This window comes from Emydura macquarii, unplaced genomic scaffold (genome assembly GCF_026122565.2).
Source record: "Emydura macquarii macquarii isolate MOO-44397 ecotype Brisbane River unplaced genomic scaffold, CSIRO-AGI_Emac_v2 contig_509, whole genome shotgun sequence".
Classification (NCBI taxonomy): Eukaryota; Metazoa; Chordata; order Testudines; family Chelidae; genus Emydura; species Emydura macquarii.
Genome location: NW_027130646.1, coordinates 69,397 through 135,554, shown reverse-complemented (window position 1 = coordinate 135,554; position 66,158 = coordinate 69,397). Strand labels below are relative to the sequence as shown.

Genomic DNA, 66,158 nt, shown 5'->3' with positions numbered 1-66,158 from the left:
GTTCAAGCCAAGCAGCGGTAGCGGGTCAGGCCCACGTGGCTGCACCCGTCGTAGTTGCAGCCACTGATTTTATGCTGGCCCCCCACGGCTCGTGGGGCTACGGCTACAGCACTGGGTACTGACAGCCCATAACGCCACCGGCACCGCTGTCGGGGGCATGTTGGGCCGTGAAGCCAGGGTCACTTGACGCATCTGGGGGTGGGGCAGGGCAGCGGGGACCCAGCTACCCACTGCGGGGAGTGGCGTGTGATCAGTAGGTTTCAGAGTCAACGCGCTCATGCCACGGGCGCTCGTGTTTCACGTTGGCGGTGGACAGTGACACCGGGCGGGGAGCAGGCAAACATGGAAGGGCTGCGGCCCAGCCAGACAAGACGTGCTGTGCTTTTTCAACATGGAAGCGGGGCGCTGGGTCTGGGGCACCCAGGGCTGGACTGGCCGAGGAGGGGGGGGGGAGAGAGGGGTGGGCCAGGATTGCGGGACAGCGGTGCCAGGAGCCGGGGGCTGTGGTGGGTTAGGATGGAGGGCAGCTGCAGAGCTGCATGGGGACACCCCGCCTGGCCCAACGAGGGGCATTGCCGGGCAGGGGAGCGTTTCGCAGGCTGGACCCCTGCAGCATCAGGCTCAAGGTGCATCGGCCGTGCTGGGGCCAGGGCCTGACTCAGCTCCCGCCTTGGCTCCCTGTGAGCCAGCGGCTGACTCATTGCCCACCCCGCCGTAGAAACCACCACCAGGCGCGGAAACCATGCAGCAGGGGAAGCCCCCGGCTGTGCTGACGGGTGCCACAGCCCAAGAAGCAGCCTGCGGCCCTGGGGTAATGCGCTCAACCACGCACGCCCCAAACCGCACGGCCTCAGTGGAAGGGTGGGGCAGGAACTACTGCATCACCCTGCCCCGGGCTGCTCAACACTTTCCATTCCCGCCGGGGCGGCTGCACTGGGGCCAAGGCTGCACCTTGCGCTTGTGTGGGCGGGACCCCAAACTGCCCCCTGCTACCCCGCCAGCTGGAATCACAGCAGCTCTCGGGGCGATGAGGCCACCCCGCCAGCGGCTGCCTTCCCTGCAGATAAGGGGCGCGCCAGGGCCAGCTGCTGGAAAGGCTCCTGTCCGTCCCGCTGCGGTGACCACGGGGCATGGCGGGAGGCGAGTGGGTCCCGCCCTCGGCCCTGGATGGAGACAGGAGACCCGGGGGCATCGCTGTCCCGCACTTGCCATGGGACCTGGGGCATCGCTTGGTGTCCCCCCCGGCCCCGTAGGGAGAGGAATACGGGCCTTTGGCTATTCCGCTGCCCAGCTCTTTGGGACGGGGACTGTCTCTCCCTGGGTATCTGTGAAGCACACAGGAGTCCTGATTGCGGGCAGGGTCCGTGCAACGCCCCGTCTCACAGGGGCCCCCATCTCGCTTGGGGTCTGTGCAGCGCCTAGCACACCAGGGGTCCCCCAAACACACTTGGGGGGGGGGTGTCTGTGCAGGGTCCGGCCCAACAGGGGCCCCCATCCTCGGTCAGGGTCCGTGCAGCGCCTGGCGTAATGGGGTTCCCAACTGCAGCTGGGGGCTCCAGGCCCTCGTGGACTATACATCATGACACCTGCTTGCAGCCGCAGACTGGACTTCAGCGGCAGGGAGAAGAGGGACGCTGCCCGCTGAGGACCGAGCGAGGGCCCGGGGCACTTGCAGAGCCTTTCACTGCGCGTGAAAAAACGAAGATCAGCTGATCGCACAGAACAAGACACTCGCTCTGACAGCCCGGGCCGCGCTCGCCCTGCTTCGGCAGGTTGCACGGCCGGAGGCTGCGACCTCCTCGCCAGGTGCCTTTGCCTGCCGGAACTGAGAAACAAGGGGTTGAGCTGTGGTGCCGGGGGGCCCCCGGGGCCCGTCAGGGAAGTGCTTGGAATCCCTCACCCCGCAGACAGGCTGCAGGCGGGGACCAGGCTCCAGGAAGACAGGAGAGCAAGCCCAGCTAATAATTAATTTAGTGACTAACACGGGGTCATGAGGAACCGCACAGCCACAGCGGGGGTAGAATGCTGACCTCCCGCTCTGGAAACACAGGCCCCGCCTCCCTGCTTTAGCGAAAGGAGAATCTCCCCTGCCTGTTGCCGTTGCAGGGTCTATGACACATGGTTCTGATTTTATCCACTAGAGGGCAGTGATGCACACGCGCGCACACACACACACCCATCCCTCCCATACTGCTTTGCCCTGCTTCCATCAGCAGCTCTACGGCTTTCCTGTTCTGCAGGTTGCCTGCTACCCCAGAAGTGGCTGCAGTGCGGGAGTGTGAGCACATATAAGACCTTCGAGTGCAAGACACCATGTAAATAAAGCAGAAAGTGCCACGGCCGCCGCCGCCCCTCTGCTCCTTTCCCCAATCTCAACTCGGGGGGTGCGAGAACCGTCTCTTGCGCTGAGCAACCCCCCTCATGGCTCCTGTCCAGCCCGCCGCTGGCTCCCCCCCTCTGCTTGGGGCGCTCATTCGCTCTCTTCTTCAGCTCGCTGTTCATTCTGCTGCAGCCGGCCGGTTTTGCCATGGAAACACGAGGAGGGCGCGCTCGGGGCTTCGTGCGCATGCAGCACCCAACGTGGCACTGTTGCCTCATCTTGGGAAACACAGGGTCGTGGGACGATCGGTGCTCGCCCCTCTAACGTTCACGTGCTCATCAGCAAACCCTTGCCCAGGGGCATGAGTCACCTGCGCTTCATTGCTTCCTCCCGCTCCCCGCTGCTGTTCCCCGTTAGTGCCTTACCATGCGTGGTGGCTTCTCGGTAACACTAGCCTGGTAAACGTTTTGCAAAAGGAAATGGGATGTTTCATGAGTGAGTCACTGTCCTCTCCTGTCCATGAAGTTGGCAAAAAAATCTGCCACTGGCTGGCACTGCTCTGGTTACAGTGGTCAGATAAATGGCTGCATATGTAGATCCTGCCAAGACGATAGGGATCCGCCTCCCTCCCGCCCTTCCTTCCGTTGCCTCGGACCTGAGCCAATTGGCACCACCTCAATGCCAGTTTACATCAGTTTACATCAGCTGAACAGCTGGCCCTTACATTGGAAGCGTTTTGGGGCAGAGACTGGTCTGTTGGTGCAACATAATCAGGCTCTGATCGCCCTTAGGACATTACCGGCAGGCCTGTTGTCTCTGCCTATTATTAATATGCTATCGGAGATTTTTTTGAAGAGGTTTGTAACTTGACTAAGTTTGGGCATAATTTCACAGGGATGGGTTGCCATCCTGCCAAATTTCAAGCCCGTGCTCTGAAGCATGGTGATGCTAGAGCTTCTCAAAGAAAAGAGCCCCAGGATTTATTTTAAACACGGCAAACCAATTTATTTGTCCTTGTTCTTAGAAACACCTGAGCCGGTTTGGCTGACACTTTCCAACAACGTTCCGCTTGCTGCAGACACCTAGCATGGGAAATTTCAGCCTGAACAATTAAAATTTGGCTAAGTTATAAGCAACTGAAAACAGGGCCTTATAATGGGAAGTGTCAGGGAACCTTAAATGGTGGCGCTGCCTGCCTCATTTATAATTAAGTAATACTCAAACTGCATGTAATGACGAGCAGCAATATTGCAAGTCACTCATTTCTTTGTGGATTTCTTGCTCCGTTATTTTTATAGCGTTACCCCTTTTTGACCTGAGTGGTTAGCCAACGTTCGGGTTCTCAGGCTTAGTGACATTAGGAGGCAAATTGGCTGATAGAATCAGTTATTTCCTCAATGCAAGCAATGGACAATTTAAATGGACACAGTTTTGTGTCATTGAAAACGGGAAGAATCAAACAACGGGTGCTTGTTTTGTTGCTCACAGCTCCGAGCCTCTGTCAGCCAGCCCTCTGCTCAAAAGTGCTCTCTTCGCTTTTCCTCAGAGACGTGCTACCAGTGCTTCTGGGGCCGGTGCTTCCTTGCACTACCTTCTCTTTCTACTTCTCTGGTGCTTACACGCACGCACACGCCTGGCTTTTGGTTCAAGTCCTCTCTTATTTTAGCTACCTGGTTTCATAAGAAGCGTCTCCCAATTATCTGACGTGGTGGGTGGTGGTTACACCTCTCCAGTTTCAAGGTGGTTTAATCCAACCCATAGCAAGAGTTCAGAATAGACAAAGCAATGGCATGTTTTAGCGGTTAGTGACCATGGGTAGGAACGGGGAGTTCTGGGCTCTGCCCTTGAACCACTCTGAGAATACGTCTAGACTGATCCTGCTGCGGCGGGCTCCATGGATCAGCGCAGCAGGATCAATAGAGTGGCCAGTGGAGACCCACTCAGTCAATCCCGGAAATGCTCTCTGTTTGACTCAGTAACTCCATTCCCTGGAAAAGAGTAATGCTGCATTTCCCATCGGCACAGCAAAGTGAAGTCACTGCGATAAGGGAGCGTAAGTTGGTCGATGGGAGATACACATTCTACAGTACGTAGCTTGCATATCTCCCATCGACCCAGCACAGCAGTGTAGACCAGGCCTGAGACTGTGGATAAATCATGGTATCCCTCTGTACCTGGGATTCGCCATCTATAAAATGGGGGTAACGGTGCAACCCACCTTTGCTTGGAGCTTGGAAAGCATGTATTGGAGCAGTACGAAGGCGCCGTACATCGCAGCCGTGTTCTCTGCAGCGAGGAGCCTTCCGGTTTGGTTTTCTATGTTGTAACGAGTCCATCTGTTTCTTTTCCCCTCTTGCCTTTTCGGTTTCAGGTGGCCCTGCCTAGCTGGGATGGGCAAGGAAAGGAAGAAATACTCAATGAGGTGATGGGTTCAGAGGGATCTTTCACTTCTGGGGGCCTGGAGCACGAATGAAGATGAATTGGCGGCTCCCCGCTTGCTTTCTAGTTGCTAGCACCAGAACCAGATGCATGCGCTGCAGTCTCGTTGGCAGAGCTTTTGGGCCCAGGGCCGGACTAGCAGGGGGCGCTGTAAAGCAGCACAGATGGGTAGCAGCCGAGCGGCGGATGCAGATGGGCAGGCCACGGCCGAGGGCCTGTCACTCACTTTGCATGCAGGTCAGAGCTGGCGTCACTGAGCAGAACAGCCGTGCACATATTACTCCGGGAGTGTCTCTGGCACTGTGCGATGGCCCTAAGGGACCGATGGAAGAGCGATATCCCAGGGGAATGGAACCCGAATGACTGCTGCCCAGTCGCGAAGAGCATTCCTCCCAGCTGTTCGCCAGGGGTTAGTGTTAAAAGACTCCCTCCACTTCTCACTGACCTCAAAGACAAGACTTCCAGTAAGTTCAACAGGTGCTGGACTAGGCCTAAAGTTTCTTACGGAAACATCCTCGAGAAGGGTTGGGAGGCTGATATCCTTTCTAGGCCGTCTTTTACCCACCTCCCAGAATTCTGCAGCAGGGGAATGATTCTTGGTTACGTTCCAGCAGCTGGGTTCAAACTCCTGCAGAACAAACGCCTCCTTTCTACAGAAGCCCAGCGCTTTCACTCTTACCCCCTTCCACTGAACTTTTCCGGTGCGCTGTTCAGTTTCTGGGTGATGTCAGTTACCCCTCCTTGTTCTCCACCCTCCAAGTCCAGGAGCCGATTCACAGATGCAGTTTCAGGCCAGAAGGGATCATTAGAACATCTAGTGTCACCTCCTGTATAACCCAAGCCACTAATGTTCAGTCCATTACCCTTTGGGTCTAATAAAGCAGGTTTTCCAGCAAGGCATCCAGTCTTGAACTGAAGACATCAAGCAATGGAGAAGGCACCAGATCCCTCTGTAATGTGCTCCAACGATTAATCATCCTCACGGCAAAAGTTTATGCCTTATTTCTAATCTGAATGGATCTGGCTTGAGCGTCCGGCCTTTGGTCCTTGTTCTGCCTGTCTCCACCCCTTAGCCCCTGATATGATGGTAGTTATACACTGGGACCGTGTCGCCTCTCGGTCGCCTATTGGCAAGCTAATTAGATGGAGCTTTTTACGTCTCTCCCTGCAAGGCATTTTCTCCATCCCTTAAGTAAGTTTTTGTGGCTCTTTGCTGCATCCTCTCCAATGTTTTAACATCCTTTTAAAAATGTGGACACTGTAACTAGACGCAGTATTCGAGAATCAGTTTCACCCGTGCCATCTAGAGAGGTAAAAACACCTCCTACCCCAACTCCTGTTGATACCTCCAAGGATCGCGTTAGCCCTTTTTTGCCACAGCATCACATGGGAGTTTGTGCTGAGTTGTTTGTCCACTGTGCCCCAATTTCTTTCTCGGAGTCACCCCTTTCCAAGGGAGAGTCCCCCATCCTACAGGTACACCCTGCGTTCTTTGGTCCTAGATGTATGGCTGTGTTTGTGAAGGCCAAAACTATAACTGGGTTCAAAAAAGAATTAGATAAGTTGATGGAGGATCGGTCCGTCAGTGGCTGTTGGTCAAGGTGGTCAGAGATGCAGCCCCATGCTCTGAGTATCCCTAGCTTGTGGACGACAGGGGATGGGTCGTCACTCAGTGATTGCCTGTTCCGTTCCTTCCCTCTGAAGCACCTGGCATTGGCCACTGTCGGAAGACAGGAGACTGGGCTAGATGTCCCATTGGTCTGACCCAGTCTGGCTGTTCTTATGTTTGAATGGGTCCCTTTTGCCATGCGACTGACTGCTTCTGACCCCATTAGTTACTGCTCTGCCAGCCTCTGGCAGCAGCAAGATTAGCGACAGGGATTTGATATGCATTTCCGGCTCACCGAGAGGTAGCACCGCTCGCTGCAGAGCCCCACTGGACACACTACTCTTGGATGTTGAGTCCCCACGGGCAATTTCTTCATGAAAAGAGGGCCAATCTTTTAATAATAAAAACTCATCTTGATCCTATTAAAGGAATACACGGGAAAAAAACCCATCTTCTGCCGGGAACGAAAATCCTCAGGGGTGGATTTCTGCATCATAAACAAAGAAGGAAGAAGGGCAAGTCTTGCTCAGCCGATCCTCCTACAGGAAACATTTACCGTTCTGATAAAATATGAGCAATGGCAGTTACACAAACTCTGAGAGTGAGTCTGACGGAAGGAGTGGAAGGGTTTAATGTGGGTTCAGAGAGGGACAGAACTAGCTTACTGATAGGAAATACAGTGTTAATATCAGGAAGCTCAAGCAGATGGAGGAACAATCTCCCGAAGAAGGGGGGGGAAGCACCATTGTTTGAACAGAGCCTCCAAGCGCTTACAACAGAACGCAGGGAGCAATTCTGCCTGGGGCATGGGGAGTGGAACCAGGTGACCCAACTGGGCCTTTGTCATCACCGTCAGCTGCTGTCTTGCAGGTCCTAGTGGAAAGAGCAACTGAGATCCCTGCCATGGGGCTGGGAATCGGCTCTTGGCTTCTTTTCTCAGCTCTGCCATGGCCAGGGTCCACTTTGGGCAAGTTGCTCAGTTTCTCCATCTGTAGGAGGATAATGCCTGCAGGAGGCTATGGGCTTAACATGGATATGGGCTATTGGAAGCCTCAGAAGAGTGTTGCTTGTGCTGGTGTTTTGGATTTGCTTCTGCGGGGCACAGTCGCGAGTACTTAATGTTAGGACAGAGGCACACAAGCTGGGGAGCCGCAGCAGGAATTTGGTCCTGACGTGACTCTGTTCTACTGCTGGTTTACAGTTGGCAGAGGATAAATTACGTCTTTATCCATTGAGACCACTCCATCCCTCTCACTCCGCATTCTCCAGTGGCCTCTCCAGTCTCCTCCTGACCTAGGGCTTCCACTGCCCCTTATGGGAGACATTCCAGAGTGCCGCCACCAGAGTCCTTTCCACCACTGACTCTAAGTTACTCATTCCCGTTTCAAGTCCTTGGTGCTGGACTCACCCCAAGCAGTTCCTCTCTCTGGCCAGTGTTTACACACTGCAAATATTTATACTTGTTCTCCCCGGGGTTAGCTCAGCTGCAATTCAAATTCCATTCCTTGGAGGTCAATTGCTCCTGTTCTGTTCCTTTTCTCCAAACTCTGACCAGCTTCTAGTAAGAAGAAACCAAAACAGGAAGCAGGCAGTACTCCAAGTGCAGTTGTGATGTCCTGGAAGAGGACTCTGGGCCCTGGCGCAATCCTTTTGAAAATGGAGCCCCAACATTATTCTGGCCTTTTCCCCCATGCAATTGCTGCCACTTCGCAGAGCAAATGAGTTTGCTGCCCCAGTACCATTTCCATCACGGCTTTCCAGCGATTAGGTAAGATGGAAGTGTGGCTTGCGTAGATGGAGATGAGTTGAGTGGTCACATCAAGTAACTATGAAATACTCCACATATTAGTGCTTCATGCCGTCCAGTCGCTCTGCCAGGAACTGGAACCAGATTAATCACTAAATCTATTAATCATTAAAAGGCTCCCATTGCTCATTGGTCACGAGTTCATTACAGAGCTGTACAGGGGTGTGCACGCAGCAGGATTAATTATTTCCAGGAGCTCTAACTTCCACGGTCACTCGTTTATTGTCGGTACGGCTGCCTTTCCCCAAATCCCCCGGCTCTTCTCCACTGCCGCGACTTTTCAATAGTAATTGTTCCAGTAGAGGTGCAGACACCTAAGAAAACGGCAGAAGACCTGGAGCAAAAATACACAAGTCCTGCAGCTTTACTGAAGAGGACATCAGGATATGGACGAGAGAATGAGGGGGCTGGGAGAAATCTCTTCCCTCTATGTCACCCACAATTGGATTGCACCAGGAAGCTGCATTCAAATCCAGTTAGCTCCTCCTCCAGAAGATTTATAACAACAGTCGTCTTCTTTCTGCCCAGACGCTACCAGCTGTGATCTTTAGGTGCTATTGTAATACAAGTGGGAACAGGGCCCCACTGTTCTAGGTGCTGCACACATGCATAGGAAGAGATGGTTCCTCTGCTGATGAGTTAGACGAGACAGACCAAGAGTGGGTGGGGAAACAGAGGCAAGGGAAGGGATGTGCCCAAGGTCACACAGCAGGTCTGTGGCACAGCCGGGAATAGATCCCAGGTCTCCAATCTCAGTCCAGTGCCCTGACCACTGGACCACACTGCCTCTCAGATAGCCAACGCTCAGCCAGAGCTGCCACCACCTCTCCCATCTCATTTACCACGACTCCGTCCTCTCTTGCCTCCCTAGCGCACACATCTCCCACTGCAGGGTCATACAAAGGGCAGCTGCCAAAATAGTCTTCCTTTCCGACATTAGCTCTCATCCCAGATGGCCATCCTTTGAGGAGCTTGAGGAGATGCTGCTACAGGAGCCTGTGGCGGGAGGCGCACACCCACGATTGGGTAAGTCAGTCCACAGTTTAGGAGTGCTTCTAGATTCCTTGCGGATGCTAAGCTCTTTGCATTCTACCATTGCTGGTTGGTAAGAAGACTCCATCCCACTCTGGTGGACAATGACCTGCCTTGGGGGATACGCAACTCTGCTGGATTACAACAATACAATGTACCTGGGCATGAAAGTGTCAGCTGTGAGGGAACTCCCGTTAACACTGAACGTGCTCCAGGACAGCTCTTCAGCAACACGTGCTATCAGGAGTACATCGCCCCTGTCCTCAGTGCTGGCTTCCCACAGCACAGAGTCAAGTTCAAGGTCTCAGTCCTTATCAAGACACTCAGTGGCCTGGGCCCCAGCTATCTAAATGATTGCTTGAAACTCTAGGGCAGGGCCCACGGTCAACAACTCCGCTCCTCTGGCACCGGGAGGCTGTCCACCGCAAGGGAGAGCCCATTTGTGAAGAAGACTGAGCTGTCTCTGGGGCTAGTCCCCAGCTGTGAAATATATTTCCACAGGAGCTAAAATCCACCTCAAGCCTCACCACGTTTCTGTTCTAAGCGCAAGATGCATTTCTTTGACCAGGTCTTCTGTAACAAAACCAGGCACCACAGCAAACATAACAGAAATCATGTTAATTAAAAAACCCTTGGTTTTCCCACTGGAGAGAAAGGAACAGACATGGCAAATGTTGGGCGTGTTGCTTAATACACACTTCCAGAAGGTGCTCCAATACCATGGCGACAAAAGCAATTTAAAAACCTGAGTAGATGGAAACCCCATGTTTTACATTTGTCAGGGTCAGGTCCCTGGCCCGGTCAGTCTGTCTGGGGTGCCCAGTTTCAGTCTGGTAGAAGGGGGCTACGTAAGACATATGCCAACATATTCTTCTCAACTTAGACATTTATTAAGACTGGAGTTGGAATAAAATTAGGGCTCGGCTCCCAACATCGGCCTCAGAGGCACATGGTTCTAACGTCCTGTGTTTACAGTTCCATTCTCTAACTGCTCTCCATCCGTATGGGTGCGTCTACACAGAGAGGGGTGGGCTCCCAAACTGGAGCTCCAAACCGCAGCCTCAAAGCACTATCAGTACAGCTATCGTTAGCCAAGCTCTGCTACTGAGTCTGTCGACCCAGGCTGGGAGGCTTACTCCCAGTGGCTGTATAGACGTACCCAGATCGTACCTGGTGCTCCGCCCCGCATGTCTGCCAGCAATGGTTAGTAACACTTGTGATTCTACACAAGGTCACGTTGTGCGGAGGATGACATTTTGAGCCCCGGCAACTCTTTCTTTACAAATTAAAGCACAGGACATACCCTCAGGCTCCTAGAGTCACAAAGGCCAACTGGAGCAAGACTGGCTTCCATTGTTGCTCTTCCCTCCCAATAACGGGACAATACTCTACATCTCCTCTGCATCCCAGATATTGGATGTAGTCCTTTTAAGCAGCACAACATGTTGGGCCCAAATGGTTCCACAAACACGTCTTGTCCACAATAGAAAAAAAGACCTGTTGAGAAACAGGTGCTCCTGGTCTCCCCTCAATAGATACTGAGGATGGTTGGCTGTTAGTGTAGACAGAGTCAAGCCATTTCCAGCTAGAGTTGAGGGTTGAATTCTACCATTCTTTAGTTTTCAGTGTATAAAAAAAAAATGCAGCTCATGTCCACTAGGTACACGTAGGAAAAGCTAAACACACCATTAACGTAGCAGCTGAGCCAAAGTCAACCAATACGAACAATCGCTTACAGCCACACCGCAAACTCTCTTCAGGAAAAGCCTGAGTGAAGGGACTGATTTTCAGAGCACGTTGCAAGGTCTGGCACTGTCAAAGCAAAGGGCCTGTGTTCATTGCAAGAGCCTGAGCAAATTCCAAATCACAGAATCATAGAACATTAGGGTTGGAAGGGACCCTGGGAGGTGTCTAATCCAACCCTCTGTTCAAAGCAGGGCCAACCACGACTAAATAATCCCAGTCAGGGCTTTGTCAAGCCAGGCCTTAAAAATCCTCTAAGGATGGAGATTCTACCACCTCCCGTGGTAACCCATTCCAGTGCTTCACCACCCGCCTAGTGGAAAACGTTACTCTTAATATCCAACCTAGACCTCCCCCACTGCAACTTGAGACCATTGCTCCTTGTTCTGTCATCTGCTACCACTGAGAACAGCCTAGCTCCATCCTCCCTGGAACCCCCGTTCAGGTAGTTGAAGGCTGCTATCAAATCCCCCCTCACTCTTCTCTTCTGCAGACTAAACAAGCCCAGTTCCCTCAGCCTCTCTTGATAAGTCATGTGCTCCAGCCCCCTAATCATTTTTGTTACTCTCCGCTGGACTCTCTCCAACTTGTCCACATCCTTTTTGTAGTGGGGGGGCCCAAAACTGGACACAATACTCCAAATGTGCCTTCACAAGTGCCGAATAGAGGGGAATGATCACTTCCCTCCATTGCTGGCAATGCTCCTCCTAATGCAGCCCAATATGCTGTTAGCCTTCTTGGCAATAAGGACATACTATTGATTCATACTCAGCTTCTTGTCCACTGTAACCCCCAGGTCCTTTTCTGCAGAACTGCTGCCTAGCTCGTCGGTCCCCAGTCTGTAGTTGTGCATTGGACTCTTCGTCTTAAGTGCAGGACTCTGCACTTGTCCTTGTTGAACCTCATCAGATTTCTTTTGGCCCAATCCTCCAATTTGTCTAGGTCACTTTGTATCCTATCCCTACCCTCCAGCGTGTCTACCACTCCCCCCAGCCTAGTATCATCCGCGAACCTGCTGAGGGTGCAATCCACCCCATCCTCCAGATCATGAATGAAGATGTTGAACAAAACCAGGCCCAGCACCGACCCCTGGGGCACACCGCTTGTTACCGGCTGCCAGTTAGACATCGAACCGTTGATTACTGCCCGCTGAGCCCGCTGATCTAGTCAGCTTTATATCCATCTTATTGTCCATTTATTCAACCCATACTTCTTTAACTTGCTGATAAGAATACTGTGGGAGACTGTATCAAAAGCTTTGCTAAAGTCAAGGTATATCACGTCCACAGCTTTCCCCACATCCACAGAGCCAGTCACCTCTTCGTAGAAGGCCATCAGGTTGGTCAGGCATGACTTGCCCTTGGTGAATCCATGCTGACTGTTCCTGATCATCTTCCTCTCTTCCAAGTGCCTCAAAATGGATTTTCTGAGGACCTGCTCCACGATTTTTCCAGGGACTGAGGTGAGGCTGACCGGTCTGTAGTTCCCTGGATCCTCTTTCTTCCCTTTTTTAAAGATAGGCACTAGATTTGCCTTTTTCCAATCATCCGGGACCTCCCCCAATCATCACAAATTTTCAAAGATAATGACCAATGGCTCTGCAATCACATCAGCCAACTCCCTCAGCACCCTCGGATGCATTGCATCCAGCCCCATGGACTTGTGCATGTCCAGCTTTTCTAAATAGTCCTGAACCTGTTCTTTCAGCACTGAGGGCTGCTCGCCTCCTCCCCATTCTGTGCTGCCCAGTGCAGTAGTCTGGGAGCTGACCTTGTCTGTGAAGACAAAGGGGAAAAAAGCATTAAGTGCTTCAGCTTTTTCCACACTAGGTTGCCTCCGCATTCAGTAAGGGGCCCACATTTTCCCTGACCTCCTTCTTGTTGCTAACATATCTGTAGAAACCCATTATGTCCCTTGCTAGCTGCAGCTCCATTTGTGCTTTGGCCTTCCTGGTTTCACTCCTGCATGCTCAAGCAGTATTTTTATACTCCTCCCGAGTCCTCTGACCAAGCTTCCACTTCTTGTAAGATTCCTTTTTGTGTTTAAGCTCACCAAAGACTTCTTTGTTAAGCCAAGCTGGTCGCCTGCCATAGTTGCTATTCTTTCTGCACACTGGGATGTCCAGGAATGGGCCCAACCACACTGTCTGCTCAAGTATCACATCTGATCTTTGTTTCTGGGGCATGGTTGGGAGGGAGACAGAGAGAAAGGGTGTGTTTGTGAGGGGTGAAGCCCAAATATACATCTGGACTAAAAGGCTTTGTTCTACAAAGCCCCATCACCATAAGCTGCCAGAGAAAGTCGATCAGTAGCCAGCGTGATCTTTGGAGCACTGGTGTAACATGCTCCGTGTGATCCATCCTTTAAGTAAAGGAGCTGCATTCTGCAGCAGCTGACGTCTTCGTGTGCTCCTCACGTGTTGCCCCAGGAACACAGAGCCTTGCAGTCACCCAGTCTGGAGGTGACAAACAGATGAGCCACAGTGGCGAGGTCCATGGGCGATAGGAGAGGTCAGCCTCCTACCCAATTGAAGACTGCAAGAAAAGTATTCTTGGCTGCCACCACCGCTTCCTTTTTGGCCGCTCAGAATGCAATAGGACTCCTAGACTGTGGACAGAGTAATAACAGGCAGTCACACCCCCTCAGTCACAGGGGTGACACCAGCCTCTGCTTCCAACAACTGACTAGCAAACCCTAAGTTGGGATTCAGTCACTCATCTAAGCCCCGTCTGCACCAGCCACGGGCAGAGCAGGAGAGCTTGCTACCTAGGTCCAATGAAACAGAACTGAGATCATCAAGGTACAAAATAGCCAGACTGTTTAGTCTGCAATGCTCTTGTTCCCCTAGGGCCTTACACATTGAGCAGGCAGAGTGACAACACAACCTCATGTTATCCCACACAGAAGACCCCCCTTGGGGCAGATGAGCAGTCAGATGCTAACCTCCAGTTCCTCTCAGAGAAAAGAAAACCACTGATGTACAGTGCCGTACTCCTGCCAGCATCTCCAGACATACCAAGAACCACGAGTCCTTTTCCTAGTGGAGATGCACCATGAAGCGCGCGGCAGATCAGCTGGGGCTTTAAGGCTCCAAAGACGGCCGGCTGTCCTGGAAAAGGTTAAACACTGAATTCCCCAGCCATGGTCTATGTTACGCCAGAATAACTTTGGGAAGTGACCTGGGTGAGTACCAGGATGGAAGCCCAGAAGGCTACCAGGAAACATTACAATCTGTTGTGCTCCACAGAAGAGATAAGGACAGAAATGCTCCTTGATATGTGTTCAGTTACACAATGTCTTCAGTCTATTGCACAAAGGATTGCACAAAGATTCCTCTGAAAATCCAGAGTTTTGACTCATGACCCCATGGGTCCACGATACAGTGCAATCAGTGTCAGAACTGGACTGTAGTAGAAAGTGAGAGCATGAGGACTGAAACCTAACATAACAGGCTAAGGCATAAGGCGCAAACTGAAAGATTGGTCAAATCTGTATTAAACCCTAGTTAGCAGGAGTCAGGCTGTGAACTTATGACCGCACTGAAATGGCCAAGAAGAAAGCTGAAACAGAGATATTTCCAAACTATTACTATTACTAATCTCTAAAAATATATACAAGAGATAGAAGGTTCCATGACCAAAGAGATAACAAGGGCAACCTGACCCCCTGAAATGACACTTTGATGGATAGAAATGCCTTATAATACGACAAATCGAGATGTTTTGCCCGAACCATCCAGTGCAAGGTGAGGGGTGTATTAGACGACGACAAGAGGGTGGCAATTACCTACGTCGAAGGGGAAGAACGAAACTGTCTGTACCAGTGTATAAAAGAGGATGTCAGAGGGAATGATGTTTTCTGGCCTAGGGGATAACGGAAAGTCCCGCTGCTAAGTTGTGCCGAGTCCATTGTAATGAAGCACTTGTATTGGAAGTGTAGTGGTAGATACTCTGTAGGTAGCTTCTTGTTGTGCTTCAACTGGAATAAACCTGGCCCGGGTGCCTTCGTTGCTCAGCGAAGCCATGGTCGTATCTGTAAGGCTTGAGGTTGTTTTCAGCTAACAAGTTGTAGGTCGAAACTCATGTAAATGGCTAACGAGAATACCTGAGCCTCAAGGACAATGGCTAGTGTAAGCATCCGATGGCTCAAGAAGCCAGATGTCCTCTTAGTGATTCTAATTCCAATGAGAACAGCATATTTGCTTTTAGAATTTCTGTCTCACCTGCCCCCCCCCACCCTTCTTCCTCCACCCTACCCCCACCCCACGTGTAGCCCTAGGATCCTTGAGGTAAGAAGAGTGATTAAAGTGTCTCTGCATGTATGTAACGACCTTTATCACTATTGTTCTCTCGGGCTGGGACAATGTCTGTATTTTTAAGTGAATAGATAAAGAATTTAAAACATATTATGTAATCGATAAGAAAGCGTATATAATTGACCACTGTAACACCAGGAAGTTGAAGCTGATTTATCAGACTTCCCGGTATCGTGAATAAACCTCTTCAGCATTGTCTGTGCTGCCTGATTCTTGGAGAAAGAATCCTTCGTGCTTTACGTGTTGATTCATTCGATCGTGAGTGCCGTCTCAGTTACCTGTACAGGACTGGGACAGCACCTACACAGGGAGCACACGCACACAGCCAACAATGACAACTAACAATAGGGATATGTATCAAAACTGGGTACAATTAACTTACTTCCTGTGGACACAGTCCCATTTTCAAATGCTGCTAGGAGGATCTTGGGTCCTCTTTGATCAAAGAGGGCTAGATAAGCCTTCGCTCTCGAGTAGTCACTCCAGTCAATGCACAATGTGCTCTTGCCTCCTACTTTCCAGAGCAGACCAGCCCTTGCCCCTCTGAGAAGCTCAGTCCTGCCACCCCCGCCCTTCCAAAAACATTATGTAACCACCCAGACCAAACAGTGGTCTAGATGTTCAAGACCGGCTTAGTGATTTTGGGTGTTCAACTGGAAATGCTTTGACAGGGCCTGGTTCTCTGAGAAGTGTAAGTGGTAGCACACAATATATGAATACTTTATAGAACGTTGGTTCTTTGGGGTCTTCAAGTCCTTTATAAAAGGGTGGCCAACAGATATCTCCATTATGCAGCTGGGACAAATGGAGACACACAGAGGGGAAATGCTTTGACCAAAGTCACACAGCAAGCCAGTGGTAGAGGTGGAAGCAGAATCCAACAGACCTCTGCTGCAGTCCCTACACCACGTGGCCTCCTATAGCTCAGAAAAGTCACCCTTTACCCACAACTGAACATGCACAGACAAGCCAGCCAGGACTGGTTATAAAGCTGGCTCCCAGATCCTAAGACACATGGAATTCACTTACCTGCAGAAACAGAATAATTGTCAGGGGCCAATGGGCACGGCCTGAACAAGCTGACCCCAACACATGTACTCCGCAGAACTCTTGCTAGGTGGCTGCAGAACTAGTCACTCACCTAATGGATTTTTGAGATACCCGCTGACAGCTGAGATCAGAATCCATGCAATCCCTGGGCAGACTAGCTCCAGTTCTTGTGCTAGGTGCTGTTCACTAATAGCAGCAGGTGGTTTGTGGAGGGTGAAATGTTTACGACCCAACCTAACAACCACATTTTCTCCCCGTCCTGCCAGTGTAAATACCCAGAAGGATCCTAGTTCATTTTGACAAAGAGACTCGGAGCCTTCTCTATCTAGCCTGTTACTTTAGCGCCCCCCCTGCATCTACACGACAAGTAGAACCAGGGTTGAATAGCAAGATTTTGTCACTCATAACTGGTGATCTGGGGCCACCACCCAGTCTCATAACAGCCACGGGTGATCCGGGTTCGTGACTCCACACCTACCACTTTGCATGACCTTGTTCACATGTGTTTAATCAGAGCAAACAGGGTGAAACTATCCCATAGTAGAGGATATTCAGACGTTCATACAGGGTGACAAGCACAATCAAGGGGAAGAGATGGGAAAATGATTTTTCCAGTGTGGTTAGTTAGGCACACACGCTGTTAAGAGGTCTCACCCAAACAGCAAGGTAATGCTGTAGATGACCTGGATGTAAGAAACCTAGGCTGTTGCACTGTGATGGTCTAGGCCGCTACTAGGGGAGACATATGGTTAGCTGCCATGGTTACTAATGGAGTATTAACCACATGTGGGATGGATACATGCCAAGAGCTGGTTAACGTTAGAGTGTAGAATGCCACAGCAGTCCAAAGACCTATCATTCCCTGAACTTTGAACAAAAACAAAAACCACAGCACTGCTCACTTGCAAGGACTCTATTTTAGTTTTTGGCACAGAAGTTTCCAGCGTTGAGATTCCACTTTAAGAAAAAAAACCCAATCCCCCCTCCCCCCCCCCCCAAACAAACTTGAGTCAACGAAGAATAAGGTTACAGTCAAGTCTGATCCTCTTCACAGCAAATAAAAGATACAGTCAATGTTGCTTCAGAATGCTCACCAAGAGGTTGGAGGAAAATGTGGCTTTAGTTCAGAGGGAGATCTGCGTCAGCTGCTCCCTGAATTCCCTTCTTTCCAGACTGCAATGTCTAAGCATCACTGATATGCCATATTTTACTCATCCCAATGTGATTTCACATGGTTTCCCTGCCCCAGAAGGAATGATACATCCATGTTTACCAGGCAGATTTAAAAGCTGTTTTGTTTTAAAAACCCCACAAGTCTTTTAGAACAAACATCCATGGAAGCGCTCTTACTACTGAGCTAGACAGATACTATGTGCAGGGAGTAAGGTAAATATGCAGCCCCTGTAACAAGAAGAGCCAGCCTGGAGTTGACAGTGTCCATGAAGGAGGAACAGTGGTTTGAGTACAATATAACCTTCTCCCTAAGAGCCCTGTCATTGCACCTCAATAGTCCTTGGCTCACCATGCTTCCGCTGATCCTGGGAGGATCGCTGAGGAGGTCACATGCAGCAAAGAACCATTGATCAGTCATAATATTGTGCTATCAAGGACCTAAATATGGAGAGTCACCTATAACAGAAAGATGCCAGCCCTTCACACACCTTGGGGACAGACTTCCTAACTCTCTGGGCACTGAAAGACACGCTTGCGGGCATCAATGCTTGTCAAATGTGTCGAGGGAAAGATGAAGTGGAAGATGGCAGTACTCATTCACAAAGCCCTAAACTACCGTAATACGCCAGGATCTCACACTGCAGCAGGGTCAGGCCAGGGAATAGGGACACATGGGATACATCCAAGGACTGGCTGCCCACATCCCTATTCTCCCATGTGGGTCAAAACTTTTGTTCCAGAGACGCTTCTAAAGACCTGGTCTCACAGACCTAGCAGATCCCGGTGTAGAAAATGTTCCCGTGGCTGCACTGCAGCCAGACAGCTGCACCCAGCTCCTTTCTTCCTACACTTGTGGAGGATGTTACAACATTTCTTTATAGAATTTAAAGAGGGACAGGAATCGTAATCCCCACAGCTAAGAAATATATTTTAGATTTGTTTCCAGCAGACATCAGCTTTATTGGCAGACTTTGCAGGCCCATTCACGTGCCGGGGCAGAAAAAAAGGTTAAACGTGGAAACCAACTAAGCCCATCACTCCTGGGCTTTGTGCCGAGGATGGCCAGGCTTTCACAGAAAGTTTATTTCCCAGAAAGATGCTTGAACTGTTTCCTGAAAAAGTATCTTTAAATCATGAGCTCATTTGTATGCCATAAGGTACGCTCTAGGTGAATCTCACGCTCTGCACGCCCTGCTAAAGAGTGGCCTCCTCATCCCAGTCTGAGACTTAGTCAGCTGTTGCAGCGAGGTCTCCAGTTACTAAAGACACTCATGTTTTTACAATCTTTAACTCACGTCAAAATGTGTTGGTAAAGCGACACTTGTCAATAAGGGCCACTGTGTTACTACACAAAGGGCCCACTGAATTCAATGGGAGGCAGAGTTAGCTACTATGAGTCAGAATCTGGCCCAATGTGAGAGAACGTATTGATAAAGTTTTTTATTAAACTTGCCAAATAGTAAAAGGCAGTCACCCACAACGGCTGCCTCCAGCAGCATGAAACAGGGTTCTGCTGTTCTCCTAAAGAAGAGCACATCTCTTTAAACTCCCTTTGGTAGGATGGTTGGATTTCAACACACGAAACAGCTTTTTCCTCCAGCCTCATTCAGAGAAAGCTCAAAAAAGGAGCAATTTGACACTTGCCACTTGGCTTGTCTGCCCTCAGCTGTTGGGAAAAGCAAACAAGCCCCAGCAGCCTGATCGGCCACTCCCTTTTCGGGATGACAGCCAGAGGCAGCGGGCTTACCTAAACACACCCCCACAGAAAAGTGTTAAAGTGGACTGAATGTTACAAAAAACATAACAGTGCAAAAAGAGATGGCTTTCCATCCTGGACTGCGTCCATAATGTAGGTCAGATGAGAGGGTTTATTTCCTGTTTGGTGCCTGGGTCACCAAGAGGGGAGGCGAGCACGATCTATTTCATCCCTTAATGCTTTGCACTGGAGCAGCTGCAAGTCCCACGTGTAATCTCTCCCCATGTGCACTAAAAACATGATGCAGGACTGCGACGTTACTCTCCCTTCACTGTCATCGGCCACCCGGCTGCATGCCACTTTCGTAGGGAGCCCCTCGGCTGCATGCCCACCGCTCTGCATCTGTTCTCCTGGGCAGTGCGAACCACAGGTGGAGTCTTACGTTGTTCTGCATGTAGGTGCGTTTGAGAAGGCAGGCAATGTTAAGGCCTAGGTCTCATGCTCCCAGATGCCCGGTTCTGGGCTTTGCTCACTGCAGCCCCCTTTTCTCTGGTTAACAGCATTTACTCTTTCAGCATCCTGCCCTGACCACTGGGGCATACAGCTGACTTTTGCTGTGATTAAAGGTGGCAGGAGCCCTCCGCCAGCTTACAGCAGAGGCGCTGGCAACTGCCGTGAAGAAAAGATGTGAGCATGTGTGGAGGGATCTGTTTGAGCCAGAGGCGGTAGGAAGGTAGCTAGCACGGTGCCCTGGGTTTCTGCACGTGGTCTCCACCGGCTTCCAAAACCAGTTTTCTTTGTTCACGGGGAATAAGACAACTCAGTGGAGATGTGCTCGGAGGAGGGAAGTGGAACAAAACTTAATTTCCTTTTTAATCTGCAATATAAAGTTTTAAATAGGCTCATTAAAATAATTGTTTTAAAAAAGAATCATCCCCCGCCCCAGCGTGAACCCGCTTTGTGGGGGAGCTGCCGAGGGCAAAGTCTTTCCCTAAGTCCCCGCAGCCGTGTTGTGTAGGTGGGTAAGATCCTGAGAGGTGAATGATAAAAACGAGTCTGCCTGGCCAGCTGCTGCCCTCCGCCACTGCTGTAGAAGTCCTGCTGTGATGTCCACGGCTCACTGGCCACGCAGGATTTATTCCAGCCCCAGGATGTAGTTGATACCTTGCACCAGTCCGATTATAACAGGTTGCCAGGCCACCAGGTAGCGCAGCCAGTCGAGCAGCTGCCCGTACATGACGTGAGGCCGTTCCCAGCTGTACAAGGAACGTGTTAAAGCAGCAAAACGGGGAAGCAAAGATAAATGTGCAGCTGGTCGGCCAGCTGAGGGCGTGTCAGACCTAGCTGAAGCCTTCTGCATACAGCCCTGTTATTTGCGTCAGTCACATCTGACTTGAGGATGGCATAAATTATAGGTTATGGCAGAAAAGTTAGAGGAAGTGGATCTGGGACAGTATCAAGGTGACAACATGAGATACCAGACAAAGAGGGGTCTGTTCTGGGACCAGTGCTGTCCAACAGATTCATGAATGATCTGGAAAAAGGGGTAAACAGTGAGGTGGCAAAGTTTCCCTATGATACAAAACTACTCAAGATAATTAAGTCCAAAGCAGACTGTGAAGAGTTACAAAGGGATCTCACAAAACTAGGTGACTGGGCAACAAAATGGCAGATGAAATTCAATGTTGATAAATGCAAAATAATGCACATTGGAAAACATAATCCCAACTTCATATATAAAATGATGGGGTGTAAATTAGCTGTTACCTCTCAAGAAAGAGATCTTGGAGTCATTGTGGATAGTCTCTGAAAATATCCACTCAATGCGCAGCGGCAGTCAAAAAAGCTAACAGACTGTTGGGAATCATTAGGAAAGGGATAGATACTAAGACAGAAAATATCATATTGCCTCTTTATAAATTCAAAACTACGTGCAGATCTGGTCTCCCCATCTCAAAAAGATATATTGGAATTGGAAAAGATTCAGAAAAGGGCAACTAAAATGATTTGGGGTATGGTACAGCTTCCATATGAGGAGAGAGAAATAAGACTGGGACTTTTCAGCTTGGAAAAAAGATGACTGGGGGGGGTATGATAGAGATCTACACAATCATGACTGGTGTGGAGAAAGTGAATAAGGAAGTGTTATTTACTCCTTCTCCAAACACAAAAACTAGGGGTCACCAAATTAAATGAATAGGCAGCATGTTTAAAATGAAGAAAAGGAAGTATTTCTTCACACAATGCACTGTCAACCTGTGGAACTCCTTGCCAGAGGATGTTGTGAAGGCCGAGACTATAATGGAGTTCAAAAAAAGAAGTAGATAAGTTCCTGTAGGACAGGTCCGTCAGTAGCTATTAGCCTGGATGGTCAGGGATTGCTGTTTGCCAGAGGCTGGGAATGGCTGATGGGATGGATCACTTGATGATTACCTGTTCTATTCATTCTCTCTGAAGCACCTGGCACTGACCACTGTCGGAAGACAGGATACTGGGCTAGATGGACCCTTGGTCTGACCCAGTCTGGCCATTCTTATGAATGCATCTAGTGATGCAGCTAACACGATTCGGGTAGTGGGGTTCATACACGGACAGAAAACCTGCCGTTGTTGGAGGCTGTGTCTGCGCTGGGGGGCTGTGCTGACAGCTGTGCTGCAACACAGGGGGTAATGTAGGCGTACCCTTAGTCACTGTTCTGCTGAGGGTATGATCAGAGCCTCGCTCTCTTTCAGTTCAGCTTTGCAGTAACCAAGGTCCTAAGAACAAGTAGTCAAAATGTGACTGTACAGTAAGTAGGCAAAAGCCCACGTGTGGCCTGTCTGGTGAGTAAACTGGGGCCAGATTTACCAAGTCAAGCCAGACATAAATTTCCCCTAACGCTTATCTGCAATAATAAAAGTAAAGCACATGCACTAAAGCGCAGGGGGGAAGGGGGTGGGAAGGGAAGAAGAAGAGAAGTACTTGCCTCATCCTTAGGAGCAGCCTGCAGAGGTACAGAGGGGGTGTGATAACAGGATGCACACTGAGCAAGGGGCACAGGGTGTTTTCTGGGGTGTCTGACAATTGGGCCCGCCGCTTGGCCTGAATTGGGAGCTCAAGGCTAAGAAGCATGTAAAAGTTCATCAAATGTTACAATAACCCGACTCCCCCATGCTGATAGGAAAAGGTACAAATGGGAGACAGATAAACTGGGCCAGACAAAAACAGCCAAGTTGACGATTCAAGGGCTGGGTTGAAATGATACTCGTTAAGAACAGAGCCAGAAGTTAATGAGCCAGATCTGGTGTATTGGATAGTAAGCCTGAGGGGTGGACAAAATAGCGAGGGGAGGGGCTATTCCATCCGTCACTCCCTGCTCAGGTCGGTGGGGAGAAAGACAGAACCAAAAGGAGAATACGGCAGACGAGGCGGAGGCTAGTAGCACAAACCTCACCGGTGTGGCTGCCGCCCTCACCATTTCCTGGGAGCCCAGGCTTTCCTCATCCCACTCTTGAGAAGTGTCCTGACCTGACCTGACCAGACCAAAGGGAGGGGTCTAGGTGACCTCACGTCCCCTACCAGCTCCAGCTGAATCCCAACCAGCACCTGGACTGAAAGGGCTTTAAACAGTAGCAGAAGCAGCATGCTTTGATACCATCTAGGTGACTGAAACAAGGGGGTTTTCCCTTCTAAAACTCCCCCCAGCTAAAGGGGAAGGCACAAGGGATGCTGGTAAAATCAACGCCTTACTTAATACTTGTAAGTTTCCAGCGCTTTAACGGTTCCTCCTCCTTCTCTGTATCTTTAATAAAAGGTTAAAGGGATGTTTGATGGTGTGCTTGCCATGGTGCAGAGCAGGCTGAGGTCTCGGCCTACCAAACCCCAGACCTGGTTTAAAGCGGTTTGATGGTGGGCAGTGACAGGGTTATGTTAACAGCTTTGGTCCATTTATTCCATCTGTATTAATACAACAGGGTGGGGGAGGGAGGGAGGATAGAAAGCTGATGCTTGGGACAAGCGACAGCAAAACTGGGGTGGAGAAACATCATGGGTCCCCCTTACACAGGGCTTTAGTTTGAGATACTATTCAAACGTCACCCAATCCTCCTGACAGAGCGAGAGCCACATTCTGTTTACAGACAGGAGATTAAGGGCAGGGAAACGTCTTGTCCAAAGCCTTACAAATTACCGGGATAGCTGGGATTAGAGTTTGGGCCTTCCTCGCTCCTGAGCACACTCATTCGTCCACATCATACCACCTACACAGTTAAAGGACCGGAGCCCTGCTCCCTCCTGAAGTCCAAGGGAGTTTTGCCATTTGATTTAAGGAGGAGCAAATTTCACCCAGGGTGAGCCAGGGAAGCAGTGTAAGAGCTGGGATTAGAAGCAAGGAGTTCCTGGAAACCCAGTCCTCCCACAAATCCAGTGCAGGGCCGTCATGTTGACTGGTTAAGTTTGCAGGTGCAAGGCAAACAAAAAGAGAAGTTGCTAAACCAGAAAAGGATACGGGTTACTGAACATTCTCTTGAGATCCACCTTCTCTTTGCAGTATGGACACGTCTGTTTCTTTCCAACGATGCACCAGCCTCGGATACAGAACTCGTGGAATCTGAAGAGTGATAAGTTAAGGGAAGCTGCTCGTGGGGAAAAAACCCCTCAGCAACACAGAGTGGGAAAACTGGGATTAGAACTCTATACACCCAGCTACGCAATTCCCGGCTTTAATCACAGACAGGAAGCCATTCAGATCTGCCTGAGCAGCTACATATTTCTTAAGGCTACTTAAATACATTCTGGCAGCCACATGTATATAGAGAAAATAATTCTGCGTGAAGTTAGACTTCCTACCATGCACTGAGCTCACTCATGGGCCAGGAGTGCTGTACTGTTCACTCCACCCTCCTCTATGTGATAAGAGCCACCTGAGTAGCCAAATCACTGGCAGAACCAAGTGCCAGTTAACCTAAACCTTGCCAGTTAATCCATCAGGATTTGGCAGAGGACAGGTTTACCTGTAGCAGTGGGGTACATAGCGGGACAGTCGCTGCAACGTGATAGTTAGAGGTGGCACAGGCAGACACACAGTCAAAGCTGCCCAACATGTGTCATTGTAAGACTGTTTTCAGTTGCATTATGCCAAACCTAATCCATTCGGGCTGAAATTAAGGCTGAGCATGGCCAGGGGCCAGTGATACGGCGAGGCTGGAGGGATAGGCACAAGAGGCTCTGTAACCATTACAGGAACGTCCCCCCTCTAGAACCTTGAATTGAGCCGACTGCTCCCAAATCTCCACCTTCCTATGCTTTCGAGCAACTAGCTGCAAAACCCAGAGACAAAGTATAGCTCCATCCCTCTCCAGTGTCAGGTCCACACAGTATGCAACAACTGCCTACCGCCACTTGCTCTGTTAGCTCAAACTGTGTAGAGCAGTGGTTCTCAACCTTTCCAGACTACTGTACCCCTTTCAGGAGTCTGCTTTGCCTTACGTACCCCCAGGTGCCTTGTGTACACCTCACTTAAAAACTACTTGCTTACAAAATCAGCCATAAATATACAAAAGGGTCACAGCACAGTGTTACTGAGAAATTGCTTCCTGTCTCATTTTTACCATGTGATTATAAAATAAATCAATTGGAATATAAATATTGCACTTGCATTTCAGTGTATAGACTATAGAGCAGTGTAAACAAGTCATCGTTTGTATGAAATTTGAGTTTGCACTGACTTCACTAATGCTTTTTATGTAGCTTGTTGCAAATATCTAGATGAGTTGATGTACCCCCTGAAAGACCGCTGTGTAGCCCCAGGGGTATATGTACCCCTGGTTGAGAACCACTGGCGTAGAGGATCTGGAGATCCCAACCCAATCAATGGGGGGGGGGGGGTCAGTAGAGTTCTACATGATGAAATTGGTTTTTCCCCTTTTTTTGTTTTTGTTTTGAATGATGTAGAACTTTACATCCAAAAAAAGAGTTATGTTAAAAGAATGTTAAAATTGCAAAGCCAGGCACTCAAAAATTAAGAAATGCCAGATAAGCCGCTGCAACCTGAATCCAGCCCTCTTGTGCACATGCAGTATTTATTATACAGCTTAAAAGATCACCAGCTGTTCTCTGCCATGGACCCCTCCTCATTCTGCACACAGGGCAGACTGTGCGTTGGGAACCGTTTAGGCTTGTGAAATGAATGAAGCTGCTGTCTGTAGGACCTCTGCTTCACTTGTTGCAGAAGTTAATACATTCCCTCCATCTGAAGAGCTAATAGACCCAAAATTAAAGGCCCACCATCTCAAGTAAGGGGAGGAACCACCAAGTCCAGGTTTCAATTAATTACAGGGGACAACGAAAGAGAAAAAAAGAACAGGAGTGAGGTCAAAAACTCAAGGACCTGGAAGGGAACGCTAAACAGAGAACCACGGGCAGCCCTCACTGCTCCTCAAAGGTGTCTAGGGCATCGCCCAGAGCAACTCTGCTTGGAGGCATGACCAGAAAAGGGACTAGAAATAGAGTCGCAGAGCGCCCCCCCAACTCCCCACCTAGCTTCCTCCTCCTGGTACGATGGAACACCACCTTGGTCAGCAGCAGCAGGAGGTCCCACAACTTTGGGGTCACAGATGGAGTGACAGTGGATCAGGAGGTGCAGGGAGAAGTGGAGCCAGAACCTCCGTAAGAGATTCTGGAGGGGCTGCAACCTGACGCACCCCACATCAACATACGCCAGGGTCTCCCTCTCGCTGCAGCTAAGACAGGTGTTGGGGGAATTCACAGCTCTAGGGAGAAGCTGCCACTTAATATCCCCACTGGCACTTGGTTTGGAAGGAGTTTAGTTAATGAGGCAGGGACAGCTGATATTCTCATGGTTAAGGCAGTTGAATGGTGCCCTGGAGAATCTGATTCTACCCCTGCCTCTGCCACAGAGTTTGTGTAGAACGCTGGGCAAGTCACTTAAAACATAACATTTTCGTAGGTGGCTGCTGTGTTCTTCAATTTTCCGTATGTCCAATCTGGCACCTGAGATCTGAACTGCACAAGTCAGAGGTCAACAGGAGCTGTGTGCTGAACAGATGAAGTGTCTCACTCTGTGCCTCAGTTTCCCTCCGTGTAGTGTGGTTCTACCACCACCTCGCAGAGGTGCCGGGAAGATAAATTCATTAATGTTTGTAAAGCAGTTAGCTATGAAGACCACAGCATAGAAAAAACAATGAAGAAATAAGTTCTAATTAATGACCAAACTTGTCACTTTTTGAGGAGATTACAAAGAGAGGGTATCCATCCATTTATCAGCTGAAGTAGAACAGATTCAGACTAGAAATGAGGTGCAAGTTAGGTAACAGCGAGGGTAGTTAACCATCAAAATCCTACCTAGGGCCATGGTGGAATCTCTTTAAAACCTAGCCTGGGTATCTTTTTAAGAGATATGCTACATCTCTGACAGAAGTTATGGATTTGATGTACGAATCACTGGGGGAGGTTGCATGGCTTGTTATGTAGGAGGTCATACTAGACAATCATAACGGATCCCTTAAGTCTTAAAATCCATGTCTCTCTATAGCTGTACTATAAAATCATCAGCATTATTCCTTCACAGGAAGGTTCCAACTCAGCTGGTAGTTCAATGAACAGACTAGAGCAATTTTCAGAGTAGTTTGAACCGCTCTTTCCAATGTGCATTACTTTGCACGTATTTACATATCTTTTCATCTGCCATCACATTCACCTACTTTTAGCTGCCTCTGAAGTTCCTCAGACTTAATGAGCCTAAATAGTTGTCATCTGAAGACTTTGCTACCTCACTGTTCACCCCTCTTCCAGAACAATAAAAAAAATGCTGGCTTTCCTATGGCTCCCAGGGGCGCCTCATTAACCTCTCCTACCATATTGGAAATTGAGCATTTATTCCTGCTGTTCTCGGAGCCAGCTTCCAGACCATGACAATTCTCTGCGTTTTATTCTTCAACATCAATTCTTTAACAGATTCTTGAGGCATTTTATCAAAGGATTTTGAAAGTCCAATTATATCTACTGATGCATCTTTATCTTCTATTTGTTGATTTCATCAACTGGTTCTAATCTGCCCTGTCTGTTATCTGGGCCATCCATCTCCTGGTCATGGCCTCATGAATGCACGCAGGACCACACTCTGGGAAATCCCAACCATGACTAACATCCTATATTTCTAGAAGTTCAAGATTAAAATTAAAGTAAGGAAGTTAGGTGACCATATGTTTTTATTACTCTAAGCAACTGTCACCCAGTGCCTGACTGCTGCCTAGGGAATAATCTGTTTCCACCACACCGCACATGCTTTCAAAATTTCCCTCTATGAAATTCTCTTTTTGTTCCAACTTCAGACTCAGCATCAACTCCTGTAAGTCTACGGCCACTAATGACAGACACGGTCTACTTCCACATCGCTACTTAATCTTGTATAACACCAGACTAAGTCAAGTGGTGCTTGTTCCCTTTTAGTTTCCTCTTTTTCGTTTTCAGGTTATACAAGGCAGCACCCGTGAACCAGGACTCAAATGTCCAGAGCAGTTTAAGCCTATCTACAACCTTCCACCTCACCTTTGGGTAGCGGAAATCTCCCCACTACCACCACGTTCTTTGCACAAGCCTAACGATGGAGTTCTAGACCGCTACTTCTTGCTTACCCGTTATTCATTCACTGCTTAAGCACATTATGCACTTTATAGAACAGGAGATCTGTAGTCCATGCCCAGAGAAACTTAATTCAATTGTAAGACATGACACAGTGAAAACAAGCAGTATAGAGGGAGAAAGGGTAAAGGGAAGATGAGGCTTCCCATAAGATTGGTAGTATTTGCATATCTTGATGGTAATGCTGGTTTTCGGTTGGAGCAGGGAAGGGATGGGAAGAAAGTTAGAAAGAAGGAGGGAATGGAAGGTAGATGAGATGAGAGGGAAGACAGGGCTAGAACCAGAACTGCTGTAACTAGCAGCTAATAGGAGAGGCCTCGGTGACTCTGCCCAGTACTGTGGGGTTTTGGTCCCAGAGCAGAGCTCTGGGATGCTACCACAATATAAAACAAAACACTCTGAACCTTGCAGGCTGTAATCAATGTTTTGTATGACAATAGTGCATCCTCTCCAAGTTCACAGCGCTTGATCTGAGAGTAGATGGAATTTTCTGAAGATTTACGAGTAGGGTGGTTAGTCTGATCAAAGAAGTTATCGGGTTTTGAGATTTAAAAGGTGACTCAGCTGTAGATTTTAGCAAAACCTACTGCATGGGTTCTTAAGCTTAATAATATGTTTCTTGTAAAAAATCTTTAATATTCATTTCTTCCTAATCATGATTAAAATCCATGAAAAGCTGACAGTGACATCAAATATATCTGATGTTCACAGGTTGCTCCAGAATCTAAGCCTGTATCTGAAAACAAATTGTGCTGCAGATAACTTTGGAAGCATCAAGTGAATGTAAAACAATGCCTTACAGTGAGAGCACGGAGACAACCTAGAACGGTAGTTTTGATAAGCGTGAACCTATCTGTATAATCACAGTGCCCAGGGACCTCAGTCATGCACTAGGACTCCGTTGGGCTACGCATTGCAAAAAAACACTGAACAAAAAGGTACAAAGCTAACCTCTCTCAAGATCACTTTCCAAAGCAGACTTAGTGCCCTGTTGCCACCCTTATTTCTGCGCTGCTGCTGGTGGCAGCGCCAAAACACATTTTAATTAAATTAAAAAAACAACTTCTGCCTTCAGAGCTGGGCGGCCGGTGAGCGGCAGCTGCTGGCTGAACACCCAACCGCAGAAGTCAGGGGGTGATGCCATATTACATTACCCTTCCTTCAGCGTAATGTTTGACCTTTGCAATGGCTGGGGTGGCTATGGGGGGCTAAGGCAAATTTGGGGGGCTATAACCCCCGCAAGCTCCCTCCAGCACTGCCCCTGCCTGAACTGCTGAACCACCAAGCCCTCTAATGTTGTCTCAGTCCCACCTTTTTAGTTTCAAGACAACAAACTTGAGCGCAATCCCCAGTCTCCAATTCCTTAAAGTGGTGATAATACAGAGATACGCTTTGTTTAGGAACAACGATTACTGCATTAATTTTACAACAGGTTTTGAAGTAATACACTACATTGTGATGGAAAGGTGCGCGTCATTTTCTAAAACACTGGAGTTAAATTTTACAGCAGTTGCTCTGTTTCACGCAGGTGCTCGTGACCCTCATGTAATAACCTTGTGACCCCCCGTTTGAAAACCCCTGCTTTAGGTCACGGGCAGCTAACGAGCAGCCCCATGGAGAGAGCGGGCTGCGTGTGGCAGTCCCCAGCTTTAACATGGGCCGTGACCTGAGGGGATTCTAGGTCTCAGTAGGCAATGCTTCATTTCAATACGAGTGGCCTAGATCCTTCCCAAACTGCTTAGGTCATGATGCAGAGTCATGTCCACACAGAGCCGGAATATTTATTCAAAATGAAGGTGGCTATAACTTTAACAACTCCATGTTTTCAATGTGGCCCTTGTTAGGGCCAAGTTTAGACACCTTGGCTCTAGGTAATTTAAGTCACGTGTCAGTTTTTTAATTGTGCTATCAGCAGAAAACCCACAAGACCTTTGGTAGAGCGGCACAAACTGCCATATGCATGGGACCAGGAAGTCCCCATGTCACTGGAACACTGCGTGGTTAACCATCCACAAAGTAAGTCGCACTCTGAAAACCACAGTATTTTGAGACTGATCTGTGTGATCTGAAGAGTCCCTCAACCACCACTTGCATATGATGCACACAAAGCAAAACTGAACCATGACAGAAGCAAGTAGGACAAGCCCCCAAGAAAAATCAAAACACAAGAAGAAGCAACAGTGCAAGCTCCTCCAAACCATCTCCTCAGACCTGCCCTGAGGGACAACCTCCAGTGGCTGAATGGCTATCGTCCAGCTTTGGCCACTACAGAAAGCGTAACAACTATGGGTACATCTATACTGACGGCGGCAAAGTCGACGCCGTCAGATCGACCTATCTGGATTGATTGAGCGGTCAGTGAAATCCCATTCAATCGATCCAGAAGTCAATGCAGTAAAACCACCCCCTCAAGTGGCATAGCGCAGTGAAGACACCGCGCAGAAGGGAAGCACAGCAGTCGATAAGAGTTACATAAAGTACTCTGCGTAGCTTGTGTAACTCCCATCGACTGCCGCCGAATCGCCAAGTAAGTATAGACCAGGGCTACGAGGGTCTATTAATTCCTGTTTTGGTGGTGTGGACACTTATCCACTAGGAACTGGACCAATACCAAATCTGTTCCCCATAGATGACCGCACAATCAGATGGTAATTATTTTCTTATTGTCAACAACTTGGGCTGGGTTGAGAACGGGGTGACCCACAGGCCAAAGGTTCTAACTTCCATTGGAAAACCCCTTGGGGGCCCCAGCTGTCTGATTCTAGGCAAACTTACACTGTGCCAGCCCCTAAATCAGAGACAGAAGGCTGCAGTTCCTGGAAAGTATGTATGCACGTCATTAATAGCTTAACCCCACACTTAACCCACACTTCAGAAGATAGCAGCTGCGTGCAGCCAGCTCATGTTTGTTCTTTTTATAAAGACACGAAGTGAAGAATACTGCATCCAGCTGAAGCCACAGGAGGAATTTTGGGAAGCAGAATGAAGTTACCCGAACGGCAATTCTGACCAGTTTCCAAATAGTGACCCCCAGTGGGTAGAATGCTACATGAGGTGCTAGCTCTCTGGCAGCTCCAGGAAGAGAAAAGGATACACATGATTGCAGGAGAGCCTGTACGTGTTCTCTATGATCCCTTCTTCACTGACATCTACAAAGATCGGCTGGCCACACACAGCGCAGACACTGTCAGAAAGATGCTTCGTTGGCATTCCTGATGCACTGTAAAACTGAATAGGGTGGGGGAGGGAACAAGACAAGAACTAGTCAGAATTCTTGTGCATTCGCTAACAAAGTCTTACTCCTCTACAGTTCAAGATCAAGGAGTTTGTTCCAAGATTATAGTTTAACTGGTGAGAGAATAATCCAGGAGTCAGAGCAAGGACCTGGGAATAGGAACTTTTGGCTTCTAGTCCCAGTCTGCTGCTGATCTACTGATGCCTTTGGTAAATCCCAGCCCCTCATTCCTCCTCTGGAAATACTTACTTAGCCCACAGGTGTGAGGCTTAAGTCAGTAAAGCATTCCTATGTGACGCCTTCTGATAATTGGAGCCTGCTTGTCTGCAGCTAATAAGCATCAGGGACCGGCGCTGCTTCAGATCCTAAGTATGTAATATTTAGCACTGCAAGCAGCTCAGTCTGCTCAGCATTTTCCTTAATGGAGCATAGATCCCTGGAAAGAAGGGTGGGAGAAACACCCCACTTTGCAGTGAGGCAAATGCTTAGATACCTACTTCAATTACAGCCCTTCCTACCAGAATCATCACACTGAAGGGCCCTCCGAGCTGGTCAGAAAATGGCTTCTCTCACTTAGCAGCAGGTAGAGTTTTGGCAAAAAAGCCAAAAAACAAAATATTTTGAATCTGAACTGGCCACTGCAGTGCCTCATACTCCCATTCTCATGCTCCCCAGTCAGATTATGTCTCCCATGAAGCACCTTCATCTCCCCGCTTGGTGAGGGAAGGTAGTGAAACACACCCGTTGTGTGGCTGCAGTGCATCCAGGGAGATTAGGGGCCAGGCTCCCCAGATGGCTTTAAAGGAGAAAAGGAGCATGAGGCACCAGAGCGGCATTTCAGAATCCAGATATTTTGGTTGTTTGGTTTCCATGAAAGGCAGCCATATTTCAGGAGAAGTTTCATCTAGTTTAAAAAAAAAAAAAAAGTTTCCATCAAATTTAGACCAAACATTTTGACCAGGCCTATCCTAATACATGGGCAGTAACCAGTTCTCTCTTCTGTGGACTCTCCAGTGAATGCATGCACCAAGATCTTAAGTGACTAGTGAATTTGAGAGCCCAACTGCAGACAGGTTAAAGTGGCATGATTCTCAGAAAAGACCAGGCACCAGCTCTCTGAAAAATCAGGTCCTGTTGAGATGTCAAAGCCAGGCTGCCCATGGTCACTAGTCGGTCCCTTTTGAAAATGTTGGCTGCTTAAATAGAAACTGTGCACTTACGTACAGCGATGGTCAGACCAAGAATTTGTTATAACGTGCTTAAGTTAAAATAAAATAAAAGGTGCTATTTGAATGTAAGGTTTAACATGAAGGCCGAAGATCTTTATAAACGCCGTATGCAGCCACCACTGGAATGCAGCCATCTCTAGGATGGCGTGAGACAGCCATTTAATTTAGGGAAAGAAGTGAGGGAAATTTCAGATCCTGCTGAAATTGCAGGTGGGGTTTGTGTGACCAGCTGTGACCATACACACCAGAAATTAGGCAAGACACCCCTACTTCTGTGGAGAGGAACATGGGAGCTTGAACGACCACTGTCTGAGCAAGTCCTGACACTCCTTTTCAGCAACGCAGCTGGGGCAGCGGTTCAGGGAAAAGGCAGCCTCCTGAATCACCAACATGGCCGTTCCTTTTACCTCTCGCTATAGGGCAATCAGTCAATGCAGCATTTGAGTGGTTGCCTGCCGCGGGAGTCTCCCTTCCAAATACTAATGAGGCCTGGTCCTATTTAGCTGATGAAATCACAGCCTGAGCTGTATGATGGCAGAAAAAAAAATCCTTGAACCAGCACATTGGCCTTTTAACTAAGACCACACTGCATTCATCACTTTTGCTGTGTCTGATTTGACAGTGTCTCTTAGCCTTAACAAGGTGGGAGATGAAGACAAGAAAACTATTTTAGGGACTTTTCCTTGTCCAGAGGAAGGATTCAAAGTCAAGTCACAGAAACAAGTCGCTGAATAAAGCTTGAAGCAGCAGAAATGTGTGTTTCATGACACAAAGTGCCAGACTGGATCAGACCAGGGGTCCATCTAACCTATAAGCTGTTAGAGTCCAATACAGTCAGTACAAGTTGCTTCAAGGAAAAACGAAAGAAACCATGCAGCGGACAATCATGTAATTGTTTTCCCATGAGGAAGTTTCTTCTTTACCCCCAGCAGAGAGAAGCTGATTTAGATCTTTGTAAACCTTCTAACCACCCCCCAACTTTAACCTTTAGTTCAATTGCAGATTAGCAGAAAGCAAGAAAGGATGAGTCATATCGACAGCTCTTGGTCTTACTGATTCGTGGCAAGGAAGTCCAAAGATGAGTTCTGCTTTTTTAAAATCTGTTCTCTTCTCTCAGTCTTAGTGTTCTTTTCAGTTTCACTGATACCCCCATGTTTTTGTATTATGAGACATGCCCAATTTACCTTCTCTCTATCCTGTTCCTTCATAATTATCGCCTCTCCAAACAGACCTTTTCAGTCTCTTACTACTTTTATGTCATATCTCTGAACCCCTTTTATCTGAGAAAGGGTGCCCAGAACTGAACATGGTATTCCATGAGGGCAAAAAGTTGATTCATGTAATTGCATAGTAGTTTTAGTATTTATTCCATTCTATAAGACACCTAACTGTTTTCTTGACTACTGGCTGCTCACTGAACTAGACTTTCTCACCGAGCCAGTCACAACAACTCCCAGGACTTTTTCTGTCCTGTCACTGACAGACTGCCTTACATCAGAGACAGTGCCTGGGCTTCCAAGGCCCTCTTGGAAAGGAGAGCATGTGGGTGGTAACTTGGGCAGCAGTGACCATGAGATGATTGAGTTAAGGATTCTAACAAAAGGAAGAAAGGAGAACAGCAGGATACGGCCCCTGGACTTCAGAAAAGCAGACTTTGACTCTCTCAGGGAGCTGATGGGCAGGATCCCCTGGGAGGCTAATATGAGGGGGAAAGAGGTCCAAGAGAGCTGGCTGTATTTTAAAGAAACCTTATTGAAGGCACAGGAACAAACCATCCCGATGTGCAGAAAGAATAGCAAATATGGCAGGCGACCAGCTTGGTTTAAAGAAGAAGTCTTTGGTGAGCTTAAACACAAAAAGGAAGCTTACAAGAAGTGGAAGCTTGGTCAGATGACTAGGGAGGAGTATAAAAATACTGCTCGAGCATGCAGGAGTGAAACCAGGAAGAGCAAACACAATTGGAGTTGCAGCTAGCAAGGGACATGAAGGGTAAGAAGAAGGGTTTCTACAGGTATGTTAGTAACAAGGTGGTCAGGGAATGTGTGGACCCCTTACAGAATGGGGGAGGCAACCCAGTGACAGATGATGCGGAAAAAGCTGAAGTACTCGATGCTTTTTTTGCCTCATTCTTCACAGAAAAAGTCAGCTCCCAGACTACTGCACTGGGCAGCTCAAAATGGGGAGGAGGTGAGCAGCCCTCAGTGCTGAAGGAACAGGTTCAGGACTATTTAGAAAAGCTGGACATGTACAAGTCCATGGGCCTGGATGCAATGCATCCAAGGGTGCTGAGGAAGTTGGCTGATGTGATTGCAGAGCCATTATCTTTGAAAACTCATGGCAATTGGGGGAGGTCCCGGATGATTGGAAAAAGGCAAATATAGTGCCCATCTTCAAAAAAGGAAAGGAGGATCTGAGTAATTACAGACCGGTCAGCCTCACCTCAGTCCCCAGAAAAATCATGGAGCAGGTCCTCAGGAAATCCATTTTGAGGCACTTGGAAGAGAGGAAGGTGATCAGGAACAGTCAACATGGATTCACCAAGGGCAAGTCATGCCTGACCAACCTGATGGCCTTCTATGATGAGATGACTGGCTCTGTGGATGTGGGGAAAGTGGTGGATGTGATATACCTTGACTTCAGCGAAGCTTTTGATATGGTCTCCCACAGTATTCTTATCAGCAAGTTAAAGACATATGGGTTGAATAAATGGACTATAAGATGGATATAAAGCTGACTAGATCAGCGGGCAGTAATCAACGGTTCGATGTCTAGCTGGCAGCTGGTAACAAGCGGAGTGCCCCAGGGGTCGGTCCTGGGCCCGGTTTTGTTTAACATCTTCATTCATGATCTGGAGGATGGGGTGAATTGCACCCTCAGAAAGTTCGTGGATGACATTAAGCTAGGGGCAGTGGTAGATACACTGGAGGATAGGAATAGGATACAAAGTGACCTAGACAAATTGGAGGATTGGGCCAAAATAAATATGACGAGGTTCAACAAACACAAGTGCAGAGTCCTGCACTTAGGATGGAAGAATCTCATGCACAGCTACAGACAGGGGACCGACTGGCTAGGCAGCAGTTCTGCAGAAAAGGACCTGAAGGTTACAGTGTATAAGAAGCTGGATATGAGTCAGCAGTGTGCCCTTATTGCGAAGAAGGCTGACGGCATATTGGGCTGCATTAATAGGAGCATTGTCAGCAGATGGAGGGAAGTGATTATTCCTCTCTATTCAGCACGGGTGAGGCCACATCTGGAGTATTTGTGTCCAGTTTTGGGCCCCACATTACAGGAAGGATGTGGACATGTTGGAGAGAGTCCAGAGGAGGGCAACAAAAATGATTAGGGGCCTAGAGCACATGACTTATGAGGAGAGGCTGAGGGAACTGGGCTTGTTTAGTCTGCAGAAGAGAAGAGTGAGGGGGATTTGATAGCAGCCTTCAACTACCTGAAAGAGGGTTCCAGAGAGGATGGAGCTAGGCTGTTCTCAGTGGTAGCAGATGACAGAAGTAGGAGCAATGGTCTCAAGTTGCAGTGGGGGAGGTCTAGGCTGGATATTAGGAAAATCTTCTTCACTAGGAGGATGGTGAAGCACTGGAATGGGTTACCTAGGGAGGTGGTGGAATCTCCATCCTTGGAGGTTTTTAAGGTATGGCTTGACAAAGCCCTGGCTGGGATGGTTTAGTTGGAATTAGTCCTGCTTTGAGCAGGGAGTTGGACTAGATACCTTCTGAGGTCCCTTCACACCCTCATCTTCTGTGATTCTATGAAAGGGGAACTATACAAAAAATGAGAAAGTTAAACAGAAATTAAAAAAACTAAGTACAGTGCCAAAAGTAAAATCCCTGAAAGCTGCATGGAAACTTTTTAAAGACACCATAATAGAGGCTCAATTTACATGTAATTGCTAGTTTGGAATTTGCCCAGGACATTGAAGTCAACATTGCATATGCTATGCAATCTCAATTTGAACATTTTTAGTCATATGGATAAGTCTATAAACCGGTGGTCCATCCAGTTTTAGTGCATGGCTCTGAGTGCTGAACAGCAAAGAAGAAACCTGAGCACATGATCTGTTCCACAGAAATGCAACTGTTGAGATGGGGGAGTGGTACAGCCAAGACAGACCATGGGAGAAATGTATATGTTTGAGACATGCTCAAAGTAACACCCATAAATGAAAAAGATGAGGGAGTTCAGGCTCTAATGGTTTGGTCAGTCCTGACAACAACTACGTGGGTAAAAGTGCAACAGATCAAGACAGAAGGAAAAAGCCAGACCCAGGAAGAAGTGGGTGGATATCATATGAGCATGTGGTGTGATAGAGTATATAGCATTTAACAGAGCACTCTCGAGGGAGAGGACTCGTAGAGCGAACCCTGCTTGATGGAATTAAATGCAAGAAGGAAGACTGAAGTCAACACTGCATCTACTATGAAGAGTGCTCAGGGATCTTTAATAGCCACAAATGTTCAGGACAGTCACAGCATCTAAAGATGGCATCTCCAGCAGCAGAGCACAGAGTTGCACCATGCTTAACACTGTACCCACACAGAGGGCAGAAAGCTACCTATGGGTTTATCAGTACTATTCCCTGCAGAACCCAAGTGTTTTTAGAGAGACCTCACAAGCTGAGCAACTCACAAGTTTCTAGGTTCCCAATTAAGTCAGGGAAAGACATAGGTGTCATTGTGGACAGCTTAATGGAAAGCTTCTGCTCAAAAAAAAAAAAAAAAACCACCCACTAAGATATTGGAATGTATGTGGAATGGAACAGAAAACACTGCCTGGAATGCCATTGAATAGATCAGTGGCATGTCCTGCTCTGGAATACTGTGTCCAGTTGTGGTCTATCAAAAAAAGAGATAAAGCATCTCCCTATTTCAGAAGAAACCAAAATAATTAGGAACATGGAAAGACTTGCAAGCGAAGAGACAATATGCTAGAGGGACACACAATAGTGACTTGTATAGAGAAGGTATATGGGGTACTCTTTAATCATAATCCAAGAACAAAGGACATGTTGTTTAGTTGAACGGGAACAAGCATAAACCTGATAAGAGGGCTTTAACACCACTCACTGCCACAAGATATCATTGCAACAGAACTCAGAATTCAAAGATATAAATGGATAATTAGGATAAAAGTCTCCAGAAGGGATATGAACCTCTACTTCAAGGCATACACCAACCACTAACTGATGGGGGTTAGGGAGAAGCTTCCCACTATGGGTAAGTTATTTTATATTTGTCCAGTAGAGAGGTGGTATGGGCCACTGACAGCGATAGGGTACTGGACTGGAAGGACGATTGGTTTGTCCCATTTCTACAGTTCCTATGTTCCAATGCAAGTATTGACCAAGCTCGATCCCGGTCAGCTTTTAAAATCTGACAGGATCATAGTATAACAAGGTATGGCAACTGGGGCTTAGTTCAAGACACTTCAGTACTTGAAAGACATACATAAACTGGAGGGAATTTAGAGAAGAGCAATAGATGATTAAGGAGCTAGAAAGACTGATTTATGATGACCGTGTAAAACCACTGATAACGCCACAAGTCTTTGATAGGCTAGAAATACCAAAAAGGGCGAGACATTTAGGTTGGTATATCTATTAAATAGTGTAATGAAATTAAAGAAATCCTGAATTTCAAGCCAGACTTGCTAAAGTTGAAATCCACAAAGACTGGATTTCAAAGTGGACAATGGCAGGGTCACTGCTGTGTCCTTCAGAACTAGGCTGGACAAAGCACTAAAGGAGAAAGCCTACACTTGTAACCAGGGGCGATGGACTAGACCCCTTAGCTTTATAACCATCTCCAACCTCATTGTGAGGGGCTAGCAGCATTAAACTCAGCTTCAGTTCCAGGCCTACCACTATTCTATGATTCTTCATGTCTGAAAAAGAGCTCTGTGTAGCTCGAAAGCCTCTTTCACCAACAGAAGTTGGTGCAAACAAGGATATCACCTCAACCTGCCTTGTCCCACGGCTGCTAGGAGTCATTCTGCTGACGAAGAAAGAGCTACAGTGCCATCTAGGGGAAGAATCTATGAACATGTAAGGTGGCCTCACAGAACTAAAACCCTTGGGCCTGCTGCCTGAGGTGGTAAGTTTCACAGTATAAAGATGGAAAGCCATAGCTAAAAAGAACGCGAGTTGCACTAGTGATCCGAGAGATCAGCTGTGGAAAGCTGGCCCTATTTTCCTTTGGAACCAGCACCCTCAAGTTTGAAAAGCGACATGGTTAATACACCAAAGACTGAGAGGAAGGGCTAGAAGGAATGACATTTAAACACACCACTGTGGGACCTGAACATCCACAGCTGGAGTCACCAGGTGTCAGCAGGTCTGAAGGCCACCTCCTGAAAGCCATGGATTCTCATGCTATCTTAGGTAGCACAGTAGTCAAACTATCCTCCACAGATGCTTTGCTGCTGGGAGACCGAGGAGAAAGACAACCTCCATTGTCCCAAAGAGGACAGAACTGCTGAGGATAGAACTTCTTTAGGACAGACCTGTATGTCAAAGGAACCAACAGCTTAGATGTTCCTGAAGAGAAAGAACCAGACTACATGGAGGTGTGGCCTATTCCATTCCACATTGTTTAAGTTGCTAAATAGCATATGGCAAATCTGGAAGAGGGGAGCTGTATTGAAGGGTTTAGTGAGCTACCGGGATTGTTTGGCCTTGGATTGGTTCTGTCTAATCTAGTCATCTATAGATGAGGGAACCTCACAGGCTCTATCCATTTCTTCAGTGGTCTGTGCAGTTCATGTGGAAGAAAATTGCCTCTAATTGGGATCTTCCAAGAGTCAAGTTTTTAAGGGAAAGATCAGCCCCTCATTTATAAACAGCAGCTCTCAAATTGGTGGAGTGGAATTCAAGGGGTTAATGAGCATCCTCCTATCTCAGACTGTCTGTTGAAGCAAATTTACTTCATTGCTTACAGGAGGGACCCTCTCCCATAACCACCTGTGTTGACTCCTGTGGCACCTATTTCGTAGAGGACTGATTTCTAGAAGTGGGGTGAGGTGGAGAACCCTGACTCAGCAACTCTTCACCACCACCATCAGACTTATGGAACATCGGTGCTTAGATATATGTCGATGGGTCCCTTAGACTCTCATGATAAGACAGAAATTTGAACAAGCTGCTCTTTTTGGTGTCATCATTGCTGACCCCTCCCCCGATGAAAAGATAGTGTTACAGAGGGCAAACTTCAAAAGAAGCCATCTGACGATTAAATGCTGCACTGGAGAGAATAGTCACAGCTCTAGGAAACGGTGTGTCCATGTCAACTCACCCCTATGGTTGATGCCATGTAATCTGCACACATTTCAGCAAAGTCCCGCTCGAGTACTCCATAATAAAGGCCGTAGAATAGGAGGGAAACACCAAAATCCATTGCATCTTCGGGTTTGATTCTACAGTGGAAGAGGCAGGACAGTGTCAAATTAAGTTCTTAATTCAAACAAAGTCGCTTCACTGAACATGTGCAAAGCTAGCCTGCTGTAAAACCATAGCACGACAACATTAATATCGTGCTATGAACCTCACCTACCAACTAAGTGTTCACAGTCTTGAAATATCCACCCATGGTGTCATGCGTGACTGCCATGGCATAATCCCTGTATATACAAGGTCTTTGGGACTTTTGGCAAGAGTTGCTATCTTCTAAATGCAGTGATGTGCACCAACATAGTACCTTGTGCTGGTGAATCCATCATTTATTATGAAGGAGACCAGACTAGCTGATCCCAGCGGGTCTCTTCCGGCCTTGGAATCTACAATCCATAAATTGCCCCATGTGCATGCAGTCCATGCCCGTCTGTGCTACACTAGGACCACACCCTCGCTTGTTATAAGGGTGAGTTCTCGGGTCATGTTTCATAGCTAGATTTAAGGGGTAGTTCAGAGAGACAGTGACGTCACTCGCAATTGTGGCTACTCAACTCTCTCAAGAAGGGAGAAAAAGTTAGTCGGTCTCCTTGATCATCAAGGGTGGAGATGTTACATGTTGGCAAATAATTTTAGAGCACAAAATAGAGCACAGAGCCTGACTAACTTCTACATGCCTCTGCAAGTGGGATCAGCTCAGATCAGTACAGCACAGGTTGGAAAAAAAGCCATCATGCAGCTTTAGCTGGGGTGACGACTCAGCTCCCAGTTACAATGCTACAGTATCTAGGTGCTGGTTTTACGAGTGACATCGGGATTCCTGTTTCCCGGATCAGCAGAGGAGGAACATTACTGGTACTGGGTACAGATATGCACAAGAGGAGGAGCTGGTAGAAGCAAGGTGACGTTAACACTTAAGGAAAAGGATTCCTTGCTGAAAGCAGAGGTCTGGGCAGATGACACTTGGACCACTCTGAATGGGGCATGTGCTAGCACATTGCTTGTGATCACTCCAGCGGACAAAAGAGAAACTAGCCTGCACTTTGATCTCCTATGTTATTGACGACACGACTAGGACTATATATGGCTGTACCTATTTCCCAATGTATTTTAAAGAGCCCCACAGCTAACACTTGGCTCTACACAGCTTTGATATTTTATCTCTTTGATGGAAGCTAAGCCGCAAAGATTTACTCACCTGAATAATAAGTTAAGACCAAAAAGAGTGAACATTACAGCCATGTACCCAACAATTCCAGTGGCATAGCTGATCTTGTATATCAGCAGAAACCATTTATAGACCAGCCTGTAAGACAAAAACAAAACACACCTAGAAGTGAGTTGATTGTACAGGTATCTGGAAGGAAGGCTTAAGGAACACCTGAAGGAGTTAAGATTTTAACTAACGCTAGTTTATCACTTAGGACATTTCAGCTGTTCATAGGACAGGGCGGTAACGGGCTGACTACTGGCTGGGGAGTCAGATATTCTGAGCTCTAACACCAGCTCTGACAGATATTCTCCCTGTGGCTCTGGGCAGGTCACGATATATGGAATGTGTTGACTTTCAAGTCCAATACCTCAGGACCTTCTAGGGCTAGAAACAAATGCTGTACCCACACCGGGAATACCCTCACTACATGGATCCCACTTGTAGCCCTGAAGGGCTATGATCTACCAGGCTTTCCACCTGTTGCTCAGATCAGCAGAGATTCTGGGGAAAAGGGAGAAATATTTCAGTGACAGGCTGATTTTGTCTAACACTGGTTAGTTGTCAGAGATGTTAGAAATGCTCTTGGCAGAGATTATTAGTGGGCAGAATCCAGGAGAGACTGTCAAAAGGAGCAGGACTAATGCAGTCCCATCCTATGGTCGCCACCACAAGGCAGGAGTATTGCTGGAGTCAGAAGCTGAACTGCAACGCTGAGAGCAATAGTTCTGCCACATGGAAATCTGAATGAAGCCAGCTAACCGCTCTCATGCCAAAGCAGCATGCACGTCTCTAGTTTTTGGTTCATGTGACTCATGCGGAGACGCTCAAGCTAACCTGGGAGTCGTCTGCACAAGAGGTTTACGAGTTGCTCTGAAAGTGACAAAGGCTGTGACAGCAGAGAAGAGGACCCAGATCACCAGGAATCGCCACCAGTGCAGCTTTGCTGTGAAATAAAGGGGAACAACCCACATCTGGAAGAGGGTCACCATCTGCAAGAACAAAACAAAGGCATTTCAACTAAGACCATGCCCACACACTGAATAGCACTGAAAGGAGCTACACCAGCACTGCCAGTCTCTCTGTTCCCCCAGTCCACTCTTACAGAGGATACATTCGGGGCCGTGCAGCCCTGGAGACTGTGAAATCTGACTTAAATAATGTTACCCAATATTACTTCACTGGGTTGAGTGAGGGGTGTGATGGTGTTAGGGAAGATTTAAAGCAAAAGGAGAAGCCAGGCTTGCTCTGGTCTGGTAATGAGCTACTGGGGTTTGCTCAACTCTGTTAAAAGAGGCATACCTGCTGAATACCTGCCTAATCAGTTTTTGTCAACTTCTTCCTGGTCAAAGTTCTGAAGAGTTCGCCCACACGTCCCTCAAAGCAGATACTAAACAGATGTACGCAATAAGCTTCACAATCAGTTATTCCATACAGACCCTTGCCTGGCACTACATTTTTACAACACAGTTGGAGTTGTTTGCAAAACCGGCACCTATAGGAAACAGGCCTTTTTCTGGCATTGTTGATTGGCATCATGAGGCCTTGAAGAATGGAGGTTGTGGAGGTTCCCTCATTGTTCTTGAATGGAATGATATTCCCTGGTCTGCAGTCTGATGCACCGGTGTAGCAAAATCCACAGGGGCAGGGAGGCCAAGGGGTTTGAGAGGACTGAGCAAACAGTGATCAGACAAGCATCTGTGAGCATTCAAATGGCAAATGGGGTCCGCAATGATGAAATCCAGCTTTCCCTCAAACAGTCTGAGTTATTCCAAGGCACAACAATGGCGAAACCCTGCCTCCATTCACATGAGTAACACTGGGGTAAGTCGATTTGTCCCATTGCCTCCTTTAGGGCTAACACAATTTGGTATAAACGCCTTACTAGCAAGGTTCTACATGGATTCCCTACACTCATAAGGAAAGTGTATTTTTGTGGTCTATCTATCTATGTCTCCACAGACAATTCCAATGCACACCGTTGAACAGGGAAGGCAAATGAGTATTTCAGCATCAGAGGACAATCAGAGAATGACATTAATACAACTGTTTACATAGCTAAATGCCAGCTCCTGGCAGCCAGAGGGTGGATGAAACAGGGCTGGAAGTGCTTACATTGTAGGAGCGAGGATGCTTCTGTTTCCACTGCACCAAGAGGAGCTGTGCAACCACTAGCGTGGCAATGAGGATGAGGACCATTTCGGCATGCATGGCCTCATGGCCACGGTGCTTGGCGTGCATCCGAGCATGCTCGACCCTGAAACAAGAACAAGGCAAGTCAAGTCCGGAGCGCACAGGCCAGAATCAGCAAGAACTCTCAACAGGCAAAGGTAAAGGGAGCAGCATGGCAAGCTTGCAGGAAAGTTTCCATGTCAGGGGATGGATAGCAAAGTGGGGGAGGCTAGTGGAGAAGGCTGCTGCTGTAATCAAGATAGGAGAGGCAGAGGAACAGAAATCGGGTCTGGCTCACACAGATTCTAGAGCTATAAAAAGCCAGGCAATTCTTTGGCTCAAGCTCTGTGCAGACAGGACAGATGAAGTCTGAAGTGTCTTCTTGGTGCTGTCAGCCTTTGGGAGCATGGAGAAGCAGACTGCACTTCTTGTACATAAAATCTTGCATTTGACCAGGGCAGCATTAGTGGCTGAGGAGGTTCCCTGTCATCAGGGCTAGCGGGAGAGGCCTGAGCATATGAACTGATGCTCAGCAGAAATATAAAGGGCCAAAATAGAATAGATGAAACACCATTTCACTCTGACTTTGCATAGCAAGAGGCATCCCTCCCCCCACTACCCAATGGAGGGGACAGGAGCCCCAGCTCACACCTCATTTGCATGAAGTGCAGCAGATTGAAGTCACTTTTGTCTTTGATAGAGCAGCAGTCCACAAAAACTGCAGGTCCCAGCATGCAATGCTCCATCTTTGAGGGCAACTACCAGCTCACATCAAGATGGAACTATGGGACTTGTAAGGTACCTGAGCCTCACCACTATATTAAATGTGAGCGCAGCCATGAGCGTTAGACAACGCAGTGGGGGTCATCTGGGCTCCGAGTCACACTTTGGGAGCAAGAGAAAATGCTCCTAACCCCTGGTTCACTTAAGGTCAAGTGAGCACAATGCAAACAGAAAATATAAAACAAAGCTCCTTCCAGGAACCTTGAGGGCATTTCTAACATTCAAGTAGGCTGAGAGTATAGTGAGGCCAGTCTTAAACATCCAGCTAAAACAGGTTGGACTCACAGAAGTGGGGGGACAGATAGTTTAGTAACACTTGGCAGGACAAGTGGGTTTAGTCCACAACTCCATGCAATCGTGACGTGCTGGCAGCGACAGCAATCCAGCCTCATGGACAGTAAAACTCCAGTGAAATTAAGATCTAAGCATAGGGTTCACCTCTCCGACACCCACTGCAATAGACCACTCACCTCCACCTATCCTCGGCAGATAGTCGTGACAGATCAACCTAAGGAAGAAAAACAATCAGTTACTGAAGTCTAAGAGTGGCAGTTAAAGCCTAATGGAGATCACTGCACTACTTTGTTTACACACCAACTGAAAAAACAAGCTCTTTTCTGTTTAAGAGGAACTGTCCCTGTCTAAATGCTGTCAAAAGACTATAGCTGACAAGGAAACCACCAGTTAGTCCATGCCCCACAGTAATTGTGTTGGAACACTGACTGGCAATGTAACAGTTACAAAGCTGTCAGAGATTCCAGGGAATCATCTTCATACAGAGTGCTTTTTAGAGTCAAGTAAGAGGTTCAGAAGACGAAATCACAAACCCATGTTCTAGCCATCTAGACTAGCCAACAAGGACAAGAGAAGTTAGCAATCATCCCCCCAACCTAGGACTCGGGGCACTTGTGGAAATTCTAAAGACTCTTTGCACCGCTCCACAAAATTGTTACATCACCTGCGTATCTCATAAGGTACACTACCACACACCACTCTGAGGAGTGAAATATACATCTTAGTATCTCACCTAAGTACACAAATTAGGACAGTTTGTTCTGAACAGTGACTGCAATCTCTAGTAAATTAGGTAAAACCTCATAGCCCTAAGGGAGTTGATGATTCAGCCCTTCGCTTCATGGATTTAAGGGTCAGAAGGGACCCTTATGATCATCCAGTCTGAACTCTTAAATAACATAAGACCCAGAATTTCATCTGCGAATTCCTGCATCAAACCCTTCATTCCTGGCCACCTTTTAGGAAGACATTCAATCTTGAGTTACAGACTTCTAATGGTTAGATGCAATCCCTTGAACAACTTATTGAGGGATGTGTTACATTTTTCTTTTTTTTTTTTTTTAAATCAGCCTTATTTTTAATCTGAATTTGACAGGTTTCAGCCATTGGAGCTCCTTATACCTTTGCTGGTTGTAAGGGACTCTCAAATCTAGCAGACAGACAATCTCCTCCCTATGTTGGTACACTTGGATAGAGGGCATATTTTCCCCCTATGGTAACAAAACACTGATGTGGCAGGCAAATAGTCACTTTGGATGTGGTTAATCAAATCTCATAGATCAGATTTCATCTCAACTCATCCTTAACCGTATTTAAATTTTTTTATTGAAGATAAAGAAAATAAAGAAATGATCAGGTACAGAGTTTAAACAAGAGAGTTTCTGGACATCCGGGTATAACGTACAGATTATCAACAGGTAGAGGGTTTGGTTGGAATTTGAAGAGTACAAGGAAAGCATAAGCTGCTGTATCCCAGATGAAGGGTAATAGGTTTGACGGTTTAAAATACAAGCAGTCGGGTAAGAGGGTACGTTGTTCATACAAAAGTCATGTTTAAGCATGGTTTGTAGGAAGTAGACATGGTAATGAAAGTGAGTTGACCCACATTGAGTGAAAATTATGGCATAGATAATCCTTCAGTACATTAGATCTATCAGAGAAAGGCTTTCGATTCCCATCTCGTCACCGACTAACGACAGCACTCCGGTCCGTTCTTCTTGGTACTGCCGGTGTCCGGTGATGTGCTCCGTGTAGATGTCCCTGGACCATCTGATGGTATCCAACACCATGAGATGCCACATGAGCCGGGCACAGTGCCAACCGATTCTGCAGGCTCACAGCACACGCTCATTTCAGGGGTCCCAAACGCCCAGCGCTCCAATGATCAGAGCCTCAACTACAAACAGTTAAAGCCAACAGAAGCAGTTTCCTGAAACCCAGACCAACTGACAGCCACGCAGCTGTTTAGACATGCCAGGTGTTCGGGCTCCCTGACTTCAGCAGAATGCTGTAATGTACTCAATGTGATATTTGTTTTGGCCCTTGGCTTTTCCTCACATCATAGTATCTGTAAACAGTCAGGTAAGCTTGTTCCCAGCAATGTATTAGTTCAACGTGTCAACATCAAGGTGTGGAGCCAAAGCAGCTCAGTTGGAAGACAGGATAAATCAGGGACTTCATTAGCATGCATTTGCCCAGTGCAAACTGGTGTTAAAAAAAACAAACACGCAGCTCCTCTTTGTTCTACCACAAGATCATTAGATGACTAACATTCGAAGTTCAGATTTAACCTTTACCCTTTAATCTTTTCATATGCAGTGCTCAGATATGTATCTGTGTAATACTGCTGACTTCCCTCAATAAACCTGCCTTCAAACAAGATATAGATCTACTTGTGACCATTAAAGATCTCACTGAACCTCTATCGAATAGGCACTTTAGTCCCAGTGCCTTGACTAAATTCTTGGCTAAAATTCTGGTTCTCCTATAGTTTCTGCTGATTAGGTTTTCATCTCTTCTTTGTCTTAAGTTGTTGCACAGTGAGACTGTGCACTGTTATATAGCTGCTGCATTCCAACCCAGAATGATGGAATTATAAGGGATTTAGTCTCGGAAGGTTTTGGAAAGCACTTTGATAAATGCAAGTTATAGCCACACGAAAACTTGTATTTAAAGTTGAGGGTTTGCTTAAGAGACTGAGTAGGTGGTAAAGATTTAATACAGGAGTTGCAGAGATGTATTCAGATCAGTGCAACACTCAATGCTACTCTGTTCCTGACTATTGGATAGAATTTTCTTGAATCTCAAGAGAAAGCCACATTAATTTACTAAAAGCAGAATTCAGTTTAAACAGTAAGGATCTGATAAACAGCCAGAGTTAAGAAATTCAGTACAGCGGATAACCTGTTACCAACTCATTGTGAGCGGGGAAGCACAAAAGAATAAGGCTGCTATTCTTAGCGTGATTCAGCTTCAAATTGCTTAGATTTTACTGATGTGTAGAAGTTACTGACATTCTCCCCAGAACACTGGAAAAATGGTTACTTCAACAAGCACAAGACAGCTTCTCTACTTCCATGTCCTTACTGGATTTCCATGCTGGCACAAGTATGGTCCTATCCCACCCATACAGTCCATATGCCCTAACTCACCATTGACCCTGCCTAGGCTGGGAAGTTTTTGGAACAGTTTCCCACTGTTGCTAGAACTGTGTAGACAGGGTTTCACCTGCTGACTGTCCTGGCAGGCTGAGGAATAATCCCCCAAATGGTGGAAGCCCCATTGCTTGAGAAATTGTAAGAGAAGAGAACTGGAAAAAAAAATATAGGAAAAAAACCTATGCAGACATGAGGAAGGATGGAAGTGAGCTATTTGTTCATAGAACAAATGTGACCTATGATTTCTTAAGTGTCTTTTTAATCTGTTAAGGGCAGTTAATTATCTCAGCACTCAAACCAATAAAATACAGTCCCTGCTGGCAGTAGCTTACAATCTAAACAGAAAGGTCGCAAACACGTGGGAGACACTCAAAGGATGGTGCCAATTTGAGCGGTGATCCAACACACACTGATTCAACATGACTACTCAAGGGTAATCTCGGAATGCACAGGAGTAAAGTTACACAGGTAACCAAGTGTTTGCAGGCTCCAGGCCCTACTGTATTTTAAATAACAGGGGTAAGAAAATTAGATTTGACAATTAGTATAGTTAGGCTTTTTCAAATTTAATCCTCACTGAAGCGGAAGAGTTTTTACTGAAGACTAAGCTTCTCAGGTTCCCATCTGCAAACACCCCACAGGAGAGTGGACAAGCAGTTTCTCGTATACAGTCACGCATCAACTAGACAAGAGAAGCGGCTATGGGAATATTATAACAAGTATACCAATTGTCTGAGAATGTTGAACAGCCCTTGCATGTAAATGGGTACAGAAGAGCAGAAGAGAGCTGCCTTTGGGGGAAAAAATGCATTTGGCAATTTTAATAAAAATTACACCCCTCAAAACTGACCTGCAAAGGGAGGAAAAATGGGTGTGTGTCATTGTTGCTTTATGATGTAGAAAAGAGATCCCTTAACAATAATTCCCTTTCACTGTCAGAGGTACCAGATCATCCAGTCATGCTTTCTCTGTTTTGCTGGAGGATTTCTCAGATGGCTCAGAAACATGGACCAAGAGCTTTCCAGGAACTAAAGTGAAGGTGAGGAGACACTGAATCCTTAAACAAGAGGACTTCTCTCCTAGATATTCAACAAAACAAAAGCAGTTTGAATAAACTATGTTCAGCTAGCTATTGGTGAGTGGGGAGCACTTTGCTCAATGTTTTTATTTGGGACACACAATAAGCATCACAAAATTGAAGAGCTCTGAGATATAGGAGGGCAATAAAGAGATCTCATGAAGATGAAGAACTCTTCTCTGTATACAGCTACCCTTGCAATTTAACAAAATTTCACTCATGCTAGAAAAAAATCTATGTTATCTGATTCAGAAAGGGGATCAGCCTAGCTTGAATATATGGTGCTTTGCCTGGTCAGCAAAAGTTTGTTAAATTTATTTGAGACTTGGTAAGAGGAAAAAAGGATTAGCGTGTATATTAAAGATTCTCCTCTAGTTTAGACAGATTTTGAGTGGCAAAATGATTCACTCAAAGGTGTTCACAGCAAGTTTTAAAGGTGATTATAGCATTCCCTTCAACATTTCGTTCCCTCAGGTCTTCCAACGGTGCTCCGTTCAAGACGTGCTCCCCTTGATAATAAGCACTAGCATATTAAGTGCCTGAAACGTTGCTTGTCCAACAAGAACATGGAGGGAATTTGTTAATTTATATGCTTTTACAGAACCTAGCACACTGACAGCCCTCAAATGAGTGAGAACTTGACACTGAGTGAAAAGTACACAAAGCTTATTAATAAACAAATGGATACCTGGAAGTATGACAAATGATGAGAGACAGAAAGAGCAGCTTAATGCTAGTGAACATGGATCACTTAGGCTCCAGCTGATCCATTTTCAATAGATCAATCTACTCTACCAATCTGAGACATCTCTTGGCCACCCTAGATTATCCATGCTCTTTGGCAAGCCAACCCTACAAATTGCATGTGAGAGTATGGCTGCCTCTATTCTTAGCCTCAAAGTGCATCATGGCTACAGGATGCACAAATTTTGCTGTTGCTATTACTGGTGCAAAAACTATTTAATCACACTATGTTCACAATTCAAATGGAAACCAAGGAAGTACTAAGACACCTCCCAATATCACCCTCTACAAATTAGAAAAATGCTTCAGTGCTAAAGAAAAAAATTGGTCCCAAGGCAGAGGACTGAACTATTCCCTGCTTTGAGATGTGCAAGCAACATCATCAGATGCCATGGTCCTCTTGGTGACCCTGCTTATGTGGTGCTAGTAGCATAGCTAACTGTACTCATCTTCCTGATCTGCACTTATTACATAAATATACTACATTTTAAGGCAAGGCCTAGTTGTAAGGAGTGCGACAGCTGATGGTCATGTGAGATGCCGAGCAGGACTAAAGGTTTTTGTCTGCCTCTCAGGCTGAAAAACGGCAAGTGAGAAGGAAGAGTAAGAGGCTGGCTGCAGAAAGCCTAGATACGAAGCTAAAGTCTGAGCAGCTGACCCTTTGTAGCACTGTGTCATGACTGTGCTATATTCGCTTTTAGAGAAGAAAGTGGGAGCACACCTGCTTTCTCATCTCCAGCGAATGTACATCAAGGAGTTTGATCTTCTTAACACAGCTTCTTCACCTGTCAGCAAGCTCTAATGATTTACAGAGCAGGAGACTAGAAGATGGGAATCCCCACATTTTAATACTAATGCTGTGAGATTTGGGACCCATCCCTTAACCTTTCTGTGCCTCAATTTCTCTATCTACAACACGGGAATAATAGCTACCTGATTGTGTAAACTTGCGAGGCATAGTGCCTATATGTGGCTCTGTGGATGTGGGGAAAGCGGTAGGAATGATATATCTTGACTTTAGCAAAGCTTTTGATACAGTCTCCCACAGTATTCTTGGCAGTAAGTTAAAGAAGTATAGGTTGGATGAATGGACTATAAGGTAGATAGAAAGCTGGCTAGATCATCGGGCTCAACGGGGAGTGATCAATGGCTCAACATCTAGATAGCAGTGGATATCAAGCAGAGTGCCCCAGGGGTTAGTCTTGTTCACCATCTTCATTCATGATCTGGAGGGGGGGTGTTTAAGGGAAGCTTGTAGATGACACTAAAATGGGGGGAGCGGTAGTTACGCTGGAGGGCAGGGAGAGAATACAAATTGAACTAGACAAACTGGAGGATTGGGCCAAAAGAAATCTGATGAGGTTCAACAAGGACAAGTGCAGAGTCCTGCACTTAGGATAGAAGAATCCCAGGCACTGCTACAGACTGGGGACCAACAGGGTAGGCAGCAGTTCTGTAGAGAAGGATCTAGGGATTACAGTGGACAAGAAGGCGGATATGAGTCAACAGTGTGTCCTTATTGCCAAGAAAGCTAACGGCATATGGGCTGCATTAGTAGGAGCATTGCCAGCAGATGGAGGGAAGTGATTATTCCCCTTTATTTGGCTCTGGTGAGGCCGCATTTGGAGTATTGTGTCCAGTTCTGGGGTCCCCACTACAGAAAGGATGTGGACAAGTTGGAGAGAGTCCAGCGGAGGGTAACAAAAATGATTAGGGGGCTGGAGCACAGGACTTATCAAGAGAGGCTGAGGGAACTAGGCTTGTTTAGTCTGCAGAAGAGAAGAGTGAGGGGGGATTTGATAGCAGCCTTCAACTACCTGAAAGGGGATTCCAGGGAGGATGGAGCTAGGCTGTTCTCAGTGGTGGCAGGTGACAGAACAAGGAGCAACGGTCTCAAGTTGCAGTGGGGGAGGTCTAGGTTAGATATTAGGAAAAACTTTTGCATTAGGAGGGTGGTGAAGCGCTGGGATGGCTGACACCTGGGGAGGTGGTAGCATCTCCATCCTTAGAGGTTTTTAAGGCCCGGCTTGACCCAGCCCTGGCTGGGATGGTTTAGTCGTGGCTGGCCCTGCTGTGAGCAGGGGGTGGACTAGACACCTCCCGAGGTCCCTGCCAGCTCCCCTCTTGCAGGATCCCGTCACAGCACCGTGCGGGAGCACAGACCAGTGCTGCCAGCCGCGAACATCCCCAGCTCCGTGACCCTGCCCCTGCTTCGCACGCACGCTCGGTGCTGCCAGACACTCGCACGCACCGACCGGGGTGACTCGCCACATCGCCGGAGGACCGGCCCGCGGAGCCGGGACGGAGCACCCGTTACCCCGTGTGACACGGGCCGAGCCGCGCCGCTCCCCTCTGCACAGGGGCGAGCCCGGGGGCGGCGAAGGGCCGCGGCTCTGACCGCCCCTCCCCGCGCTCCCTGAAGCCTTGGCCCCACTGGGGAGCCGCCTCCCAGACCCCGCAGCCCCGCTCGGAGCCGCCCCACCCCCAGCGCCCGGCCCCCGGCCCCGCGGTGCCCCCCGCCCCCCACTGCCAGCTCAGCGCCGGCTGCTCCCCTCCCCCACAGCCCCGCGGGGACTCGCCCCCAGCACCCGGGGCCGCCCCACGCCCCCCAGCCCAGCCCAGCCCCCCCCTCACCTCCTCCACGTCCCGCTGGTCGGGGCCGCCAATCTCCACCTCCAGCACCGCCGCCATCTTCACAGCCCCCCCTCCCGAGCCGGTGAGAGACTTCCCTAGCGGCCCGCCAATCACCGAGCACGCCGACCCAACGTCCGCCAGTCCGCGAGCACGCTGCTCCTCCGCTAGCCTATCAGAGAATGGAGGGGCGGGCCGGCACGGCTCCCTGCCCCCCCGGCGAGCTGTCACTCAGAGGGAGGAGGGGTCATCTGACATTTCCAGCTACCAAAAAGAAACGCAAAATCCTTCAATCAAAAAACCAACCGCGCACAGTTCAGAGGCCTCCCACGGCAGAGCGCACCGTAGTTCACTGAGGTCAAGGCAAAGATCCAGCGTCCTCCCCACTAAGGTCTCTTTACGTTTTTCTCTGGGGTGCTGAATTTGGGAGACGCTCCCTGCTTTTGTCCCTCCGCTCAGCTCGGGCCCAGGCCGTGCCGTGACGAGGCGCTCCGGAAGAACTACAAAGCCCGGCATGCCCCGCGCTCCTCCCGCCCTTTTCAGCCTCTCAACTCGTCTGCGACCGGGCCCCTCCGGGAGAGAGAGAGAAAAGCATGAACATTATGGGATGTTCCACTCCCCCTCCCCCCTCCCGCGGGGCGCGAGTCGGCGAGAGAGACGTAAACACACCACGGACCAACGGCCGCCCGGGGCGGGGCTCGCGCGTGTGCGCGCGCAGCCGGCGGCGGGTGGGGGGTCAACGGTCAGTGGGTTTTGGCGGGAGATGGAGGCGCCGCTGGGGATGGAGGTGCGGCGAGTCGGCCGGTGGGCTCGGGGCGGGGGGGGTCTGGGGAGTGTGACTGGGGGTGTAGGGGGCTGGGAGTGGGGAAGCAGGGGCTGGGTTTGGGGGTGGGGGATCTAGGGCGCTGGGGGTGTGACTGGGTGTAGGGGGCTGGGAGTGGGGAAGCGGGGGCTGGGGTTTGGGGTGGGGGATCTAGGGTGCTGGGGGGGTGTGACTGGGGGTGTAGGGGGCTGGGAATGGGGAAGCAGGGGCTGGGTTTGGGGGATCTAGGGTGCTGGGGGGTGTGACTGGGTGTAGGGGGCTGGGAGTGGGGAAGCAGGGGCTGGGGTTTGGGGGGACCGTAGGAAAGCTGGGGTTGGTGTGAAATGTGTGGTTAGGGGGTTGGTGATTGAATGGGGTTGGGGGGAAGCTGGAACTGGGGGGATCTAGGGCACTGGGGGTCTGACTGGGTGTTCACGTGTGTGGCGTGGGAGGGATCTGGGGGTGGGGAAGCAGGGCATTGGGGTTTGGATGGCGTGGGAGACAGCTGAGGCTGGGGGGATCTAGGGCACTGGGGTTTATGACTGGGGGTGTAGGGTCTGGGAGTGGGGGAGCACGGGTTTGGTGGGAGGGGAGGAAATCTGGGGTTGGTTTGGTGAAATTGGGGCTTAGGGAGTGATTGGATGGGTTTTGTAGTGGGGGGGGGGTTATGGGGTCTGGCTTTGGGATGGGGTCAGCCTGTAAATCACTTTGAGACGCTGGGAGGGGAAGAGCTGAAGGAAGACAAAGTCTTATATTTCTGGGGGCTGGGCGGTAAGGTTTTGTGCTGGGGTGGCTGGGAGGGGGTTGTGTGCAGATGTTGGGGTGGGGGAGCATCTGTGCAGGGGGCTGTTGTGGACAGGGATGCATGTGAAAGCAGAGGAGCGATTGTGTCAGTTCCAGGATAGCAAGGAAAAGAGATGCTGTAATTTGTCCCTGACTTTTTTTTTTTCTTAAAATTGGCTTCTTTAACTATTTTCACCAGCCTTTTAACTGATTCTTAAATCTGTGGATGGATTAATCTCTCAGGTAAACATTAGTGGAAAAACCTAGATGTCATTTTTCCCTTGCTGAAGTTTCATATGTTGTTTGTTTAGACACCACTTAAGTGGTTGGTGGTTCTGATTTTCACAGGCGAGTCCTGATAGCTTTTAGGATATTAAAATACCCTGATACATCTCCAGGGCAGTGCAGTATCATTACATGAGTACTTTGTGTAATGAGGATGCATCAAAACATCATGATGAATTTATTTAGCCCAAAAAACAAATGTAAATGTGCATAGATCAAAGTTATTAATAACATTCAAATGTTTTTAAAAATCAGTTTAAAAAATAAGTCAATTTCCCCTGAAATTGCTTACACAGCAAATTCTGTGAATAATTTGGGGTAATCCGAAATGAACCTGTAGAGAGACTGGATTTGGGAGAGCCAGAAGGCTATGGAGGAAGTGAGTGAAGCTGAAGGAAAGACGTAAAATTACACATTATTTCTACAGCGTCATAGGTATAAGTGGTGCTTTGCAGATGCATACAAGACAAAATTCCTATCCTCCATCAGACCTCCTTCTTCCATGAAACCTAGAACTAGCCAAAAAGTTGAAGATAAATTGAGGGGCGGTCGGATATAGTTGATGTGGGTTTATGTACTTTTAATTAAAAATATACATACATGAAAATGGTACATGCTTTGGCCCCAATCCTCCAATCTGCCTTCAGTGGGACACTGGAAGTGTAAGGGGTCTGTCCATGTGGATCCGATTACAGGATTTGGGGTCACTCTATCCTTCCCCATGCTTCTTATATTGCAGGATCAGAACCCAAAAAGACAAGCAACTGGATCCACATAGGCCACCCTTTGTGACTGCATGGAGCCTCAGGCTAAGCTTTCCCTGTGCAGGGCCAGTGCCTTTCTATAAGCATCTAACACAATGGCCCCTGACCCTGACTGGGATCCTATTTGTCATTACAATAATATTCCAAGGAATTTATCGGGTTGTCTGGTTGGACCAATTTCACCTAAGATGGGAATTTAAACTGGTTTAGATAAACTGGTGCAAACACCCACCGTGGACACTCTGATTTCAGTTTGAGTGGCTATATTTTTGATTTAAAGTAAGCTGCCTGGAAATCAGTTTAAGTTAAACTGAAATAAGAATGTCCACATGGGGGTTTGTCCTGGGTTGATTAATCCAGTCATCATGAAATTCACACCCGAGGTTAAACTGAGGCATCTCTCCTGTATAGACAAGGCCTCTGATCTGATTCACAGAGAAAGGAGGGCTGAGGAGATGTCAAACAGGCACCTGAACGTGCGTTGTTGAGGTTTGATCTGGACAGCAAAGGGTGTAATATACAATATCCAGCTCATTCAGTGAATGCAGAGGGAGGATCATAACTGTTCAATGAAATTCAAATCCACTTTTACTGCTGGCTGCAAAAACCTAGTCCTTGGCAAACATGCCCAAAGAGAGACATAGTGGAAACGGTGCCAGTCTCTGTAAAGAACCAAATTCTGTCTGTGTTTCTGCCAGACACTGATGGACCAGATGGAGTGAGGGAGTGTTTCTGGGAAACCCAGAAGAAGCTTCAAGCAGACAGCCGGGGTTTTCTGAAGAACCAGAAATGGCTCCAGTTAAAATCAACCACGTGGTGTCCTTCACATCTCAGGTAATAATATTGCTTTTCATCTTCAGCTGCAATTCTTTAATTGGACATTCTTTAATTGGGGGTGTTACATTTTGCTGCAGAACTCTGCATACTCTAGTACTGTGAGAGCTTTGAGTGAAAGGCCCTATAGAAATTGGGGGTCTGATCCTCCATCGGTATAAATTGACATAGATCCATACTTCCCCACTTTACCCCAGATGAGGATCTGGCATGGGAAGTGTTGTGAATTGGATACAGTATTCTTCCTGCCCTAAACTGTTGTATAGTGCTTCTGTGTGTGGTTAAACAGCTACCATGCTTCACCCCAGAAGTGGCTGCATTTCAGCAGTAGGTAAGGTCTGACCCTTTTGTAAAATCTGTAATGTGTGTGACACTGGCTGGATTGGGGGCCCTTGAGATGTATTTATTATATTTTTTAACATCAATATATCAGAATCATAATAATTCATGTGAAATATGCCATGTTAGAAAGGCTATAATGTGCTAAGTAAGATGATAATGTTTATGTTCATGTGTTAGGTGTGTAATGGAAGTTATAGATATGTTTGTATCTGTATTTTATATTGTACTGTGTTTCTGGGCGACACCTCAGACAGGATGGCTGCAGCACAAGTACCTGCTTAATGGCCCATTAAGGAAACTCACAGGTACAATGGGCCAGGGAGAGAAGCCAGGGATATACCTGATGAGTCACCAGTCACTCATGTGACCCTGGACTCCATCTTATTCCTGTAAATTTCCACAAGCAGCATGGCAAAGGCCAAAGGACATAAAAGGCAGCTGCACCACATCCATTTGGTTTTCGGTCTTCAGCCTACCTCTGGATCAACTCATCTACAACTGAACTGAAGCCGTGAAACGAAGGACTGAGACCCATCCAGGTACTGGATGTACACCAGAGGGACTATACAAGCCTGCAAACTCCGCAATTCTACTGGAAACCTGATCTATATGAACTTTCCAATCATTTTTATGTGTCTGATTACTTTATTTATTTAACATTTCTCTTACAGTTTATTTCTTTCTTTTTATAATAAACCTTTAGTTTTAGTTACTAAAGCGCTGGCTGGCAGCGTGGTATTTTGGGTAAGATCCAAACTTATATTGATCTGGTGCTGTGGCTGACCCTTTGGGGTCAGGAGAAACCTTTTTGGTAAAGAGCAAAGAGTCTTAAATAACTGATCTCTTTACTGGACCTAGTGGCTGATTGGGAGCCAGAGACTGAAATGCAGTAAAGAGGGCTGTGTATATTTTTATTTTGGTTTCTTGATAACCAGTGTGGTGAGTCAGAAGCACTGTTTGTGGTTGGAAAGCCTGACTTCAGTGTCACCCACCAATGCTGGGAGAATCTGCTCTTTTACAGCCTGCCCTGACCATGGGATTTTCTGTGGGTCGTGCCGACTACTCCACTGTTAACTGTCCGTGCCTAGGGTAGCCACCTGAAAATGCCAAGGTCAGGGCATGAGTAATTCCTGGTGACTCATTGACTCATCAGGTATATGCCTAGCTTCTCCCCCTGGACCCATTGTACCTGTGAATTTCTTTAATGGGTCATTAAGCAGGCGCTTGTGCTGCAGCCATCCTGTCTGGTGTGTTGCCTAGGCACACAGTATAAATTGAAATATAGATACAAACATATCCATAACTTCCATTACACACCGAACACATGAACATAAACATTATCATCTTACTTAGCACATCATAGCCTTTCTAATGGTACCTGACATGGCATATCTCACATGAATTATTATGATTCTGACGTATTGATGTTAAAAAAAAAATATAATAAATGCCCCCCCAACTCCAGCCAGCATCACGATGTGCTTTCATATCGTTACGAAAAGCTATTGTTGCTGCTCCCTCCCCAATTTCTATCTCCACCTGTCCACTAAGCACCATGCTTCTGACCTCTCCCCTTCCCACTGGTTTGGTGTAGGACCCCAGGTACCCAGTTGAGAATCTGCTGCGCGATGACGGCGTTCACCCTTGGCTGAGCTGCCCCCAGGATCGGAGCAGGCAGCTGAAAGTGGAACTGCAGCTGGAACGGGCTAGTCCTATTGGCTACATAGACATAGGTATGAGAGAGGGAGAAACCAAGACCCCTTCCCCTTTGGGGGCAGTCTACCCTGCAAATCTGGCTGGTGTCTCCTGCAGTGCCAATATGCTTCTATCTGTGCTTGAACTACGGTGGAAACGTGTGTCTTCTGAAATTTCTAGCTACTTCCCCATGTTACAGTGGTAACACTGTACGCTGGTGTCTCTTGCCATGGCCATCCCTGTTTTACTGATGGAGAAACTGAGGCCTGGCGAGGGGAGGTGACTTGCCCAAGTGAGGCAGTGGCAGGGCTGGAAGGTCTCCTGACTGACAGTTCCCTGTTCTAACCAAACAGCCACAAAGGGAAAGACTCTCCCCGTGAGTGGGTGAATTCAGGTCAGTCTCTGCCCCGTCTCGGGATACTAATCCCTGGGGTGCAGGTCAGAACCACATCCCTCCTCAAAGCCACCGTCGCTTGTGGGCGCTCCCAGCAGAGAGTGAACGGACCCTGGAGATTGAACAATCCTGCTCCCCTTCCCCAGCGCTAACATAGCAGTTGTGCAAGGTGGCCTCCCCTGCCAACTCTGGGGCCCCAGTATCAGTGCCCCGATGGCTGCTCCGCTGCTCTGGGCCCGACCTTTGCCCCTCCACCCCCAGGAAACTGCGGCTGTGCCTTCCTCCAGGTGGACGTGGGGCGCTCCTCCTGGCCGCTGGACCAGCCCTACGTTACCCTGGTGCCCAACACCACGCTGATGACACCAGCTGATTCGAAGCTGGGCAGGAACCGCTCCGGGGTCCGGATGTTTAAAGAAGGTAAAGAGGATCTGGCTCACATGAGTGGCTACGGTTCGCCAGCTGGGCATCATTGATCGGGGCTCATGGCTGGTGTTACATCACGCCTGCCCTTTTAAGCCCTGTTATGGCGAGTAATAACATTTTGTGATGGGAGTTCATCTCATCACCAGGGTTTCCATCTCTCTAGGTACTCACATAGCCCCCAGCCCACTAGGATCTGGGTACCTGAACTGGTCACCCCATGCCCCCTTCTCACTGCACTGGGTCTATATATGTACAATTGTCCTGGGGCACTATTTTTTCTTCCTTTTAATCAACAAGCATTGGCCATTGGGACAGGATTAGGTGGTCTGTTGGCGGGAGCTGGGGAGGCAGCCCTGATGGTCCTGATGGGTTGATCTGGTTTAACAGGCAGGTGGGGTGTCAGGGTGGTCCCAGCAGTTGGATATGGTGCGGCAAGGCGGTGGAGTCCCAGTCGAGATAGTCCCGGGGTTTAGATCTGGGGTGGCAATGCCACGTTCCTGTGTTCATTGCAAAGCCGAGAAGGCAGCAGCGTCTCGCTGCAGGAGTGAAGCTGACCTGCTCCTGCTCTGCCCGCAGGGGATTTCCTGGTGATGGCGCTGGGTGAGAAGTGGGATCGGCTGAGGATCGCCTGTAGCCAGCCCTTCGACAAGCAGGCCCAGTTCGGCCTCTCCTTCGTCCGCGTCCGCACGCCGCTGGACCCCGACCATAGCCAAGCGTCTCCGGCTCCGCCCCAGGTCCGTGCTGGTGCGGGATCGTCGTGCTCCTTGCACACAGGAGTAGCTCTGGGATGACAGAGGGAGGGTCTCTTGTTGCTGGTGTGGTTGGCGCTCTCATCCACTGGCCTGTGTAGCCAGTGAACCCTGCCGGGCTCGCGGGGCGCTGTGTGGCCTACGCCATCGAGTGTGCCAGGTTCAGCGGGGGAGGAGACCTGTCCAGTCGTCTAGCCACCCGCCAGGGACCGGTGCAGGGTTGTTCCCGTGTTACATGCTCTTGTGCACCGGCCGGGCCGCGCAGGGGGGTTCCCACTAGACTGTGAGCTCTCTGGGGCAGGGGACCACGTCGCCGTATGTGTTGGCGCAGTGCCTGACGTGACAGCGTCCTGCTCCTGTGGAATTGTCTCCTGCAGGCCGAGCACACGGCAGGGAGCAGCCCAGCCCTGGCCATAGGGGCAGGCAGGATGGGACTTGGTGGATCTCTTCTCTCTCTCTGTCTCTCTCTGCGCATGCTGGCTCGGGGGGGGGGGGGCCCATGAGAGCAGAGCTTTCAGCTGTGTTTTCCTCTCCCCCAGGCAGGTTGTGAGCCTGCAGCCAGCCCCTGGCTCGCCAGCTCCGCCTTTCGCAGGACATTCTTTCCGGAGCTGGAGTCGTAAGTAGCCTAGGGGCAGCGAACGCCCTTCTGATGGAGCCGTGGGGCTGGCTCAAAGGCTGCGGCGGGGGCGGCTTCCCCTCCCTCCCTGTCATGGTGCCAGTGACTCCCTAGCCCAGCGCCCGCATGGGAGCTGCTCCTCTGGGTCCCAGATGGAGCCCCTGTTCCTTGTGCTTGCTTCCCTTCTCCCACCCCTCCCGGCAGCCCTCTCCTCTCCCGGCACAGCCTCCCGTGGTATTTTGCCACTGTCGACGAGGCTGGGTGGCCAGGCTGCTGCTCCAGGGGGCTGCTCTCTGCCAGCTGGATCTAGCCCAACGCTATGGCCAGATCTGGGCAGGAGCTGAGGGCCTGAATGGCCTATGGAAGCCATGGGGCTCTGTGTGCACCTGGTTCCACTGGCGCTGGGAACGAGTGGCTCGGGGGGCATCCAGGGCGAAGCTGTCATGGGTGGCAGCCCCTTCCAGCTGTCGTCTCTCACCCCTCCCCACAAACATGCCCTTCCTGCAGCCCCGGGTCACCGCAGGATAGACTGTCTGATGCACACGTCCTGCTGTGGGGTGCGTGGGGGTCCAGACCAAAGCCCTGATCGCTCCCTGAGCTGCTACTTCCCCTGGCACAAAGGAGATCCCCTTTAGGGTCGGGAGCAGGGACCATCCTCCCTGTTCAGAGACGTTCCCTGGCGGGCCGGCAGGAATCACTGGGTCTCTGGCTGTCTCTGCCCAGGAGCAACGGGGAGGAGGAGGAACTGAAGAGCCGACTGCAGGCGCTGGAACCCCACTGCGGGCCCCACCCGCGTAGCCCAGCCTGCCTCAGCCGCACAGCCAGGATGGTGCTTTCGGCGGCCCAGTCCCGCAGCTGCGCTCTCCAGCAGCGTCCCAGCGCCAGCTCTTTGGCCGCTGAGAGCCGGGGGAGCCAGCAAGGGCAACTGGCCGAAGATCCAGTTGTGAGCCCTGTGGCATCAGGTGAGTGGGAGCCTGTGGCAGCCCCGGGTGGGGGGGGGGACTCCTCTGCCTGGAGCCCTCCAAAGCTGTCCTGCCCCCGAAGGTGGGGTCAGCAGCTGCTCTTCTGGCATGTGCCACTGTAACAATCTGGAGAGCCATGTGCATCTGGGAGGAGCCTGGCCTGGCGCCCGTCTGCCCAGCTGGGGAAGAGCACCCCCTGGGTTCCCTGCCTGGAGGTGCTGCCTATGGACTGTGGGGGGCCCGGCTGGATCCTGGGTTGCTGGAATGTGCCCGCCTCTGCCGCTGGGTAGGGCCTGCTCTGTCAGTCCCCAGTCAACTGAGCAAAAGGGTCTCGCCTTTGCTGGGTGGATAAGAGGAGTCAGCGGTGGATGGGCGTCCCGTCCAGGCTGTCCCTGCCCGGGGCTCTCTGGTGGAGCTGTAGCTGGCCCATTTCTTCCCAAGAGGCAGGTGTCACAGGCCGTGAAAGCTCTCTGAACTCTGGGCAGGTGGCGGCTGGCTGATGGGCCCTAGGAAAGGAGCTTTCCGCTGCTTGCCCAGCAGACTGTCCCTCAGCTGAGGAGATCTCACTATCGGCAGCTTCTGTGACATTTCCTCCCATTGCTGTTTATTCTAGCCCTGTCCCACTCTAGCCAGTCCCCCTCTTTCCGGGGGGTCTGTAGCACAGAGCTGGCTGCCCTGCAGACTGCCCCGAACGCCCCCAGGCACAGACTCCACGGGCTGGGCTTGCCTGGTGCCCGTGAACCATGTCCTTCCCCCGTGTGTTTGTGGCTCAGCGTCTCCATTCAGAATTGCTTCTTGCTGATTCTGGAGCTCCAGTTCTGAGCTCCAAACAGCCTGCCAGCAGCACGTCGGCACATGGCCGATGGTGCCAACCTGGCTTGGCAGTGTGGCCTTGTAGGCAGAGCCCTGGGCTGGGACTCAGGAGATCTGGGTTCTGTTCCCAGCACCGCCACTGGCCAGTTGGGGGACCTCGGGCAAGGCATTGCCCGCCCCGCCTCAGTTTTCCCTCTGTGAAATGGGGATAATGATCCTGACCTCCTTTGCAAAGCACTATCCAGGCGTTAGGTCCAGTGCTGCTGCTGGTTATTCTCCAGGCCCTGTGCAGGACGTCCGTGCCGTTCCGCCCCTGAGGAGGGACCGGGGGAAGCTAAGAAGGAGACGAAAAGCGCAAGGCGCCATGGGAAGGTAATGGATCAGGATCAGCCCTCCCTGTTGTGTTTCTCCAAATGTCCCGATTTCTCCCTTCAGAGCCCCTCAGGCAGCCCCTTCTCTGAGCCAATATCCCAGCCCACGCAGCACCTTCCTGGGGCTCTCTTCTATATCTTCCCTGAGCCAGGATTTGGCATAGGATGGGTTGGCAGGAATGGGGCAATACTGGTCCTTCCAGCCTCCTCCTCTGCTGTGTCTCAACAGGCAGGGCAGCTTCTCTGAGCCTGGGCTGTGCGTCAACCCTTTGGGGTGCGAGGGGCAAAGGAAGTGGCACACTGGAGAAACAGCTGCTCCTGAAATCTCTCTCTGCAGGTCAGTGCCCAGGCCTGGCACCCGGGGAGGAAGAGGCAGGGTCCAGGGAGGAAGGCCCGGCAGGCTGGGTGTTGATGGAGAAGCAGGCGGAGAGACAGGCACGTGCCCCATCTGTGCGGGTGAGTGTTCTGGGGTGAGGGTTAGTGCTGCTGCTGCTGGTTATAACAAATGCCTTAGAGCATGCGTCCTCCGTTGGGTCTGTCACACATACTGTGTATCTTTATGGCTCCTGTTACCCACCCCGCAGATGCAGCCACCTCTCGGGTGGAGCACGGCAGGCCCCTCCATCAGCTCAGCCGGTTGGAAAAAATAAAAAAGAGTGCTCTGATCCCTTTCCCGCCTGGCGGGTTTGTGATCCGTGGGGTGTTCAGATTGGCATCTCACCTGCTTCCCTCTCCAGAGCTGGACTCAAAGAGGGTGAACATAGACCTCAAGGCTAGAAGGGATCATTGTATCTGTCCAGTCTGATCCGCAGACCAGACCAAGAACCTCACCCCCTGATTCCTGAATCCAGCCCAGTGTAACTTGGCCTTGAACGAGAGTGTATCTTTAGGTTCTGTCTACACTGCAGTGGGAAGGTGCGATTGTCGTGTGGGTGGGCAAACCCATGCTAGCTTCAATGTAGCTAGCAGGAGTGACGGTAAGAGCAAAGATGCAGCTGCGCGGGCTAACAAATGGAGACCTGGGTATGTACTGTGGTTGCTAGCCCACGCTGCCATGTCTTTGCTCCTGTTATTGCCTGGATGAAAGCTGACACAGTGTGTCTACCTGTGCTACACTCACACCTTCGCTTGCAGTGTAGACGTACCGTTAGACAGACAGCTAGTCTGGGTTGTTATCCTTGTGGCCACCAGGGGGCGTATCAAAGGCAGAATCTCACACAGCATCCTTAGAACACCAGTAACATCTCAGTTCCTGAGTTCAAGTCCCATCACCTTGCCCTCCCACGAGGGATGGTCCAGTGACTCCTCCCCTTAGGCTGGGGGAGGGGCCATTAGCAGTGCATGGGCTTGCGCCCACCCACTTCCTGGTTTACAAATATGACGAGGGATTTCCTTGTGCTCTTTCTATCTGGTCTTAGTCACAGCTTTGCCACCTTTATTCGTGACTTGGCAGCGAGACCTGGACTAAATGACCTCCTGAGGTCCCTTCCCGCCCTATATTCCTTGGATTCAAACTTGGTTACCTAAAGGTTATGCACTTATACTCTTACTTGGGCACCCCAGTGGCTTGATTTTCAGAACGGCGAAGCACCCAGCAGTTCAGCTGGCTTCTGCGTGAACAGACCCAAAGGGGCGTACAGAGGTCAGGCTAGTTTCAATGTGCATGGTTTGATTGTTGAGGTGGTTGATCACATGGAACCAGGGTTTGGTGCGACTACGCTCCACCGACCTGATTCTCCCCCAGCGCTTTCAACTGGGTACGGTAGCCTACCCTGCTATTCAACATCTGCTGCGTGCCACCCATTGCAATGGCAGGTGAACATGATTTGGGCTTCTTCAGAATGAACGAGCTGCTCTCGGAATTATTTTGGGGCAATTCTCTGGCCTGTGTTACACAGAAGGTCAGACCAGATGATCACAACGCTCCTTTCTGGCATTGAAATCTCTGAGAATCACAGTGTAAATGTTGATTGTTGTGTGTGTGTTCATGTGTGTGCGTGCTGCTGCCCTCTATTGGATGGAATCAGAACTGCCCAATTCCGAGCGGGCCCTATGCCGGTAACAGCTGATAGTGGCAAGGGTCTGATGCTCAGCACCAGGAGGCTCCAGGTTCGAAGCTTGGGGGCCATTGTGTGCAGAACGTTGGCAGCCATGAAGTCCAGGTGACCCTGGGTTAGCTCTGTTGTCATCTCTCTCCGCCGCAGGCTGCTTCAGCACCGATCTCCTTCCCGTTCACGCCTCCACCTGTGGGGAAGACGACTCCCTTCCAGACGCAGCCTGGCCACCCCCGCCATGGGAGAATTCCCGGCGTGAGGGGCCCCCCGAGGCTTGGGTGCCATGCCCCATCTGCGAGTTCCTGTTCAGTACGGCGGAGGTGGAGAGGCATGCAAGCACCTGTGGAGAGCGGGCAGGAGCCCTGGAGACTCCCCATTCCTGGTTGTGGGTGGAATAGGGCTGACGGGGCCAGGTCGGGCAGGACCCCCTCCCCCTTCCCCCACGCCTCCCCTCAGTCCCTGTATTGAGGTATCTTCATTAGGGTCACTCGCTCAGCTGGGATGGAGCCTGCGTTGGACTGAAGGGCCATGGATGATTGTAGCCATTGTGGTGACACTGGGACACAGGCCACCTGCTATAGGCAGCCCGGGATGCATTCAGCCCTGGGGCAACTTGGGGACGTGCTTGGCACAGTCTATTTAATGCTTATCAGGGATGGGAAACAGACACCCCTGGCTACAGCCAGGCCTTCAGAAGCTCTGAACCTTCATGTGGCATCTGTCAGTCCAGGCTTTGGCTTCTCTTCCAGCCCTGATTACGAGCAGCAGCAGTTTCCACTGATGGGCGCCTGACCCTTCTTGGAATCAGGCCCTTGACTGCACCCTGCCAGTCATATGGAACTGGCTCCAGGCTTTGGGATGGGGATGAGAACATGCAGCCACCCTGGCTGTTCCCCTGGTGTATGAGCCACGACCTGGACTTTTGTTCTGCAGAGAAGAGGCTTCTAGGCTCCCTCTGCCAGAGGGTGGCTGTTGGTGGCACTGCCTGACGCTCCCAAGGAAGGTGCAGTGGTGCCAGCTGATGGCTGGTGGACCCCATGGATCCTCAGCTGTAGCTTGGTGTGGTGCCATGTGCAAGGCCCGGCTGTGAGGTTACATTTGGCTGATCCTGGGGCAGATCCAATATTCTGGCTATAGAGCAGACAGAGAACATCAAACTCACTTCAGTTGTGTCCTGAAGCTCTTGTATCTCCACAGATGCCTCCGTCTGCCTCTCACAGCCCTCAGGTTGAAGGGAAAGCTTATCTTCATTTTCTTAGAGCCAAACCTTTTAGTTACTTTCTTGGGTCTGACTCCCATTGGCAGAAAGGCCTGGGAGGTATTTTGGCCACTTAATGTGACTGGTAATGTCCTCTCTAATCCTCTGGGGTGTAATAAACACGAATGGTGAAGGAGCCAGCAGCCTCCACTGCTCATGCTGCACGTATTCATCTCTTCCCTGCACATGTAATAAACATTTCTAGTCACACGTTATCCCTCTGATTATTCAGCGAGGGGAAGTTGCTGCTGTTTTGTTTTCAAGAGGGTTAGTTTTGATCCGGGGTGACTGAAAGTGATTTCAGCTGAGAAAACCAGAATGTTCCACCGTCTCGTCCAGCTGGGTATCGCCAAGTGTTTTGTAAGCAGTAATTATTGTGTCTAGCAGCCCCAGTCATGGACCGGCCCCCCTGTTGTGCTAGGACAGAACAATGTGCACAGCACAGAACAGAAAGATGGTCCCTGCCCCACATTGCTTGCAAGCATACCGCAAGAGCCAACAGATGGAGGGGTGAGCACAAGGAAACAGACAGTATTAGCCAGTGTGACGGGCAGCGGTGTCAGCACAGCAGCAGCCTCACCGTTGTTGAGTTTTTTGTAGGCCTCATGGCAATGAAGAGGGGGTGGGTTGAAGGATTGTTGCTCCTATGTATGGGAAGACAGCTTGCTCAAGGTCACAAAATTAGCCATGGAGCTCATCTGAGTCCCAGCCCGTCTGCCCGTGCTGGCTCACGGGCCGGGAGGCTCATTCCCAGCTGCAGTGTGGACAGACCCGTAGATACCAAGGTGACAGGACAGAAGGAGAGCCCTCACTTAGAGGGAGGACAGCCTTGTGGTCAAGGTGCTAGCCTGGGGTCTAGGTGTTCTGCCACCTTGGGCTGATCGCGTCATCTCCCTGTGCCTCGATTCCCACCTGTAAAATGGGGAGATAATCCTTTTATTTGTTTGTTTAGAGACTGAAGCTCCTCCGGGCAGGGAATGCCTCTTAGCACGTACATGTGCAGTGCGTAGCACAGTGGGACCCTGGTCTCAGTGGAGACCTCTCAGTGCTACTTCAGTACCCATAATGATGGCCCCCCCCCCCTGCATTTAACTCCTTGAATGCACTGCTGGGTGGGACACGCTGAACTGAAGTCCCAGGGCTAGGGGATTTCCACCCCACTCAGTTACAAGGAGATCTGGAATGGTTCCCTGCTGGTTAGTCCCTGCTGCTTGCTTGCAGGACGGCGGTAGGTAATTTACAGGCAAACACGCAGA

The 66,158-nt window shown here is 49.1% G+C and overlaps 2 protein-coding genes across 10 annotated transcripts; one reads left to right on the top strand and one right to left on the bottom strand.

Annotated features, from left to right (window-relative positions):
* Positions 1-18,084: 18,084 nt before the first annotated feature.
* On the bottom strand, positions 18,085-51,842 carry RNF121 (ring finger protein 121). 6 transcript variants are annotated; one of them, XM_067539062.1, is made up of 10 exons: positions 51,761-51,842; positions 48,155-48,383; positions 44,323-44,360; positions 43,013-43,154; positions 41,735-41,889; positions 40,886-40,993; positions 39,593-39,713; positions 30,919-31,052; positions 23,671-23,772; positions 18,085-20,440 (listed from the first exon to the last, which is right to left on the bottom strand). In XM_067539062.1, the coding sequence occupies exons 4-10, from the start codon at positions 43,136-43,138 to the stop codon at positions 20,320-20,322; spliced, it is 867 nt and encodes a 288-aa protein (XP_067395163.1). In that variant the 5' UTR covers positions 43,139-43,154; positions 44,323-44,360; positions 48,155-48,383; positions 51,761-51,842; the 3' UTR covers positions 18,085-20,319. The 6 variants fall into 6 exon arrangements, with proteins under 6 accessions (XP_067395163.1, XP_067395162.1, XP_067395166.1 ...); XM_067539061.1 differs by lacking the exon at positions 48,155-48,383 and adding an exon at positions 22,914-22,965 and having other exon boundaries at positions 18,085-20,061; positions 51,761-51,829; XM_067539065.1 differs by lacking the exon at positions 48,155-48,383 and having other exon boundaries at positions 18,085-20,449; positions 23,669-23,772; positions 51,761-51,829.
* A 513-nt stretch (positions 51,843-52,355) lies between these two features.
* Positions 52,356-64,747, top strand: XNDC1N (XRCC1 N-terminal domain containing 1, N-terminal like). Of its 4 annotated transcripts, XM_067539056.1 has the most exons (11): positions 52,356-52,499; positions 53,542-53,585; positions 55,090-55,225; positions 57,162-57,300; positions 57,918-58,073; positions 58,656-58,813; positions 59,368-59,444; positions 60,168-60,406; positions 61,501-61,591; positions 61,928-62,046; positions 63,795-64,747. In XM_067539056.1, exons 3-11 carry the CDS (start codon positions 55,181-55,183, stop codon positions 64,040-64,042), a joined length of 1,272 nt encoding a protein of 423 aa, XP_067395157.1. In that variant the 5' UTR covers positions 52,356-52,499; positions 53,542-53,585; positions 55,090-55,180; the 3' UTR covers positions 64,043-64,747. The 4 variants fall into 4 exon arrangements, with proteins under 4 accessions (XP_067395157.1, XP_067395158.1, XP_067395156.1 ...); XM_067539057.1 differs by lacking the exons at positions 52,356-52,499; positions 53,542-53,585 and adding an exon at positions 52,506-52,544; XM_067539055.1 differs by lacking the exon at positions 52,356-52,499 and having other exon boundaries at positions 53,438-53,585.
* The last annotated feature ends 1,411 nt before the right edge of the window (positions 64,748-66,158 follow it).

Excerpts from the sequence above, each read along its gene's own strand:
- RNF121 (XM_067539059.1), bottom strand. The coding sequence starts at position 51,817 with ATGGCGGCGGTGCTGGAGGTGGAGATTGGCGGCCCCGACCAGCGGGAC. Across the intron at positions 41,890-43,012 it reads AGCATCCTCGCTCCTACAAT|ATGGTGACCCTCTTCCAGAT; the intron begins GTAAGCACTTCC and ends TTGTTCTTGCAG. Across the intron at positions 31,053-39,592 it reads ACATGGCATCAACCATAGGG|TTTTACAGTGCATCAGGAAT; the intron begins GTGAGTTGACAT and ends CACCCTATTCAG.
- XNDC1N (XM_067539056.1), top strand. The coding sequence starts at position 55,181 with ATGGCTCCAGTTAAAATCAACCACGTGGTGTCCTTCACATCTCAG. Across the intron at positions 57,301-57,917 it reads TATTGGCTACATAGACATAG|GAAACTGCGGCTGTGCCTTC; the intron begins GTATGAGAGAGG and ends CTCCACCCCCAG. Across the intron at positions 58,814-59,367 it reads CGTCTCCGGCTCCGCCCCAG|GCAGGTTGTGAGCCTGCAGC; the intron begins GTCCGTGCTGGT and ends CCTCTCCCCCAG.